This window comes from Aulonocara stuartgranti, assembly GCF_965226115.1.
Source record: "Aulonocara stuartgranti genome assembly, chromosome: 8".
Classification (NCBI taxonomy): domain Eukaryota; kingdom Metazoa; phylum Chordata; class Actinopteri; order Cichliformes; family Cichlidae; genus Aulonocara; species Aulonocara stuartgranti.
The window spans coordinates 25,369,714-25,441,802 of record NC_138959.1 but is presented as its reverse complement, the minus strand read 5'-3'; the positions used below and the strand labels follow the sequence as shown (position 1 = coordinate 25,441,802).

The following is a 72,089-nucleotide window of genomic DNA, read 5'->3' as shown; positions in this document are numbered from 1 at the left end:
TTTGGTCCTGGGGAGGCTCCTTGCTGTTTTCCCTTTGCTCTCCAGGGCCCTGTGGACATTGTTAACCAAGTTTGGTTTTTTTGAGGGCTCTCCAGATAAATAAAAAGAGCCACGTGGTTTAAAAAGTCGTTGTTGAATGCTTTTGTCCGACCCAGGTTGCCTTGGAGTAGGGGCACCTGAGTTATTTGGTTAGGCACAGGACGACGGAGTTAAGTGGGACCGTGCTAGTATTCCGTGTGCAGGCGCTGCTATCATTGCAGGTCCGGGCCTGGAGTCCTCCTTTTGTGCCTACTGTTGCCAGGTAACTAACCCCATTCTTACTGAAGTAAGTGTCCGGGTCAATCGTGCTAGAGGGGGTTACGGACTTAGATCCCACCACCCGCTAGTCGTTCAAGGCAGCCTTTGCGCCCTTCTACCCCTACATAGCAGGGCTAGTAGCCCCTCACAATTGGTGTCACGAACAGGATTCACCCATTGGCTCGGGGTCGTTATAGAGGAGGAATAGAGTTAAGGCAAACATGTCTGAACTAGAAGATTTGAAAAGGAGCTTTGATGAACTACAAGGGAGGCTTGCGGAGCAGGCGGGTGCCTTACAGCAGGCACGAGAAGAACAGAGAGAAGCTCTTTCTCTCACAAGGGCAGTGATTGATCAACAGGCCCAAGCTTTAAAAGCCCCGGCGGCAATCTATGTCCACCGAGACCGCAAACTGGCAGATTTTAGTGGTTGCCCTGGAAAGAGTGGAGATGATTGTGTGGAAGAGTGGATCGCGGCAATGCGGTCTGCGTTCCAAGTCATGAAGGTGCCAGAGGCGGACCGTGTAGAGCTGGTCAAACAACACATAAAAGATGAGGCCAGGGCAACTGTTAAGTTCATGTTGGATGGGGCAGGAGAGTCTGTCGAGGGCATATTTGAGGTTCTCCTTCAAACCTATGGACACAAGGTCCCCATAGGTACCAGGTTGAAGGAGTTCTATGAGAGAAGGCAGATGTCCAGCGAGACAGTCAGAACTTATGCCTATGACCTACAGGAGAAGCTGGCTTTGATTAAGAGGCGAGAACCCAACCGCGTTCCCGACTCAGAGACAGTGTTGAAGGAACAGCTAGTGCTGGGCTTGCGGGATGACCTTTTGAGGCGAGAGATGAAAAGGAGGGTCAAGGAGGAGAAAGGCCTAACCTTCATCGGGCTGCTGCAAGCCGCAGTTGACTGGTCGGAGGAAGAAGAAGCCCAGTCCCCTCTCGCCTCCCAAAGTAGGCTCAGAACTAGAGGGGCGGTGAACGCTGCAGTACCGGCCGAAGATAAACCATCCCCCCTCACCCTGGAGATGCTCCACGAGGAGGTTAGGAAACTTGCTGCTCGTCAAGAAGAGCTGTACTTAGCACTACAGAGCAGGGAAAGAGGGAGCAGCCAGCAGAGTGCACAGCGCAGGCGAACACCCCTGAGGGACGGTGAAGGGCGATATATTTGATACAGCTGTGGGGAGCCTGGCCACACTAGCCGGCATTGTACCAAAAAGCTAGACGCAGGGGCTCTGGCCCCTATTCCCATAGACCCGGCGCAGGTGGCATTTTCTGGCAATCCAAACGCCAAGGGTGGGGCCAAGAAACACCCCACCACACCGGCCATAGGGCGCCAAGCAGCCGAGTGTCTTCTGACAGAGGTGGAGGAGAGCCTCCAAAGGAGTGCTCTTGGGAGGTGTCGCACAGTCCACCTTAAGATAGGGGGGGTGGACACCACCTGCCTCTGGGACACGGGGTCAAATGTGACGGCTATTACGGAGTCCCATTTCCGTAGGTGTTTTGGGCCACAGGAGTTGAAGTCAGCAGACTGGATTGAGCTCACAGCCGCAAACGGGCTCGATATTCCTGTCTTGGGCTGCTTGGAGGCCGAGGTTGAATGCGCCGGGAGAGTGGTTGGTAAGAAGTGCATTTTTGTACTCACCGACACTCACCCTCAGGTAGACAAAGCTAATGGGCTCCCAGGGATTGTGGGGATGAATGTTATAGAAGACCTCGAAGCGCTCTTTATCGCAGATGGGGGTTGCGTCCACATGGATCCCCACGCTCCAGACGAGACAGAGGCCACCATCCGTCGGTTGATAGCCCGAGCGAGGAAGGAGTTCCCGCGCACAGGTCCGGGTGGCAAAATCGGGTTCGTCAAGGTGGCTGGCAGGGAACCCGTTATCATCCCCCCGACGAGCGAGAAAGTGGTGGAGGGCCGTTGCGGGGTCTCACCTAGGGTTGAGTGCCAAGTGCTGGCAGAGGCGGCAAAAGAGATAGAGCTGCCGCGGGGACTGTTAGTTGCCAACACTATTGCGACAACCAGTGGTGGAAGAATCCCTCTCAGAGTGATGAACACAAGCGAGAGGGCTGTCAAGCTGATGCCAAGAGCCAGGCTTGCCGTTGTAAGCAAACCACGAGCTGTGCTCCCCAAAGAGGTTGTACGGGTAGAGGAGAGAGGGGGGGCACTCGTGGTTAAGCTGCTGGGTCAGGGTGAGAGTATAGCGACAGGTGGCGAGGCTGGGCAGTTGCCGGTCCCTGTACAGGCTAACACCCGGGACCTCACGGAGCTACAGCGTCAAAAGCTTTGTCGGCTGTTAGCCCAACACCAAGACGTATTCTCGGCAAGCGAAGTCGATTACGGCTACACCACCACGGTGACACACCCAATCAAACAGAGGCATCGAAGGGTCCCACCCCATGTCTTTCAAGAGTTTAAGAGGCATGTTCAGGAGCTCGTTAGCCAGGGGATCCTTAAAGAGAGCTCCAGTCCATGGGCCTCGCCTGCGGTGGTGGTTATTAAGAAAGATGGAAGTGTTCGATTCTGCTGCGATTACAGGCGGCTGAACGAAGTGACGTGCAAAGATGCCTACCCACTTCCCCGCATCGAAGAGTCGTTGGATGCGCTTGGCAATGCGCTGTTATTCTCGACCCTGGACCTGACCGCAGGCTACTTCCAAGTGGCCATGAGCGACAGGGGAAAAACGGCGGTTACAACACCATTTGGCTTGTTTGAATGGACTCGGATGCCATTTGGCTTGTGCAACGCCCCAGCCACTTTTCAGCGGCTGATGGGTATGGTACTGGGGAACCTCAGTTTTGATATACTCCTTGTCTACCTGGATGACATTATAGTCTTCTCCCGGGACTTTGACAGTCACTGCGAGAGGCTCGAGACAGTGTTTGAACGTTTGAAGCAGCACGGGTTGAAGTTGAAGCCGACCAAATGCTTCCTTCTGCGGCCGGAGGTTAAATTCCTTGGCCACGTGATTTCTGCTAAAGGCGTCCAGGTAGATCAAGAAAAGGTCAAGGCCCTGGAGGCATGGCCGGCTCCAAGGAGCGTGCGAGAGGTGAGGCAGGTGCTTGGATTCATGAGCTACTACAGGCGGTTTGTGCCAAGGTTTGCACAGTTGGCCAAGCCTCTGCATGCCCTGGTTGGGAAAGGGTTGAAAAACACGTCGAGGGGCACCCAGACGTTTGTTTGGACCGGTGAGTGCCAGGAGGCACTGGATGAGCTGAAACGGTGCCTGGTGTCCCCTCCAATCCTGGCCTATCCCAACTTCGGCCTACCCTTCATATTGACCACAGATGGGAGTCTGCACGGACTCGGGGCTGTGCTCAGTCAAAAACAGGAGGGCGTAGAGCGTGTGGTAGCCTACGCGAGTCGGGGGCTGAGAGGCTCCGAGAAGAATGACAAGAATTACAGCGCATTTAAACTGGAACTTCTGGCGCTTAAATGGGCTGTTACCGAGAAATTCAGGGACTACCTGATGTACGCCAGGTTCACGGTAGTCACGGACCATAACCCGCTGCGCTACCTGGCAACGGCTAACCTGGGGGCTGTCGAACAGCGGTGGGTAGCACAACTCGCTGAGTATGACTTTGAGGTGTGTTACAAGCCCGGGCGGCAAAACACGAATACAGACGTCCTCTCCAGAATCCTTGACCAAGAGGAACCCGAGCAGGAGGACACGGGCAAGGACTTTATCAAAGTGGGCCCAGAAGAAGTGCGTGCGTGTCTGTGGCCTGCTAGGTTGGAGGAGGATGGTAGGGCTGATCTGAAAGCCAGAGTGCAAGCGACTGCTGGGAAAGCTCTTGGTGGGCACAGCTGGGAGGAGGTCGAAGTGGCTCAGAAAAACGACCCAGTCGTCGGGCCCGTGTATCGGGTGGTGGAGAGGGGCACGGAGATGAGCCATGCCGATCTCCACGCGTTAACACCTGACGCGAGGCGGCTTCACCAACAGCTTGACCGCCTTAGGCTTTATAAGGGTGTGCTGTATAGGCATGTCAGCGACCCTCGTGATGGGGAGGAGATCAGGCAGCTCATTGTCCCAGGGGCCTTACAACGTAGGGTATATGAGAACCAGCATGAGCATGGGGGGCATTTCAGTGCAAAGAGCACCCTCGCGGTAATGAGAAGGAGCTATTACTGGCCTACCATGAGTAGAGATGTTCAAGATTGGGTTCAGCAATGCAGGCGGTGTGCATTGGCAAAGGATGTCTTTCCCAACCACAGGGCCCCCATGACCTGCAGCAATGTCACCGCACCCCTGGAGGTCCTTGCTATGGACTATACGGTGCTAGAAAAGTCTTGTGGGGGATACGAAAATGTCCTTGTCCTTACAGACATGTTCACCAGGTTCACCGCTGCCGTCCCCACCAGAAACCAAACTGCTGAGACGACAGCAAATGCTTTGCTGAAACATTGGTTTACCTATTACGGGTGCCCGGCCTGGTTGCACTCCGATCAGGGGAGGAGCTTCGAGGCTAGTGTTATAAAAGAGCTGTGCAGGGCCTATGGGATTGCCAAGAGTCGCACCAGCCCTTACCATCCGCAGGGGAACGCGCAGTGTGAGAGGTTTAATAGGACCATGCACGACATGCTCAGGACACTGCCACCAGAGAAAAAGCGGGATTGGAAAACGTACTTGCCAGAGTTGGTTATGGCCTATAACTCTCGTGAGCACTCTTCCACGGGTTATGCGCCCTTCTATCTCCTGTTCCGGAGGGACGCCAGAATGCCCTTGGACCTCCTGGGAGGGAAAGACATGAGGGAACCAGAGGCGGACAATCTGGACAACTGGGTCCGGGACCACCATGAGAGGCTTAGGACCGCGGTGGAGGTAGCAAGCTCCGCTACTCAGGAGGCTTCTAGGAAGAGGAAGAGGATCTACGACCGGAAGTCCCGCGGCGCCCTGCTTCAGTCCGGTGATTGGGTGCTGTTGCGCAACCACAAACCCAGAGGCAGGAATGAGATCCAGGACAAATGGGAACCCAACCCTTATTTGGTGGTGAAACAAAACCACCCTGACATTCCTGTGTTCACGGTCAAGCCAGAGAAGGGTGGCTCGACGAGGGTCGTGCATAGGGATCAGCTCAAATTGTGCACCTTCCAAGCGCCGACATGGCGGCCGAAGCAGGCCAATAGGTTGCCAGCCGAAGTGGAGTCCGATACAGACTTCATGGAGGTTGTTTGTGTTCCACCACTCCCCTGTGGGTCGAACCCGAGCGCTCTCGTTGCCCCAGGGGCGGATGAGGTTGGCGACTGTGTCACCCAGGGGTTGGAGCCGGATTTAGCGGGGGAGGTACAACCAGTTATGGCCCTAAGTGAGCCAGAGGAGAGCGATGAGGCCTCAGAGGCGAGCGATGAGGTGCACGAGGGGCGAGGGGAGGTTTTGCAGTTTGAACGCCCTTTGAGGCGAACCCGAGGGGTACCCCCTGCGAGGTATAGAGATTATGTTACGAAATGAAGCCATGGATTACTGTTATGCTCATTTGCAATGTAATGTGAGTCATATGTGAAAGGTATAGAGTGTTACTGAACATGTGGGTTAATATGTGTTATTCTGTGTTTGTTACAGGGATGAACTGCTTGAGTCGTCGCTGGTGTGGCAGGGTTTAGCTGGGGGGAAATGTGAGGGCACATATTTACGACCCTTAGAAAACGGTCACGGGGTTGTTTACAGCCTGAAGCAGCCAAGAGGAAGTGACGTAGTGTGAAGAGGACGGGCATGCGCAGTGAGAGAGAAGACGAGCGGAGCAAAACAAAACACACGTGTCCGGACGAGAGAGGACGCTAGGAAAGACCCGAACAAAGTGTAAATGAGGGGTTAGCGAGACAGTGTACGGTACCGCAGCAAGTCTAGGCTGGGTTTCCGTCCGTGTATGAACTCTGACTCCGGCTACAGTGGCCTTACGGGTGCAGCGCCGGGGCGAAGCGTCGGCGGAGATAGCGCTAGCAGAGGGGCTAATCGAGAGCTAAGGGCTAGCGGCCGCTCCCCTCCAATCTGCCTCAGTTTCCCGGCGTTACCGGTAGAGTTTGACGGTGAAGAACGTTTAGAAAGCGAGACAGCACGGCCGGCTGTCTGGCGAAGGACCAGCGAGTTTCCGAGAGAGGAATTGGGCGGCTTCGCTTCGCCCGGCCTGGGGACTGCTGTAGCTCCGATAGCCCGCGGGACCGCCATTTTGGGCCTCAACATCGGCGGTGTTTGGAGTACCCTGCCACCCAGACGACGCTCCGGATGTTCACCCTGCTTCAGCGGGCTGTATGTAAAAGCTTCGCCTACCCGTGAGTTCATCACACCCCATTTCAGGAGGGGCAAAGGTACTGTTTCTGTGTTTTTTCTTTGTTTTGTGTGGACCGGAGAATGGACATTCTATTCCGGCTGTGGAAGTTCTGGACAGCCTAACAGACTGTAACTCCAGTTAACGACACCTACCCCTAGAACTATCTGTCCGTCCCACCCCAGAGACAATTTACTGGATTAAACTGTAAAGACTGAAATGTTCTTTTGGTGTGTCGGACATTGTAAATGATGCGTTGGGACTGTGTCAGCCATTTTAGACTGGATAATTGCTGTGTTAACTTTTACTGTTCTTCTGTATTGTGAGTGCTTTCTCTGTGACTAGGGTGGGTTGTGCGGAGTCGAGGACTCCTAACACTGGGTCCCACCAGTCTGTTTTGATTTATTTTACCTCATTTTATTTCTTTCATTTCTTTGGTCCTGGGGAGGCTCCTTGCTGTTTTCCCTTTGCTCTCCAGGGCCCTGTGGACATTGTTAACCAAGTTTGGTTTTTTTGAGGGCTCTCCAGATAAATAAAAAGAGCCACGTGGTTTAAAAAGTCGTTGTTGAATGCTTTTGTCCGACCCAGGTTGCCTCGGAGTAGGGGCACCTGAGTTATTTGGTTAGGCACAGGACGACGGAGTTAAGTGGGACCGTGCTAGTATTCCGTGTGCAGGCGCTGCTATCATTGCAGGTCCGGGCCTGGAGTCCTCCTTTTGTGCCTACTGTTGCCAGGTAACTAACCCCATTCTTACTGAAGTAAGTGTCCGGGTCAATCGTGCTAGAGGGGGTTACGGACTTAGATCCCACCACCCGCTAGTCGTTCAAGGCAGCCTGTGCGCCCTTCTACCCCTACATAGCAGGGCTAGTAACCCCTCACAAATATGCAATTGTCATTGAGGGGAACTCTGTGTGCAGTTGCATCAATTCCTTCTCAATGACAGAAGAAAGTTTATAAGCAGAAAAGACTCCCAAATCATTGCCCCCAGCATGGATTACCAGTATGTCAGGTGGGCTCTGTGTGGATAGCTCCTCATAAAAACGAGGAAGGACTCCCCTCCAGCGCATTCCTTCTTTGCCAAACCACTGGACTTTGGCATTAAGTCCGAAATTTTCTCCGAAAATCTCTTTTGCTTCACCCTCGGCTCGTCTGATGTAGCTGGACCCAATGATCCACACGTTTGTTTCTCTCTGGTCTTCTGGCCTCTTCTTGTCTTTTGGTGTGTTTTCAGAGGTTTTGGTATCACCCAAGGCCAAATTGTTTGTTTTCTGACCTGGGAGTCGGATAGTCCTGGACCAGGGACTTTGTGGGATGCTCTGTGTCACTGCTGTGTTTTCAGAGGTTTTGGTATCATTCAAGGTCGTATCATTTGTTTCCTGAACTTGGAATTGGACCATGCTGGACGAAGAACTTTCTTGGATGCTCGGAGTCACTGCTGTTTCTTTCTTCTCAGAGTCTATTCTCATCCTCTTTCTCTCTGGAGAGTAGCTCTCAGAGTTCTTTTTGCTGCCTTTTGAAATCTGACTGTATCGTCTTTTCAACACATTTTTTTCTTCACAGATAAGTCTTTCTTTCCTTGGTGGAGAGCAGCTGTCAGCGCTTGTCGTGCAATTCTGTGCAGCATAATCTGGGCCTTGCATTGTCTTGAGTGGAAGCTGGACAAGTGCGTTTGTTTCCTGAACTTGGAATTGGACCATGCTTGACGAAGAACTTTCTTGGATGCTCGGACTCACTGCTGTTTCTTTCTTCTCAGTGTCTATTCTCATCCTCTTTCTCTCTGGAGAGTAGCTCTCAGAGTTGTTTTTGCTGCCTTTTGAAATCTGACTGTATCGTCTTTTCAACACATTTTTTTGTTGTTGTTGATTTTTGCCGTGATTACTCTGAGACATGTTGGAGTGTTGATGAAGCGACTGTGTTAAAGATTCAACTGTTACAAAATGTTTCTCAGATGTACCTTTGAATGCTGCAATCTTGAGTGTTGCAAATAAACTGACTAAAAGTTTGGGATCCCTACCCATATTTATAGGTTCCATGCCCTATGACATCATCTTCATGATGATGTCATATAAAATGTTAAAAGCTTTATAAAAATCCAAAAAAAGAATGAAACTATTATCTGTGATTAAATCTGAATGGTCCAAAATATCAATTACCAGTCTTATATTGTTAGTTATGTGTCTGCCCTGTTAATATTATGTATGTAAATTCACACATCATTTGTTAAAAAGGTGAGCTTAACAGTTACAGTAAGGGACAGTGCTCCATACAGCCTGTTAATTGGGTCAGAAACATGGGATGCGGGGCAGCTGGTAAGGATTTGTGTATTTCTGCAAAGTCTGCAAAGTTGTCTTGGCTGATTTCAAAAACTTTGCTCGGTTTACTCGTCAGAAGGCTGTAAATTCAGCTCATTGGTCAGATCAAAACGGTCCCCTGGTGTTTCAGTGGCTCAAGCAAGAGCCTGCCTTGCTGAAATGACTTTATTGACAGGTCTGGGAAGAGCTTGACAGGTCGAGCTTGCGGCCGGGGGTTACAGTCAGGGGCCTATTTCCACTAGGTGAGGGTCAGGCAGGCGAGAGCTTCCGATCACTTGGGGTCACTGGAGTTGAGCGAGGGTGGGGTAAAAACTCCCCAAACAGCTGATTCACACAATTCATGTCAATTCGCTCTCTGATTGGTCAAGAGAGTGCCTGCCTCTCTGAAACTGCTTTATTGATCAGTGGTTTTTCTCATAGGTAAACGGTAGGGCCACCTCTATTTTAAATTGCTTTATTAGTGGATCCCTGCTCGGGAGTGGCACCGTGAGTCAGAGAGTCATTTTACCCACACAGGCTGCTTTGTGAAGACCCATTTTTACTTTTCTCGGGGATCCTCGCTCTGGTATGATCATCTCACAGTGAGGTGGAGCGTTTGTAAGGCTAACTTACAACTCTTTTGGATTAAACAAACCAAAAAATGCAATAAAGGGTTGCACCCTCAGAGAGACATGACTCCATTCTCCTTTTGGCAACTTTATTCTCCTCAGTTCAGGTTCGGAGTTTACAGGCAGCATAGCATATCATCAGCAAACATTGCTCTCACGTCTTATTGTTTTTCTTTTTTCTGCGCTTACTGATGGCATCACAAGTCTGAACTCTGACCTCCTGGAACCAATGAACTACAAAAATTAACTGAAACTACAATAATTAACTGAAAATTGTGTCCAAAAATAAAACACCATTAAATAAGATTTTCCAACGATTCAGAAAATCTCAATTTTATAACTACTTTTAGAGCGCAACAAAAGCTTTTCATCAGGGCATGCAGCCTCCATCTCTCCACATCCTCACCATTAAAAGAGCACTGGTGCCATTTTTGTCAAAAAAGTAAACTTTTTGGCTTAAAATTACAACAAACTCAAACTATCACAAACATCCCATTCATCATCCTAGTCCACTGCCATATTTTCATGATCATATAACTTTTGGGAATATGATTATTGATAATTTCCAAGTATCATAATTTTATGACTCATAATATGATTCATGGTTCATAAAAAACTATGACTGCCATTAACTTTTATTACCTCCAAAGTCATAAATCATTTGACAGGGGCCATAAATCACTAGTTTGACACATATTATCCCTCCTGCTGTGCAGTTTCTGTTTTAAATGCATTCATTGTTTCACTGCTTTCCTCCATTTGCACAATATCTCTAAATTTAGAAATATCCTGTCTCAGGGTGACGCTAAAAAAATAGTTCCTTGATTTATTACTTCTAGGCTGGACTAGTTTAATTCATTATTATCAGGAAGTCCTAAAAACCCACTGAAAAGTCTTCAGTTAATCCAAAATTCTGCAGCAAGAGTGTTGACAGGGACTAGAACGAGCATATTTCTCCGATACTGGCTTACCATACGGAAAAGAAATAGAAAAAAACTTATAAAAGACTTGCATCAGATGTGGCCTACTTCATACAGTGAATCATATAAGGCTGGTATGATTTACTCATGAAAGTGGCCACTTTCATATATTGTTTTAGTAAGAATCCAAAACATACAAGTTTCATTTACATAATTTTTATAGGGATCTTATATCATTTTTACTGTTGCATGCTTTTCATACAAGTTTCACACGAGACAGATACGAACTTTATAAGATTTATATGTCTTTTCCACATGGGTTCCCTTCATTGGCTTCCTGTTAAATCCAGAATTGAATTTAAAATCCTGCTCCTACAAGGTCTTAAATAATCAGGCCTCATCTTATCCTAATGACCTTATAGTAAGTACCATATCACACAACTCTGGCATATAATCAGGATAAGATCAACAAACACGTGGGCCTGGAAGATTTCTGAAGGAAGTTGTGTCTCAAAATCTAGGGCACATCCTTCTTAGGACCCGGCCTTCGCAGTCTATGTGGGCCGGGTCCTTCGACGACCAAGAAGGCCGGAAGTGCGAGGCTGTGAAGTGGGACATCTAGCCTTCGGATTTGCGTCACCGCTGTGTCGGTGGAGTTTAATAAACTCGGCCGTCTGCTCCTTGCTATCTAAAATATAACAGGACACTGCCGTAATTTCTCGACCGTCTCATACTTCTGTTTAATCAGTTTTCTGTTTGACGTTTATTCAGCTGTGTAAAACCCCTGGAGGAACCCACCCAATGGATTAATAACGTTTTATTTAATCTAATCTAATAACTTTGATCTCAGCCAAACCGATTTACTCACAACAAATAAAACACAGAAAAAAGCCAAACAATAACATTTTTAAGTGATCTGAGTGACTTATATATATTGTTTAACCTGAGAAGCGAAAGACGGCCAGGGTCTGAAATTGATGTAGCCAGGAGTCCGCTGTTCTCGCCGGCTCGAGTGACCATTGAACCCCGGCTAGCTATCGAACGGGTGGGTAACAGACGTCTCCAAAAATGTTGGAGCACTTTTGCAAATATGCAATGTCTTGATAAACCAAGCAGATATTTGAAGTTTACACGGCTACTTTCTCGCCTGAAAATATGTTTAAAGTTTATTTTGTGATCCAGAAAGATTAATAAGAGTAATATTAAAACTTAGGCTCTTGACATTTCCAGCAGGTGTCATTGTCAGCAAGCTTCAACCTGACTAACTTACTGGGAGTCCAGTAATTTCTGTGAAGCAACTTGTATTGGATAAGCTGAGATTGTGCTTCAGGTGAGCAAAAATACCATGATGAAACCAGCTTTTTTTCAAGGTTTTTTTTCCCCTTGCTACCTAGCCTGACCTGTCTCCCCAATGTGATGTTTCTGTATTGTATGTACGGTCGGCAAGGTCTGTCATCTCGGTTGTGGGCAACTGCAACCGACAAATAAAGGCTATCTCATCAAACCACTGTGAACATGACATCTTTCGACAGCTCTTCAACAGCTTCCTGTCACGGCGGGGTTCGCTGGCGTAATTTTGAAGCAGACCCAAAAGCAGGACACAGAGGACGAGAAACTGAGATAAACAAAAGGCCAGCATTTATTATGGCTGAAACAAGGTGGCATGACAAAACAGCAGGGACAGTGACTAACTAAACTAGAAGCTAAACTGGAGAAACTAAGACTCTACTATAAACGACAATGACTGCGACAATTCTGACTGTGACAACGTGGTGGCAGGTAACACAGACGACGTGACAATGAACAAAGGGAGATGGAGAGCTTAAATAGACACATGACGTGATCAGGAGAAGTGAAGACACATGAGGACACAGCTGACTCGAATGAAACAATGACAACACAGGGGAGAGTAACACTGGACACACTAACATGAGATACGGACCTTCAAAGGAAAACAGGAAACATGACAGGCACAGACTAGACACTGAACTAGACCTTAGAACAAAACTCTTAACTACAATAACACTCAAACTTAGGATTATAACGTTCAAAACAGGACAACTAAAGACTCTGAAAACAAACCATAATACAGAAAAAAACACAAAAATACAAGAAACTGAAAATGCTAGGTCAAAATGACCCAGAACCATGACACTTCCCTAAATGTCGATACCCTGCAAATAGTTACTGATTTAGCCAAAAGAAGATGGTATCATCAAGCTGTGAAAGGGGGACCAGATTATGGAGTATCTACTCCTTGGTAGATCACGTACATGTATTGTTAAAAAAGACAACAATATTTTTTGGATAAACAGCTCTCCATCACTCTTGTAAAACCAAGCACATGATTCAGTTATCCTCAGAAAAAGAAGCAATTTATAACATCCATTGCAGAAGGACTAACACTCATTTAGCTGAGAACTTAACTCTTTGGAGAGCATCTGAGAATGACTTACAAAAATATATATAAATAAAATGTATCCAGTTGATACAGGACACCTGTCAGAGTTAAAATAACTGATTTGCTGAGATGAAGGGAATGTAAGAGGCACACGTGTTGCTCAACATGAAGTCTAGATGAACTACTTTGAGATTACAACATAAAACATTGATGAAATAAAAATTATTTCAGTTTTCCAAACAAAACTGGCCTCTTGTGTCCATTATGCCCGAGGACAACAGTTGTTTTTGGTACTCTCTGTTTGTAAACATTAACGTTCAAATCGACTCTTGGGACAGTTCATATGAGAATAAACAAAGTAAGATGAATGAAAAGTTGCTACTGATTATTATTTATTTTAAATAAAAAAGCTATAAATGTTGGGATTAATTACTAAAAAATGTTTTAGTTATTTTTGTAGCAGTGGTAGCAGGAGTAGTCTAAAGATGTCCACAGACTTAAAGTCCAACAATAAAAATCTGTATTTCCAAAAGAGGCAGTGGTTATTCATGTAAAGGCATCAAAATAAACAGCATAAAAAGCCAAAATCTAAAAACACTTCAAAAGGTTGCACAGGAGGAAGTCAACATAAGGAGCGACAAGAGAAAGAACTAAAAATCGCCCCCAAAATACTTCACTACAAGAAACACATCTGGCAATGAGCGGTAATTCAAAATGTGTGAAGGATAACAAAGGCGAGAGTATTCAGTGCGGGAAATACGAGCACAAAATAAGGAAAACTAACGAGAGTATAAATAGATATAGAATCACAGCACAAAACAATTCAGTTTAAACTAAAGCTAGCCCCTGGCACACACAAACCTCTGCACCATGGTAAAGCAGAGACTCATGGAGGGGCAAATGTGACCTGATATTTTACATCTTTGTACAGTACTTTCTATATGTTACCAATTTACATCACACTTAAAAGAATGATCGTTTCTAAGTTAAAAATCTTTTTGTAAATTTTCGATCTATAAATCATTAAAGTTTACCTTGAAGATCTTGCTGGATGTAAGCCAAATTCTAAGCCAAATCATTAACATGACCCAGCTCGACACACCTACAAAGTTTTTGTCAGATAAAGAAAGATAACATGCCTACATGCACACAAAAACATAACCTTTCTTTTTGATAGTAAGTGAAACAGTCACGCGCACTTGTCTTTCAGAATATTGCACATTCCCTTTCTGTTGCTTTGCTCAGCATTAACTGACATAATTGCTTCAGGGTGTAACCTGTTCTTTCACAGGTTGATCCTTGTTTCATAGGCTTGAATCATCTGTCTGAGGACAAGACTGAGTTGTTGTCCTTGCACCACCTGGTCAGCTGCTCCACCTAACACCTATAAGCTGATTTATTCCTGTCAGCAATGACTCCAAACACAATAGTGTCACCTGCAAACTTTGAGGTCTGAGACCCTACTCTTCTGGTATGATCCCGATACTCTCATATTAGACTACTAAGATTCTGAATCATTAAACTCCTCAACTTCCTTCAGTATCCACAGGTTCAGGTCATCAGTTTCAGAGCCACAGGCTGTTCAAATACAGACAGCTTTCCCAAGTGGTTAAAAGTAAGAATGACCTACTAAACTTCACCGTTCCATGGTTCATGCTTCGCTGAGCCAGAATTAAATATGTGAAGGTCCACGCTGAATCAAAATCATATAAGTGAATATTTTAAAACGGTCTAAGTGAAGAATTATAAATGAAAATAAATTCATGTCAACACCGTGCAAAAAGGAAGAACTTAAAAGAAAAAAAAGTTTCTTGCAAATGCAATTAAACCTAATTTAGAAGCAGAGAAGCAAGAAGCAAGCCAGTGTTTAGACATAAGAGACTAAAGGCAGAAAGTTAAATAAAATCCCAACATAGAGTCTTTACTGCACAGTGCAACATCTACATCAATGCTGGCTCATCATCATTTTCCTCTTTTAACTATATGACAGAGCTCTTTTAATCACATAAAATCCTCATGTGAATGTTGCTCAGTCAGCATAAACACAAGAAAGAATTTTCTGAAAGACTAAAAATGAAACGGATGATAAAAAAAAATGATGACAACAGGACGGGTCAGGAGCAGAGTCATCGATGGTGAGGACTAGCTTTCATAAACAGCTTATACATTCATATCCACCCGTTCACTGATAAAAACAATCTGAATTTGTCAGTCTGTACTCCCTGGTGCAGTCTATGTCACTGTCCTCTCACTCTGCATCTGTATTTTCTATACAGGAAACACAAAATGACCACAACAACAGCAGCAGAGGCAAAAACACAAAGCGCAGTGGTTGCAGCATGTGTTGACTCCTCCTGCAACCGATCTGATACAGCTTGTTCACCTGTAGAATACAGTACAATATAGTTACACGACAGGTACACTGAATACAACGTGTTCTGCATACACGGACTTTAAAATTCTGAAACACACTCACCGCTGATTGGCTGTACTCTGATAGGACGGGATTTCTCCATACCACAGGTTGTCGAGATTTCAACTGTGACAACGTCCTTTTCTATCACATCTAAGATGGTCAGTGACACATAGGTATAATTATTCCATTTACAGCCGTATTTTACGCCATTGTCACAGAGTTTGGTGCCATTTGTGTTACGCCAGACATAACTGTGACCAACACAGTCTTCTCCTTCTAAAATCCAATTTATGAAACAGGTTAGAATCACATTTTCTCCAGCGGTAATGTTGACAGTCTCGTTGCACGTCAGTGACACGCCTGGAAGAGAAAAAAGCAATAAGTGATGTTATTCCTTGTTTATTTGTCCCAGTGTCTTAATAGTATAGTACAAGGGATAAAAATACCTTGATCTGATGATACAGTGCTTGGTAAAGCACAAAACACACTCAAACATATCCACAGGCAGAACATCCTGGAAGTGCCACAGTCTTTAGAAACTGGAAAAAAGAAGAAAATATCTGAGTACTTTTAAGTAAAAACATTCTCTACAGGAAAAACTCCAATATAAATATTCTTGTTTCCAAAACGCTGTAAAGACTTACATATAGCTGCTAAGGCTAACATGTTATCCAATCATAGCTTACACCTAGTGCACCAGACCTAAATAATGTTTAACACAGGCTTTCTTTGCATTAGATGCCTGGACATCTATAAAGGCTACACAACAGGGGTTACCCACTTTCTCTGTTAATCTGTTAACATGCTACCAGATGTTGATGATGATGATCAGGGCTGGACTGGGACAAAAAAATCAGCCGGGCATTTTGACTAGAGACGGGCCCACCAGGTATTATAGGAAAAACCATAAAGCCTTTGAATGAAAACAAACGTCGTTGTGACAGTGATGTACACTGTCTTGTTGGTATATATGTATCAGTCTAATAACCTTAAACCTACACCATCCTCCCTATTCTGCTATTCTAAACAGTACTTAGCTGAAACCCAAAGACTTGGTTGAGTTAACCTCCTGAACTATCTACAACACATGGTGGAAACCTGAAATGAAGACAGAGAAGACTAGAGGTGAGACATGATCATTACTGAATATTAAAAAATAATAAATGACAGATTTAGTGATATTTTCATAAACCATTCATTTGCCACATCAATAAACAGCATGGCAGGGCAAAATATTTTTTCTAACATGGCAACCTTTAAAAAGTGAAAGGAGACAGAAAGACAGGTGAGAAAGAATAAAACTTAACCAACTTTTTGATGGCATTTTACACACAGTACTGGTACAGAAAATACTGGCATCATATACAGTACTTACTTCTGAAGAAATTATGTTGGGACCCTCAAAAAATTACTATGTACAATAATGGATTTCTATATATTTGACATCAGATGAAAACTTTGGTTGTAAGATTTGGATAATTATTTGTTAAAAGCTAGAAATTTTAAATGAGAATAAGAAAGAAGAGTATTTCTTTGTGCCCCCCTCTCCCTGTTAATGCCCTACCTGGCCCCCTGGCAACACTTTGCTAGACCCGCCCCTGCACAGTTACCAGCTGTCAGCTACTTAGAAAAGGATCCTGGTGTTATTTGTCTCTCAGAAACAGTTCATAACTTCCCTTCAACTCATTCATGTTAACTAAAAGGTAAACCTGTTTCTCAATCACCTGTTCAGCTCTGATGATTCAGTAAGGACATCTCCTGGTTTCATCTTCATGTTTCCCTCTCATCACATAACCAAACCGACATCATGACCAGCAGCTTTACAGCTGTGGCTCCAGCAAACATCAGCTGATACTAGAAATTAATTTTAAATAAATTCTAACAACAGCTGATCAAGTTTAAAGGTGCTTCTGCTGTTTAACGCGACATCTGCTGGTTTCCTCTTTCTGGCGCAAAGTGGGAGATAAACAAGCAAGAGAGAAAAGCCGATCAGCTGATCATTGATCAGTTTCATGATTGAAGTAGCAACAGGAGAGGCAGGGGAGAGAATGAGAGGAGAAGAGGCAGCTGATAGTGTAAAGACAGAATAAATCCAGCTTTGTGTCTTTTTTTTCCATTCTGAAATCACGTTTATTTTCAGCTCAATACGAAACGAGTAATATTAACTCTGAATACGAGACGATTCAGTTTTTTATGAGACGGTTGGCAACTCTACTAACTAACCTTATGAATAAAATAAAGTTCACTATCAATAACATCACAGCACCCATCCAGCTGTATAGAAACTCTGTCATGCTAGCTAGCACGCAGTACGAGTTATTGTAGCTGACTGTAAAACGTCAGCACAGCGAAAATAAACTAAACTTGGTTTATATCTGACCCAGACAGACTGCAGGTCATAACTTCTTACCTGAAGTTCAGTTCACCTGACAATCGGACCAGCCCCTCTTCGGGTCTCTGCTCCTCCGCCTCCCCTCTCCCTCATCCACCTGCTGCCCTCCACCACTTGCTAATGTTACTGAATCTGTGGAAGCTCCGCCATAGCCACCACCAAACAATTGAGTTATTTTTACACATCTGCCAGCATCTGTCCAATCCACCACCTTTCACTGTTTACACCGTTACGGAAAAAAAGACAACAACAAAAAAACATCGGCCCATAAAAACAAAAATTTGCCTGATGGGCCGATGGTCAGGCCAGCTATGATGATGATAAAATGGCAACAGAAAAAAACAAAAACATAACAATAGAATGCAATAATTTTACAAATAAGACAAGATTTAGACTTTAAAGATGCTGTGAATCAGTGGAAATGTGGGGCTTTCAAACAACCTGCTCTCAACAGTTTCAGTTGTTCTTTCAGCTGGAGACTCTGTGGTGTTTAAGAGTTTGAGAGTTACGATTAGTGAAGATTAAATACAAAAGCAGAATTCAATCCTAAGCTTATTGCACAAATACATTTGATATGCGATCTCCAAGTATGGAGTAAGTGTCCTGTTTTAGGATCATATATTGATTCTTATAGAAAAATAACATTTGTTGTAAAATTGTTTGCTGCCAACAGAAAGAAAGAGGTTTTTAAGAATTTGTATTACTCACTGAAGCTGATCAGGGGAACATGGAGACATTAAACACTGAAAAACTTTGAACCTTCCTACTCTTGCCACAGAGGACAACTCAACTGAAGGGCCAGCTGCATTTCTGAGCTCCTCTGCAGGTCTTGGCTGGACTTTTTCTTATTCTTAAGAACACGACTTTTAGATATTGTTCAGTCCGCTGTAGATAATCTTTGGGCCTGCCATTTCTCAATGACACACTGCACACCATGATTAATCAAGATTAGTTTTGAGCTAGTGGCTCTTTGGGAATCACCCTGTTGGTGCAAAAATACTGTTTTGTGTCTGTCAAACTGTATTGTCTTCACCATTTTTTATTTTTTTGCAACAGGCAGCTAGTAACAAAGTAGCTATACAGAAAATGTATAATGGTTCTTTGTTAATTTTTCTGCATAGACACTGCATTGGTTCTTCCTTGAGTTACGTAGCCTTTTTATCCTTGAATAGGGCGGCGTTTAAGTGGCTTACCAAAAACAAAAATGAATGAAGAAAACAGCCAATCTGAAAAGAAAAACGACAAAAGCTTGGAGAAATTTTGCGCTGTTCAGAAGAAATTATATATATATATAAGCTTGAAACCTGGATCCCCCGTAGCCGGTTACCAAGATTACGTGAAGTACCCTCAGAAGGTCTGCTAGATGATGTTAATGCAGCACTACGGGCAATACCTACAACCACGATTACCGACACTAACAAGCTGATCTACAATACGGCAGCAGTGATCAGTGAGATGCTTGGCTACAAGTTGAACAGCCACAAGGGGCAGTACCCTCCATGGAGAAGGAGGCTAGAGGGCAAGATCAAAGTAGCATGGAGGGAGGTTAGCCAACTAACGGAGTTGCAGAAAGGTGCGACAAATAAGGTGCCTAAGAAATACAGCAAGCTGTCCATACCTGAGGCCTTGGAAACTGCCAAGCAAAGACTCACAGCCTTGGCCAGCCGCTTGAGGAGGTACACCAGAGAGATAGAAGGCAGGAGAATAAACCAGCTGTTCTCCACAGAACCAGCAAAGGTGTACTCTCAGTGGCAAGGGAACAATAAGAGAACAGCACCACCAAGGCTGGAGACGGAGCAATACTGGAAGAGCATATGGGAGAAGGATGCAACCCATAACGGCAATGCTCAGTGGCTAGTGGATCTGAGGGCAGACCACAGCGACCTCCCTGAACAGGGTCCAGTAACCATCACAGTGGCAGATATCCAAGAAAGGGTCTCCAGTATGAAGAGTTGGACAGCACCAGGGCCCGACATGGTTCACGCCTACTGGCTGAAGAAGCTGACTGCACTCCACGAGCGTCTGGCAGCACAAATGAACCAGCTGCTAGTTAACGAGAGACACCCGGAATGGCTAACTGAAGGCCGGACGGTCCTGATCCCCAAGGACCCCAAGAAGGGACCGGTCCCCTCCAACTACCGACCAATAACCTGCCTCAGTACTACATGGAAGCTCCTGTCAGGCATCATATCGGCTAAGATGAACAGGCACATGGGTCAATACATGAGCGGGACACAGAAAGGAATTGGCAAGAATACCAGAGGTGCAAAACACCAGCTACTGGTAGACAGAACAATCAGCCGAGACTGCAAGACCAGACTGACCAACCTGTGCACTGCCTGGATTGATTACAAGAAGGCCTATGACTCAATGCCCCACAGCTGGATACTGGAATGCCTAGAATTGTACAAGATCAATGGGACCCTAAGAGCCTTCATCAGGAACTCAATGGGGATGTGGCATACAACACTAGAGGCCAACTCCAAGCCCATAGCACAAGTTACCATCAAGTGCGGGATCTACCAAGGAGATGCTCTGTCCCCACTGCTGTTCTGCATAGGCCTGAACCCCCTCAGTGAGATCATTAACAAGACTGGCTACGGATACCGACTACGGAACGGAGCAGTTGTCAGCCACCTCCTGTACATGGATGACATCAAGCTGTATGCCAAGAGTGAACGAGACATCGATTCACTGATCCACACTACCAGGCTATACAGCAATGACATTGGAATGTCGTTCGGACTGGAGAAGTGTAGTCGGATGGTAACAAAGAGAGGGAAGGTAGTCAGAACTGAGGGGATTGAACTACCAGAAGGCAACATTGCAGACATAGAGGACAGTTACAAGTACCTGGGGATCCCGCAGGCAAATGGGAACCATGAAGAGGCCGCTAGAAAGGCTGCAACCACCAAGTACCTGCAGAGGGTCAGGCAAGTCCTGAGGAGTCAGCTGAATGGTAAGAACAAGATCCGGGCCATCAACACGTACGCCCTGCCCGTGATCAGGTACCCTGCTGGGGTAATAGGCTGGCCAAAGGAGGAGATAGAAGCCACTGACATAAAGACAAGAAAGCTCCTTACCATGCATGGAGGGTTTCACCCCAAGTCCAGCACCCTGAGGCTGTACGCTAAGCGGAAGGAAGGGGGCCGGGGACTGGTGAGTGTCAGCACCACAGTCCAGGATGAGACAAGGAACATCCAAGAATACATTGGGAAGATGGCCCCAACTGACCGAGTGCTCAGTGAATACCTCAGGCAGCAGAAACCCAAGAAAGAGGAGGGAGACGAGGAACCATCATGGAAGGACAGGCCCCTGCACGGTATGTACCACCGGCAGATAGAGGAGGTGGCTGATATCCAGAAATCCTACCAGTGGCTGGACAAAGCTGGACTGAAAGACAGCACAGAGGCACTAATCATGGCAGCACAAGAACAATCTCTGAGTACAAGATCCATAGAGGCTGGGGTCTATCACACCAGGCAAGACCCCAGGTGCAGGCTGTGTAAAGATGCCCCAGAGACAATCCAGCACATAACAGCAGGGTGCAAGATGCTAGCAGGCAAGGCATACATGGAACGCCATAACCAAGTGGCCAGCATAGTGTACAGGAACATCTGTGCCGAGTATAACCTAGAAGTCCCGAGGTCAAAATGGGAGATGCCCCCAAGGGTGGTGGAGAATGACCGAGCTAAGATCCTGTGGGACTTCCAGATACAGACGGACAAAATGGTGGTGGCTAACCAACCGGACATAGTGGTGGTAGACAAACAGAAGAAGACGGCCGTAGTGATCGATGTAGCGGTTCCGAATGACAGCAATATCAGGAAGAAGGAACACGAGAAGCTGGAGAAATACCAAGGGCTCAGAGAAGAGCTCGAGAGGATGTGGAGGGTGAAGGTAACAGTGGTCCCCGTGGTAATCGGAGCACTAGGTGCGGTGACTCCCAAGCTAGGCGAGTGGCTCCAGCAGATCCCGGGAAAAACATCGGAGATCTCTGTCCAGAAGAGCGCAGTCCTGGGAACAGCTAAGATACTGCGCAGGACCCTCAAGCTCCCAGGCCTCTGGTAGAGGACCCGAGCTTGAAGGATAAACCGCCCGCAGGGGCGCGCTGGGTGTTTTTTTATATATATATATATATATATTTTTTTTAAGTCTGGCTCCTTGGAAGCACAATCTGAAGAAATGAGGGTTGGCTGAATACTATACAGTATATACAGCACTGCCTGACTGAGTTTGCTAATGAACCTCAGAAATAATGTCTCCACCTGACATAATGACATCTGGGTATTTCTTTGCTTTCTATCTTTGCCTTCAGAATCCTCTAAAATGAACCCATATTAAAATGACCCTCTCCTAATTCACTCCTAAAACACGGTGCAATATTAACGTGCCAAAACCCCACACTGTAAATATTTATTGTTTTCTGATTGTATATTTGTACAGCTGATATTGTTTGCAAACTGTTCATATGTACATAGTGCTGCAGAACTGTGCACCTCACCCCCCTTTTCTTTTCCCACATGTCCTCACTGAGTAGGAGCTACTCTGTATCTCACTGACACAATGTGTATAGTGACAATAAAAGGCATTCTACTCTAATTCCAGTGTTTGCCAAACTTCACACTGATGAGCTGTCAGTGAGTCATTAGTGTCATTTGTTAAATCATAGTTTGTTCGTTTGGTTTGGCATTAATACTTCAGTCACATTTAGAGATGGACCGATCCGATATTACGTATCGGTATCGGTCCGATACTGACCTAAATTACTGGATCGGATATCGGAGAAAAATAAAAAATGTAATCCGATCCATTAAATATCACGAAAGCACCTCACAAAACTTGCAACACGCCGTAACTCACCTCAGAAGTTAGCACGTCGGAGCAGTATGCATCACGTGATAGAGCGGCTGTGGCATGCGGGACCTGTCGGTGGTCTGGATAGCATGTGGAGCTTCGCTAGCAACCCGGCATTTCATCTCCGACAAAGTTATCCCCGAGAGAAGTAAAGCAAGTGTGTAAGTCCATCTCTGAATGTTTGTAAAGCATTCCTGCGTTAAGCTTAACAAGCGACTGCCTCTCCTGCTGCTACTTCAATCATGAAACTGCTTAAATGATCAGCTGATCGGCTTTTCTGTCGCAAATCCGTGTCGCTAGTTTGCTTTTGGCCCACTTTGCACCAGAAAGAGGAAACCAGCGGCTGAACAACAGCAGCACGTTTAAGCTTGATCAGCTGTTGTTAGAATGTATTTAATATTACTTTCTACTCGAGGATCTTTTTCTACGTAGCTGACGCTGGTAACTGTGCAGGGGCGGATCTAGCAAAGTTTAGCCAGGGGGGCCGATAGGGCATTAACAGGGAAAAGGGGGCACAAAGACATACTTTTCTTTCTTATTCTCATTTAAAATGTCTAGCTTTTAATAAATAATTATCTGACACCCAAAGTTTTAATTTGATGTAAAATGAATAGAAGTCAATTACTGTATATAGTAACTATTACGTCTAATATATATACCCTAGTAAGCTATAGTACTTTTTCCTTTGGGAAGGTACCATCTGTGCAGTGTGCAATTTTGTTGAAGAAAGATGTTGAATCTATTTAATATTTCTTGAAAAATAATTGATTTCTGTGCATTTTTTTTCACACTGCATCAAATTAAGGTTGATTACGTCGATTAAGCATCATGAGGTGGCGCGTGAGGGGTGGTTCCCTATTTTTTATTTATTTATTTTTGTTGTTGCTGGGAGTTGGAACCCTATTAGTTAGGTTGCTTAATATTTATGCTAAGTACTCTTTAAAATACCAGAATAGGGAGGATGGTGCAGGTTTAAGTTTATTAGATTGATCAGTATTGCTGAACTATGAAATATTTTTTTTTGCATACAGGTATAACAGAATAGCTTTAGTGTAGTTGTTGTTTTAAACTTGAGTATGAACTTATACAAAATGCAGCAAGATATTTAAAAAACAGTTTTGTTGATTAAAAAACATTATATCGGATTCATATCGGTATCGGCAGATATCCAAATTTATGATATCGGTATCGGTATCGGACATAAAAAAGTGGTATCGTGCCATCTCTAGTCACATTCCACACTGTACAGTCACTCTAACTGTGACTGTGTTCTGTGGAAATTCAAACAATTGAAGGACTAAGCCAACAGCTCCATTGTAGCTGTCACTATAGTCACTAATACAGTTCAGATTGTAGATGCTGATGAACAACATGGAATAAGTGAACAGAATAATCTCCCCGCTTATTTACAGTTTTTGTTATGGGATATATTTTTGTACTCTACACCTCCGTATTCCCCTGACAGCTACACCTCTACTGTAAATGAGTACTGGGATTAAGATTTTACAAAACGTCCTACCAAGAATACTTTGGTAGTAGGTATGTGTGCAGTTTATTAGGAATACAGCTTGTCAGAAGATAATTTTGTATTGATCGACTTCTGTGTATTTGCTGTCACAATAAAGAGTTAGCTTACAGCTACAATGGAAAGCCTACAAACTCCAGAGCTCCATCCAAAATAAGTCACTCATGACTTAAAGCTAACATTGATTGTATTAGTTTGGTAGAAAAATCAAAATGACAAAATGTGACAGCATTTAAAGCGTCTTAAACAGTTAGATCAAAGTATTCTTATTCAAATAGTTGAATGAGAATTTCAAATTAAAATTGGAAAAAAACTTTATGTAATGCATACTTTCACTTTTTAGACTTAATATTTTTTCCTATGAACATTCACGTAAAAGTTACTTCTGAAGCTATTAGTTACAGGTTATTTTAGCAGCATCTAAACACATCTACTTACATTAAGCCAATTAACACATGCATGGACATGGATTTAGTTAAAATATATTAAATATATTAAGTGCTTACTTGGCAGAGAGCGTATCTCCTCAGAGAGCATTTGAGAATGAGGCACAAAAAACCAACAAAACAAACGTAACCTATCATGTTATCAGTTATCCAACCGTGAGACCACACCCGGGGAACCTGTGAAACTGCCTTCCAAGGTAAGACACTGACTGACAGGAAAACAAAAGGAAGAAGGAAAGTGAGACAGATATGTTGCTTAAAATGTGTCAAAGGTACAAGTGAGCTTGTTTCTGGTTATGCTAAATTAACATTGTGTAAAATGTTTTCTTTTGGAAATAAATAACACCAGGACAGAGCTGTGTACACTGTGAGAGGCACCTACTGTGTTTTTTTTGCAGGATGACACCTTATTATGTTTTGGTATGTTTGGAGATGTTATGCACTTCTCTGCTGTCTGCTTCAGGCAATACTTAAGGCCCTGGTGGAGTGTTGATCCTCGCTGGATCGTTGTATTTATTCAGGTAGTGTAGCCCTGGTGCTATCCCGGGTATCTTTCCTGTCTTCATACAGACCTTCCTGGACCCCTCCGGCAGAACCAGGCTCAGGGAGGGGCGGGGCCATCTGCTGTGATTGGTTCGGGTGAGAGAAGGAAGACAGGATAACAGACATGCTGTGGAAGACAGACAGAGGTTAATAACAGATATGATTTGATGCAGAGAGGTCTATTAACACATAGTGAGTGAGAAAGGTGACTGGAAAGGAAAAACTCAATGCATCATGGGAATCCCCGGCAGCCTACGTCTATTGCAGCATAACTAAGGGAGGATTCAGGGTCACCTGATCCAGCCCTAACTATATGCTTTAGCAAAAAGGAAAGTTTGAAGCCTAATCTTAAAAGTAGAGATAGTGTCTGTCTCCAAACTGGAAGCTGGTTCCACAGAAGAGGGGCCTGAAAACTGAAGGCTCTCCCTCCCATTCTACTTTTAAATACTCTAGGAACAACAAGTAGGCCTGCAGAGCGAGAGCGAAGTGCTCTAATAGGGTGATCTGGTACTACAAGATCATTAAGATAAGATGGGGCCTGATTATTTAAGACCTTGTATGTGAGGAGCAGGATTTTGAATTCAATTCTGGATTTAACAGGAAGCCAATGAAGAGAAGCCAGAACAGGAGAAATCTGCTCTCTCTTTCTAGTTCCTGTCAGGACTCTTGCTGCAGCATTTTGGATTAGCTGAAGGCTTTTCAGTGAGTTTTTTGGACATCCTGATAATAATGAATTACAGTAGTCCAGCCTGGAAGTAATAAATGCATGAACTAGTTTTTCAGCGTCACTCTGAGACAGGATATTTTTAACTTTAGAGATGTTGCGCAAATGGAAGAAAGCAGTCTTACATATTTGTTTAATATGTGCGTTGAAGGACATGTCCTGGTCAAAAATGACTCCAAGGTTCCTCACAGTGTTACTGGAGGCCAAGGTAATGCCATCCAGGGTAAGAATCGGCTTAGATACCATATTTCTAAGATTTTCAGGGCCGAGTAAAATAACCTCGGTTTTATCTGAATTAAGAAGCAGAAAGTTAGCGGCCATCCAGGCCTTTATGTCTTTAAGACATTCCTTCAGTTTAACTAATTGGTGTGTGTTATCTGGCTTCATGGACAGATAGAGCTGGGTGTCATCTGCAAGCAGCTCTGACTCCTGCATTTGAGTCCCGCCTTGCAATCCTGACAGGAAAGTTTTAATTTGAATGAAAAGAACACCATTCACTTGACTTTTAAATGGGTTTGTTTGTTTGATTTCTTCATCAGAGAAAGTTCACAAAGACTTTGAACTACTTAAATCAAAGATTTCAGAGAACCCGATTAGGTCTTTCTTTGTTGTGTTGTGATGTTATCAACCAGTACTGGCCCAGTTTGACCGTATTCTTAGTGAATTTAAAGGAAATAAATCTGCTCATATAGGCACCTAAGGCTCACCAATCTGGTTGGTAGGGAGGACTGCATCAGAAGTCGGGCTTTCACAGTAATTGGTGCTGAGACAGTCATTACTAAAAGTTACTATGAATACTAATTTGTACTCAAAACAAAAAATGGCCAAAACATATATGTGCTAAAATACATTTCAAAATATGTTATAAATATATTCTAAAATGTATTTTAGCACATATATTTTTTGGCCATTTTTGTATATATTGAAATATATTTCAAAATACAAATGAAAGTTATTTAAAATCATTCATATATACCACACACCCAGCACGCCCCTGCAGGTGGTTTATCCTTCAAGCTCGGGTCCTCTACCAGAGGCCTGGGAGCTTGAGGGTCCTGCGCAGTATCTTAGCTGTTCCCAGGACTGCGCTCTTCTGGACAGAGATCTCCGATGTTGTTCCCGGGATCTGCTGGAGCCACTCGCCTAGCTTGGGAGTCACCGCACCTAGTGCTCCGATTACCACGGGGACCACTGTTACCTTCACCCTCCACATCCTCTCGAGCTCTTCTCTGAGCCCTTGGTATTTCTCCAGCTTCTCGTGTTCCTTCTTCCTGATATTGCTGTCATTCGGAACCGCTACATCGATCACTACGGCCATCTTCTTCTGTTTGTCTACCACCACTATGTCCGGTTGGTTAGCCACCACCATTTTGTCCGTCTGTATCTGGAAGTCCCACAGGATCTTAGCTCGGTCATTCTCCACCACCCTTGGGGGCATCTCCCATTTTGACCTCAGGACTTCCAGGTTATACTCGGCACAGATGTTCCTGTCCACTATGCCGGCAACTTGGTTATGGCGTTCCATGTATGCCTTGCCTGCTAGCATCTTGCACCCTGCTGTTATGTGCTGGATTGTCTCTGGGGCATCTTTACACAGCCTGCACCTGGGGTCTTGCCTGGTGTGATAGACCCCAGCCTCTATGGATCTTGTACTCAGAGCTTGTTCTTGTGCTGCCATGATTAGTGCCTCTGTGCTGTCTTTCAGTCCAGCTTTGTCCAGCCACTGGTAGGATATCTGGATATCAGCCACCTCCTCTATCTGCCGGTGGTACATACCGTGCAGGGGCCTGCCCTTCCATGATGGTTCCTCGTCTCCCTCCTCTTTCTTGGGTTTCTGCTGCCTGAGGTATTCACTGAGCACTCGGTCAGTTGGGGCCATCTTCTCAATGTATTCTTGGATGTTCGTTGTCTCATCCTGGACTGTGGTGCTGACACTCACCAGTCCCCGGCCCCCTTCCTTCCGCTTAGCGTACAGCCTCAGGGTGCTGGACTTGGGGTGAAACCCTCCATGCATGGTAAGGAGCTTTCTTGTCGTTATGTCAGTGGCTTCTATCTCCTCCTTTGGCCAGCCTATTACCCCAGCAGGGTACCTGATCACGGGCAGGGCGTACGTGTTGATGGCCCGGATCTTGTTCTTACCATTCAGCTGACTCCTCAGGACTTGCCTGACCCTCTGCAGGTACTTGGTGGTTGCAGCCTTTCTAGCGTCCTCTTAATGGTTCCCATTTGCCTGCAGGATCCCCAGGTACTTGTAACTGTCCTCTATGTCTGCAATGTTGCCTTCTGGTAGTTCAATCCCCTCAGTTCTGACTACCTTCCCTCTCTTTGGCTCCATTCCATAGTTGGTATCCGTAGCCAGTCTTGTTAATGATCTCACTGAGGGGGTTCAGGCCTATGCAGAACAGCAGTGGGGACAGAGCATCTCCTTGGTAGATCCCGCACTTGATGGTGACTTGTGCTATGGGCTTGGAGTTGGCCTCTAGTGTTGTACGCCACATCCCCATTGAGTTCCTGATGAAGGCTCTTAGGGTCCTGTTGATCTTGTACAATTCTAAGCATTCCAGTATCCAGCTGTGGGGCATTGAGTCATAGGCCTTCTTGTAATCAATCCAGGCAGTGCACAGGTTGGTCAGTCTGGTCTTGCAGTCTCGGCTGACTGTTCTGTCTACCAGTAGCTGGTGTTTTGCGCCTCTGGTATTCTTGCCAATCCCTTTCTGTGCCCCACTCATGTATTGACCCATGTGCCTGTTCATCTTAGCCGATAGGATGCCTGACAGGAGCTTCCATGTAGTACTGAGGCAGGTTATTGGTCGGTAGTTGGATGGGACCGGTCCCTTCTTGGGGTCCTTGGGGATCAGGACCGTTCGACTTTCGGTTAGCCATTCCGGGTGTCTCTCGTTAACTAGCAGCTGGTTCATTTGTGCTGCCAGACGCTCATGGAGTGCAGTCAGCTTCTTCAGCCAGTAGGCGTGAACCATGTCGGGCCCTGGTGCTGTCCAACTCATCATACTGGAGACCCTTTCTTGGATATCTGCCACTGTAATGGTTACTGGACCCTGTTCAGGGAGGTCGCTATGGTCTGCCCTCAGATCCACTAGCCACTGAGCATTGCCGTTATGGGTTGCGTCCTTCTCCCATATGCTCTTCCAGTATTGCTCCATCTCCAGCCTTGGTGGTGCTGTTCTCTTATTGTTCCCTTGCCACTGAGAGTACACCTTTGCTGGTTCTGTGGAGAACAGCTGGTTTATTCCCCTGCCTTCTATCTCTCTGGTGTACCTCCTCAAGCGGCTGGCCAAGGCTGTGAGTCTTTGCTTGGCAGTTTCCAAGGCCTCAGGTATGGACAGCTTGCTGTATTTCTTATGCACCTTCTTTGTCGCACCTTTCTGCAACTCCGTTAGTTGGCTAACCTCCCTCCGTGCTACTTTGATCTTGCCCTCTAGCCTCCTTCTCCATGGAGGGTACTGCCCCTTGTGGCTGTTCAACTTGTAGCCAAGCATCTCACTGATCACTGCTGCCGTATTGTAGATCAGCTTGTTAGTGTGGGTAATCGTGGTTGTAGGTATTGTCCAACCTATATATATAAAACACCCAGCACGCCCCTGCGGGCGGTTTATCCTTCAAGCTCGGGTCCTCTACCAGAGGCCTGGGAGCTTGAGGGTCCTGCGCAGTATCTTAGCTGTTCCCAGGACTGCACTCTTCTGGACAGAGATCTCCGATGTTTTTCCCGGGATCTGCTGGAGCCACTCGCCTAGCTTGGGAGTCACCGCACCTAGTGCTCCGATTACCACGGGGACCACCGTTACCTTCACCCTCCACATCCTCTCGAGCTCTTCTCTGAGCCCTTGGTATTTCTCCAGCTTCTCGTGTTCCTTCTTCCTGATATTGCTGTCATTCGGAACCGCTACATCGATCACTACGGCCGTCTTCTTCTGTTTGTCTACCACCACTATGTCCGGTTGGTTAGCCACCACCATTTTGTCCGTCTGTATCTGGAAGTCCCACAGGATCTTAGCTCGGTCATTCTCCACCACCCTTGGGGGCATCTCCCATTTTGACCTCGGGACTTCTAGGTTATACTCGGCACAGATGTTCCTGTACACTATGCCGGCCACTTGGTTATGGCGTTCCATGTATGCCTTGCCTGCTAGCATCTTGCACCCTGCTGTTATGTGCTGGATTGTCTCTGGGGCATCTTTACACAGCCTGCACCTGGGGTCTTGCCTGGTGTGATAGACCCCAGCCTCTATGGATCTTGTACTCAGAGCTTGTTCTTGTGCTGCCATGATTAGTGCCTCTGTGCTGTCTTTCAGTCCAGCTTTGTCCAGCCACTGGTAGGATTTCTGGATATCAGCCACCTCCTCTATCTGCCGGTGGTACATACCGTGCAGGGGCCTGTCCTTCCATGATGGTTCCTCGTCTCCCTCCTCTTTCTTGGGTTTCTGCTGCCTGAGGTATTCACTGAGCACTCGGTCAGTTGGGGCCATCTTCCCAATGTATTCTTGGATGTTCGTTGTCTCATCCTGGACTGTGGTGCTGACACTCACCAGTCCCCGGCCCCCTTCCTTCCGCTTAGCGTACAGCCTCAGGGTGCTGGACTTGGGGTGAAACCCTCCATGCATGGTAAGGAGCTTTCTTGTCTTTATGTCAGTGGCTTCTATCTCCTCCTTTGGCCAGCTTATTACCCCAGCAGGGTACCTGATCACGGGCAGGGCGTATGTGTTGATGGCCCGAATCTTGTTCTTACCATTCAGCTGACTCCTCAGGACTTATATATATATATCAGAATCAGAATCAGAATCAGAATACTTTATTGATCCCTGGGGGAAATTATTTTTTGTTACAGTGCTCCATTTTAAACCAACATTAAGACAAGACAGACAATACGCTAACTAAGAATAGTACAATATATACATATATATACATACATACATACATAAGTCACTTATAAATAAATATTTGAAAAAGAAACATGTGTAGTTGTAGCAGCAAACAGTGTGTTAAGTGGATGCGTTGTACAGGGAGATGGCCACAGGCAGGAATGATTTCCTGTGTCGTTCAGTGGTGCTTTTCGGTAATCTCAGTCTCTCACTGAACGAGCTCCTGTGACTGACCAACATGTCATGGAGTGGGTGGGAGGTGTTATCCAACATTGTCTTTATCTTGGACAGCATCCGCCTCTCTGACACCACCTTGAGGGAGTCCAGCTCCATCCCCACAACATTGCTGGCCTTACGGATCAGTTTATTAAGTCTGTTGGCATCTGCGACCCTCAGCCTGCTCCCCCAGCATGCAACAGCATAGAGGATCGCACTGGCCACCACAGACTCATAGAAAATCCTCAGCATTTTCTGGCAGATGTTGAAGGACCTCAGTCGCCTCAAAAAATAGAGACGACTCTGGCCCTTCCTGTAAAGTGCTGTGGTGTTTTTAGCCCAGTCCAGTTTATTGTCAATGTGTACTCCAAGGTATTTATAGTCCTCCACAATGTCAACACTGACCCCCTGGATTGAAACAGGGGTCAAGTGTTTCCTGGTCTTCCTGAAGTCCACGATCAGTTCCTTGGTCTTTGCCACGTTGAGCTGCAGATGATTCTGCTCACACCACGTGACAAAGGAGTCGACCACAGCCCGGTACTCTGTCTCATCATCCCTGCTGATGCATCCAACCACCGCAGAGTCATCAGAAAACTTCTGAAGATGGCAGGTCTCTGTGCAGTGACTGAAGTCTGTGGTGTAGAGGGTGAATATATATATATATATATATATATATATATATATATATGGAGCTCACACCAGATACTGACCGGTTCTGGGTCCCCAGACCCCCAATAGCGCAAAAAACTGCACATTCCAGGGTGGCCTTTTGTTGTGGGCAGTCTGAGGTACACCTGTGCACTACTCATGATGTCAGATCAGCATCCTGATGTGGCACACCTGTGAGGTGGGATGGATTATCTCAATATAGCAGATGTGCCCACTACCACACATTTGGACTGATTTGTGACCACTGTTTGGGAGGGATGGTTATATTGTGTATCTGGAATGAATTTTAGGTCTCTACGTCCATCCCATGGGGAATGGGAGCAGTAACAAAGGTGTTGCGTTTATATTTTTGTTGAGTGTATATATATATATTAGCACCTTTTAAAAAGCATATCTTAACTAGTCGCTATCCTAAACACAGAGGAATATCTGCACAATATAATGACATTTTCCATTTTTTTTGTTAATGCACAACACACACTTATTCCTCTGAACTTAATTTCTGTCATCACACACTTCCAGGAAGTGTAAACAGATAAACGCGTGCTTTAAAGAGTGTCTCAACTCATTGTCCTCACTGCTAAATGACCTGTGATTATAAGACAAGATACAGACACAGTAATCTGGAAAAGACTGTCACTGTTTTCCATTTACTTTTGCTTCCAAGCTCTCGTTTTGTCTTGTGCTTTAAATCAAAGAGTTTCGCCTCGTTTTAGAAGTCCAAACACTTGTTGTTTATTCATCTTGAGCAATAACGTTATGAAAAGAGACAGAGTATCTGCAGTCTTCTTTATCTGCGATTACCTGGTCTATTTCAGTCATTTTAGAGGCCATCAAAATCCATCCAGCAGCATCAGGCAAAATCTACATAACTGATATCTGACAGATGCCAGCTAGAAGATGATCCTGGTATAAATATGGAGAAGTTTCATTAGCACTCACTTGGTAGCACACATGTTAAGAGCTTTGAGAGTTTTACTCAAAATGCTGTATTCGCCGGTGAATTAATAATAATCTGATCTGATCAGAGGAAAAGAGGTATCCGTCAGCCGTGATGCTGCGTTCTCGTTGATCTCCTTGAGATCTGAATGACATCAAACTTATTTTTGAAGTTTGCATTTACCCTGTTGTATTAAAAGAATAACTAAAGTTTCTTTTCCATTAGAGAATTTTTTGTTAACCTGTTTACTGGTCTTGATTATGCATCAAGTCAGAATCTGAAATTCATTTTTTTTAAAAAAGGACGTAAAAACTCCCACGTTTTACAGCGTCGGCTATGCGGAGGCTGCCAGGCGTCGTATTTACACACCCATGGACGTTTAACTGTATTTATTGTGTACAAATAAATGTGAAATAAAGATAGCTTAAATGGAACAAGACTCTGTTTTAACTCTTAATTCCTGCGTCCACCTGTTTAAAATATATTATTTTAAAATAATGTGTTACATGACTACACAGAAGGATGTTTCAGCTCAGTATATAGCAAATATAAAAAATATAAATAATTCTTAATTTTAAAATAAACATTAATCTGATTATTAAAAAAATTATTGGACAAAAAGTACATGGAAAAAAGAACTCGGTGAAATAGAAAAAATAAAGTTCAATATCTTGAAAATCAAATAGAATACAAGCTTTGTTTTCTTCTTTGTTTTCTGTATTTATCTGTTTGTATAAGACAAACAGTTTATCATAAGTAACTGAAAGTCTTTCGGCTCTTCGAAGAAAAACTGATGGGATCCAACAAATAAACATAACTAAAAACTGCAGCCTCAAAAGTAAAACTCATTTGTTGCTGATAATGAACGCAAATCCAAAGTGCTGTTGTTCCCACCCGAGAGCAGCAGGTGGCAGCAGCACGATACAAAGGAACTGTACTGTACTGGGATTTCTGTTCGTTTTTTTTTTTTTCCAAAAAAAGAAGCCGTTTTTAACGTAAACTGTTGATTAAAGAGTTTTTTGTTGCAGTTTGACCTTCAGCTGAACTTAATGTTGGGTTTCTATTGATTTTAGAGAAGCTATTCGCTGAGAGGTTGTCATAATTCATGCATGAAAGGGTTAAAGCTTATCCTTTGTTTCATTTTTTAGTGAAACTCTGGTAGAGTAGCTTTGAAACTGATAATTCAGCATATACTAAAAAATAAAAGCCTTTTCTTACAGTATATTTGTGTGTATTTTTTTATTTTGCAATATTTCTAATTACCACACTTAAAAGTGAACAGCCTGTAATGCTATCATGACTCATCACTCAGATGCGTTTTCGTTTGTAAACGCATCTTTTTCTCTCCGTTTTGGCCTTCCGTCCACACTGTGACAGCGTTTTGAAAAAGCTCTCCAAAGCGTATACATTTGACGCCGTTTTCGCGTAGCATTGTGGAAAGCGAACTGGAGCCTTTTTAAAAACAATGATACATTGTAGACTACGTCCACGCGTACACGGGTATTTCTGAAAACTGAGATTTTTCGTTTTTTTAAGAAATCCCATCCACACCTCAACACCAAAAATGAAGGAAAATGCTGCCAGGAGCATGCCAAAGCAACAGGTGGCGATATATTCCTAACCGTGTAGAAATGTTGGCCAATCAGATGTCTAGACGCCTGGGCGGGAAAGAGTAAACAAAGATGGCGGCGCAGAGAAGCAGAACTGAGTCCTATGTGTGGAGGGACAGTAACTGTCTGTGTATGTAAGGATTTAAACACTACAGAGAGTAAAATTAACAGTATTTTGTCTATGTCCGCCATTGTAGAAATTAATTTCACCGAAACAATAACTTGGCGCACACCTTTGACCCTGCGTTTTCCTTGTCCATAGTAAACGCAAAAACGGAGTTCTTGAAAATCTCCACCCAGGCAGGAATTTTTAAAATTTTCCCTTTTTTAGGAGCCGAAACGTGTGGACGAAAGGTACAAACGCATAGAAAAATCTACGTTTTCAAAAATACCCATACATGTGGACGTAGCCTAGTCAAGTGATGCAATCATGTGATAAATTGTGACAGCCCCGTGAAAGATTAATATCAGTTTGTACATGCTCCAGATAGCTTTTCTTCAAATTCTTTAATTCTCAATCGCTTTTGCAACTTTGTACTTTTGTATTACTTGCAGCAACAACTCCACCTCATTGTTAGTCCATTTAAAAAACTCGTCGTTTTTCCTCGACATTTTGCTGCGACGTTTCAAAGAGCCGGAAAGTAAATAAACGGCAGACAGAAATGAGGCAGGTCGAGTCACCTTGCGTTTCACGCATGCGCAGTACTGGAACGTAAGTGTTTGTTTCAATGTGGACGCACAACTCTGTGAAAACGGTAGTCTGGACACGGAGTGTTTTCAGACGAAAACGCCTTTTTCAAATTTATCCGGGCTAGTGTGACGTAAGATCACAGGCCGTTCCAATGACGTCACATATCACGACACTTCAAAGCACAAAGCCTGCGTTGTCACAGTAACGCATTCTGCGATAGGAGGTCATATATAGGAGTGAACTTGACTCTCACACAGCCTGAACTGTCTGCCTGTCCTCATGTCTGCAGTGCTGCTGTCTCCTGTCACCCTGCATGTTTCTAAGGTTAGTTTTCTCCATATTTATGTTCTTGTAGTTTTTGTCCTCTGGTTTTTGTCCTTGAGGTTTGAATATATATATATATATATGGCCAGAGGGTGCCTCTCAGCAGCTGCAGGACTGTTTTGACAGGACTAACTGGGATATCTTTGAACATCAGGACTTGGAAATGTTCACAGACGGTGTCCTCTGCTATATAAAACACTGCATAGACACTGTTACAGCAGTCAAACGGATCCGGGCTTATCCCAACCAAAAGCCCTGGATGACCCGGGAGGTCAGGCAGCTGCTGAAGGAGAGGAACATTGCGTTCAGGTCTGGCAACAGGGATTACTACACCACAGCCCGATCCAACCTGAAGAGAGGCATCAGAGAGGCAAAGGGGGACTATAGGAGGAGGATCGAGGACCATTTGAAGAGTAATACCAGCCGGCAGGTGTGGCAAGGCATCCAGCACCTAACCAACTATAAGATCAATCTCGGAGCTGCGGACGGTGACCTGGAGCTGGCAGAGGAGCTGAATATCTTCTTTGCCCGCTTTGAGACCAGGGTACCGGAGGTATTGGAGCCACAGCAGCAACACGCCACCCATAGCAGCACCACCCTCACCCTGGAAGAGCACGAGGTGAGGCGCATGCTGCAGGCTGTTAACCCGAGGAAGGCGGCGGGTCCTGATGGTGTGCCAGGTCGAATATTGAGGGATTGTGCAGGACAGCTGGCTGGGATCTTCACCAGGATTTTCAACAAATCCCTCGCACAGGCGACTGTCCCACTCTGCCTGAAGTCCTCCACCATAGTCCCCTTGCCTAAGAAGCCCCACATCACCGGCCTGAATGACTACAGACCGGTGGCACTCACCCCAGTGGTAATGAAATGCTTTGAGAAGCTGGTCCGCAGACACATCACAGCAGCCCTGCCCCGCAGCCTGGATCCACACCAGTTTGCCTACAGAGCAAACCGATCCACGGAAGACGCTGTAGCCACAGCACTCCATGCTGCATTAACTCACCTGGAAGAGCATGGTAGCTATGTGCGGATGCTCTTCGTGGATTACTGCTCAGCTTTTAACACCATCCTTCCACACAAACTGGTGGCCAAGCTACAAGACCTGGGGCTTCCATACAGCACCTGCATGTGGATCAATAGCTTCCTCTCGGGTCGTAGACAGAGAGTCAGAGTTGGCCATCACACATCCTCAGCCCTGAGTCTCAGCACTGGCTCACCCCAGGGCTGTGTGCTCAGTCCACTGCTCTACTCTCTCTACACACACGACTGCACTCCTCGCCACCACAGCAACATCTTTGTGAAATTTGAAGATGACACCACAGTGGTGGGGCTCATTTCCAAGGGAGACGAGTCTACGTACAGAGATGAGGTGGAGCAGCTGACGTCATGGTGTAAGGCCAATAACCTCCTCCTCAACACTTCAAAAACCAAAGAACTCATAATAGACTTCAGAAGGAAAAAGGCAGAGATCCAACCACTATTCATAAATGGGGACTGTGTAGAAAGGGTGGCAAGCTTCCGCTTCCTGGGAGTCAATATAGAGGAGAACCTTTCCTGGAGTGTGAACACCTCCGAGCTGCTGAAAAAGGCCCAACAGAGACTGTACTTCCTGAGAATTCTCAGGAGGAATAACATCACACAGAGACTGCTGGTGTCCTTCTACAGAGCCACCATTGAGAGTGTTCTAACTTACTGCATATGCATCTGGTACACTAGCTGCACAGGGGCTCAGAGGAAAGCACTCCAAGGGATCATTAACACCGCCCAAAAGATCACTGGCTGCCCTCTCCCCACACTGGAAGTTCTACACAACGCCCACTGTTTTAAAAAGGCCCAAAACATCATAAAAGACACCTCACATCCTGGCCACTCCCTGTTCGAACTGTTGCCCTCAGGCAGACGGTACAGGGCAATCAGAGCAAGGACTAATAGACTCAAACACAGCTGTTATCCAACTGCAATAACACATCTGAATACTACAAAAAAATGTCCATCACGCCACTCTTCTGTTAATCTATGCACGGTCTGAAGCATGTGTGTGGGAATGTATGTGAATGTTTTACTGTTATATCTTATTAGTATTTTAAGTATTCTATCTATTTTATTTATTGAATTTTATTGTTTTATTTATATTTTGATATTGCTAGGGATGATGCAATGATCGGGGACCATTCTTAATTTCGTTGTTCTCATGACAATGACAATAAAGTTTCTGATTCTGATTCTGATATGTATATATGTATGTATATGTTTTTGTCCTCAGATGAGGTTTGAAGTGTCTGTGTGGTGCAGCTGGTCTGGTCTGTCTCTGTACAGTCGAGGCTGCACCCACCTATAAAAGGTGGAGGCTCACCAGGACATGCACACCTCACAAGTTCCCGGCTCTCTCGACTCGGTTGAAGACGGGTTTCTTGGAGAAGGGGAGGGCAGTGAGGCACAGTCCCCCGTCCCCCGACGCCCCTCGCGATGCCCCTCCTTCTTCGACTAACCCTCTGCATAGGAGCCGTGAGAGCCAGGAACTTGTGAGTTTTGTTTGTCCACTCAGGCATCATTCATCCCTGGTCTGTAGGAAGTTCCTGTCAGAAGGAGGGCGCACCGCGAGGGCGTCGAGGGGCGGAAGGCGGTGCCTTAGTGCCTTCCTCCTTCTGACATTGTAAAGGAACCCTAACTTTATTATTTTTTTAACAGTAAGATGTATGTATGTAGGTGTGTATGTATGTATGTGTGTATGTATGTGTGTATGTATGTATGTATGTGTCTTTTGTCCTCAGATGAGGTTTGAAGTGTCTGTGTGGTGCAGCTGGTCTGGTCTGTCTCTGTACAGTCGAGGCTGGACCCACCTATAAAAGGCGGAGGCTCACCAGGACATGCACACCTCACAAGTTCCCGGCTCTCTCGACTCGGTTGAAGACGGGTTTCTTGGAGAAGGGGAGGGCAGTGAGGCACAGTCCCCCGTCCCCCGACGCCCCTCGCGATGCCCCTCCTTCTTCGACTAACCCTCTGCATAGGAGCCGTGAGAGCCAGGAACTTGTGAGTTTTGTTTGTCCACTCAGGCATCATTCATCCCTGGTCTGTAGGAAGTTCCTGTCAGAAGGAGGACGGACAGTGAACATTTTAAGCCCACTCGGCAGCGACAGATGGCCACCCCTTCTTGAGCCTGGTTCTGTCGGAGGTTTCTCCCCGTTAAAAGGGAGTTTTTCCTCCCCACCGTCGCCAAGTGCTTGCTCATAGGGGATTTTTTGGGCTTTTTTTTTTTAAAACCAACCGCTGATAAGTTCACTGGCATCAAGTTCAGGACTCTGCAAATATTTAAATGGATAATTCGTCATCAAGTGAGGAATGATCCATTTAAATCATATTTGAGAGTCACATATATTTGTATATAAATATGATCTGTTGGACAATAAGGCAAATCACAGACTAATTTGGACAATTGGGAAAAATTAAATAAATAAAAAAAAATTGGATAAAATGCATGTGTCATTGTTTCATATTGATTTCAAATAACATACCATTTGATTTCAACATATTTTTGTTAGACTTGCAGTGGTGTTATTTTGTTATGATCCTGTTCATTTCAAATCTAAATATAAATCATCTAAATAGAAATGGAAAACTAGAAAAATTAAAAATATAGCTTTACTAATCTGAAAGTTATTTGTCATTGGATCCATCATTTCCACAGTGGAAACACATTATTTCATATTATGTTCAATTCAGTAGTTAAAAGTATAAAATTTAATAATGTCTAGTTTTAGTTTACTTTGTTAATAAACACATTTTTTAGTATTTTAGAAACACTAACATCATACATATCCAAATATGAAGCAATGTTTTAACCCTTGTGCACCCTGGACCAAAAAAAATAGGAGGGGGGGTGTCACGCAGATCCCGGCAGCGCGGACCCAGGTCTCGTCGCGAAACAGGGCGCCGGTTCGCGGTGGGGGCACATAGGGGTCAGGCGGACCCCCGGCTATAGTGGGTCTCGTCACAGCGTCGGACAAAGGCACCTAATTGGTTGTAACCCTCCATCGATCGCGTAAGTTACGATGGCAAACCTTGGGGTCTGGAGGGACCCCAAAGCGCCACGGCAACAACTCTCAACTTCACATCATCATCATCATCGTCTCCTTCTCGATAGTGTTCGCGTACACCGGCCTCAGTGAGGACCTCGGACTCTCCGTTCCTCCTCGACCTCCTTCCTCCTTCTCCCCCGTTCTCCTGCTCCCCGCCGGCGAGCGCTTAGCCGGATGGGCCCCGGGTTACGCGTAAACCGGCCCAAGTGGGGACCGCGGACGCTCCGTGCTCCGTGGGTACTCTGTGACCCCTTAGTGATCATGATGGGGTATTTCGCCACCCCACACCACATTCGTAAGTTACGATGGCAAATACTGGGGTCTCGAGGGACCCCGAACCACCGGAGCAAACATCTCTCAACTTCACATAATCATCATCATCATCATCGTCTCCTTCCTCCTTCTCCTTGGTCCTTCTACCCTGTGCTTGCAAATGCTCAGCTTTACAGAGGGTAGTCTTCACGTAAACCGGCCCTCTCCTCAGTTCTCCTGGGCCTCGCTGTTGGACGCTTGGCTTTACAGAGGGCAGAGTTCACGGACACCGGATGGTTTTACCGTGGTTGTAGCTAACGACAAGGCATAAAGATAGTCGCTTGTCCATCCCTAGTGTGGTTATATTAAATATAAGAGAAAGAGAGAACTTTAAGAAATTAATATAACCACTACAGTGACCATCAAAACGATGAAAAAAATATTGTCGTAAACAGTTTATTTTGCGACACCTAGTGTAAAATGAATTGATAGACGTTTTTATATTATCATCTGATATATATATCGTTATATCGAACAGCCCTAATATGAACTTATTTAGAACTTACCAGAATGAAAATGTCTGTAGCCTAAGTAAGGACACTTACTCGGACACTCCCTGCCTCCTAGTCCTCCTTCCTCCTTCTCCTCGGTTCTCCTGTGTCTCGCTGTCGGATGCTTAGCTTTGCAGAGGGCAGTGTTGGCGTAAACCGGCCTCTATGAGGACCTTGGATGCCCCCTGCATCCTAGTCCTCCTACCTCCTGTTCCTCGGTTCTCCTGCTCCTCGCAGGTGAGTGCTTAGCCTCATGGGCCTCGGGTTACGCGTAAACCAGCCTTCGCGAGGACCAGGGATGCTCTCTACTCCATGATTACTATGGGGTCAAAGTGTACCCACCTTGGGGTATTTCGCAACCCCAATGCACATTCGTAAGTTACGATGGCAAACACTGGGGTATGGAGGGACCCCGAACCGCCGGAGGAAACAACTCTCAACTTTACATCATCATCATCATCATCATCGTCTCCTTCTCGGCAGTGTTCGCGTAAACGGGCCTAAGTGAGGACCTCGGACTCTCCCTCTCCTGCTTGTGAAGCTAAATTGAGTGTGTGGGCAAAACAACCAATGTGCAACCAGCCCGTTATTTCCACAGCTCGCACCATATTTGCAGCATTGTCAGTTACGATGACTGGATTTTTGTTTGTAAGCTCCCATTCTTCGATTGCTTTGAACATAATTTCAGATAAATTAGCTGCTGTGTGGCTTGCTTCAGTGGTTCTTGTCTGTAAGACATGAGACACGAGTCGCCACTCCTGGTCGATATGGTGTGAGGTGATAGTCAGGTAGTTATCTGTTGCTCTGGATGTCCAGCTGTCACAGGTTATAGCGACTCTCTCTGCTGACTTGAGTGAGGCTGTAACATCGTGTTTCACTTTTTCATACATGTTTGGGATTACCACTTCACTCAAATGTTTGCGTGTTGGTAAAACATAGCGTGGTTCTAGCGTATTAATGAGGTTTTGGAAGCCATCATTTTCAACAACGCTGTACAGACGTATATCTTTACATATGAAAGTTGCCACAGGCTGGGTTATTTTTTGGGCACGTGGAGAAGTGGATGCCAACTTCACTGCAAATGCCTTTTCGAGTGAGCGTTGCTTGGTGTCGGCCGTTTTTGCTAGCGGGATATCTGGATGATGCCTCGTTAAATGATTTCTGAGATTTGTGGTATTTCCACAGTGCTTTACCTCCATTTTGCACATCTTACATACGGCTTTGCTTTTGTCCCTCTCTTCACTGTCTTCACAGTTCTTAAATCCAAAGTGTTGCCAGACATCTGCCTTTAGGCTCGGTGGCACATTCCCGGGAGTAGCCATGATGGTTCATACAACCAGGTCACTTAACTCTCGCGTGACTTCCTCACGTTAACCGCTTACAAGTTTCATACGCGGCAAACTACATATTGTGGAGCAGGGAAATTATTTTACTGCTATTGTTAAATAATCATCATTATTACCATTGCATTAATAATTTCCCTTCCCATAATATGTATAAAAAAAATCGATTTCAGGATTTAATGAATTGATATCGTTTTATTCCAGTTAGAATCGATTTTAATCGATTCATCGATTTTAATCAATGAATCGATTTTTTAAACCCACCCCTAGTGACAGGTACTCAGAGATAAGGGTGGTCTCTGCTGCCCTCTAGGCCCAACAGACTGTCAAAACAGTTTATTTGTATCTAATTATCATGCAGTTATAAGCATGGTAATTGTATAAAATGTGTGTACAAATATAAGTCTTTAAATACACTTACAAGGGAAATTGCAATGTTTTCTGTTTTGCACAAGAAGCTTTCTTTGACTAGGTAAAAGCTCTCTGAAATGCTAACTGGTTTCTCAGTGGGTATCTTCTCAGCAATAATTGGATTCCTGTCCATCTTGATACTCTCCAGTTTTTTCAGCTTCAAGAGGCAGCCGGGGAAGCGGGTGAATCTGTTATCAGAAAGGCCAATGTGGCGGAGCTCCTCCAGTGCACCAATGGAGGCAGGAAGAGCTTCCAGCTGGTTGAGACCCAGGTTCAGTGTTTGGAGTTTATTCAGGAGGCCGAGCTCGCTTGGGAGGCTTGTGAGACGGTTGTTGCACAGGTTTAAAACCTTAAGGTTCTGCAGGTAGCCGATAGCCACCGGGAGCTCCTCCAGCTAGAAACAATAACACATTTTTTAACAAATGGTGATTTTGGTGCACCAAACATGGACATAATTACAAACCATGGTACAATTTTGAAATGGGCAAACTACAGCTGCCAAAAGGCTAGTGACAGTTAGCGGGTCTCTAAGGTGTCCCCGTATGTTTGTGATTATTTAATGATTGGCTTTTGATGATTAGTACTTTAATCTAGAGATCGTATTTTTAAAAAATGGGCTTAATTTTAAATATTTGGAATATTTAATTATTTAAAATGATTTAAAATAGTGTGAATTGCACTTTTCAGTTAAAGTTACGAAGATGTAATTGCGTGGCAAAGCCACAAGCAGGAAGTAGTTGTGAGTGCGATTGGCCGTTGCAACGCTTCTGTACCTCAGACGAAGAAGAGCCTGCAGACCAAACGCAACTCATGTCTCCTGTTTCTACTTTTCTGTATAAAAACAGACCCCATGGAAGGCCTGTAACACCTGTAGCTGATTTGTCCATATTCTTGTTATTTATCTCACTGAAACGCAGCTCTGCCCAGTACTTTGTATTTGCCACTTTGTTTGAAAGGAAGAACAAGTACTGCTGCCTACATAACAGCGAATGTATACATTTATACATGAATGTGAGTCCCACAGCCTAAGTAAACCATCTATACACATAATGCTTACATAGCAAATGCTGGCAGCTAATGAGGCCATTCTTGCTTTATATCTGAAATAAAAATCTGACCTTTGACCTTTAACTCGGACTCGAATCATTTCAGGTCTTTCTCAAGCTTTGATGTGATTCTGCAGCCACACACTGATCTATTTCCCACAAACACAGAGAGTTGTGTCAACAATGAGTTTAAAGTGTCACATATTGCAGTTACTCTGCATCATGCATTGCTGACGATGTCGTTTTTGAATAACACACAATCTTACCAGCAGGTGGGGCTGTCTCCATACATATAAGTTCAAGATTACTTTGTGCCAAGAAGACAGGATGGATCCATGCTTTCATGTTGTTTATGTCAAATTCTGACCCCATCAATCTAACATCAGAGCTAAAATTGAGACTAATCAGATTAGATAACAGTTTTTCAATCTTCTATTATCTAATATTGATAGACCTGCAGAATCTTCCTCTTCTTTGGTGACAGAAGTGGCGTCCGGTGTGGTCTTCTGCAGCTGTAGCCAATCTGCTTCAAAGCTTGACGTGTTATGCATTCTGAGATGCTCTTTTGCATTGATTGTAACAAGCTACGTTTTCTTCCCATCAGCTTGAAGCAATCAAATCATTCTTATTTTACACAGAAAACTGCCACTGGATATTGTCTCTTTTTCTAGTCTCTGTAAACTAGTGATGGTTATGTGGGAAAATCCCAGTATCAGCAGTTTCTGAAATAGTCCCATGTCATTGTCAAACTCATTTAAATCACCTTTCTTTCCCATTCTGATGCTCTGTTTAATCTTCAGCAGATTATGTTGATCACATCTACACACTTAAATGTCCTCTGTTGCTGCCATAGGATTGACTGATTCGATTTACTGAGGAAGTGAACAGGTGCATCCAGTTAACTAAATCTCATTACTGTAATAATTTTAAAGGTATAATATTTCATATAAAGTCTTTGTGGGAAACCACTGTGTTCAGAGGTAAGTTTATAATATGTTGTGCCTGCAAAATATCAGGAATGGCCAATGAAAGGAAAGAAAATGAGAGGCAATTTTATGTCTATTAAGGTATTAATATTGTTGTCTGACTAGTGTGTAAGAAAAGTTAAAAAAGAGTCAAAGCAACACTGTGCCACATTGGCATATGTACGTAAACATGCACTTGAATGACATTCTTGGATATAATGATCCAGTAAAAAGAAGAACATCTTGTTAAAATGAATTAGCACCATTATATTGTAGACTTTAGAAAATGCATAGCCACAAAAAGCCACTTACTTTGTTATGTTAAACTACAGATAAACACAGAAAACCTGTTTACCTCCTCCATGTTTGATCAAATCTTAGCTTTGCATTTGGTCAGTTCTTTTATTCTCCTGAAAGAGCAGGAAAATTTAGTAAATGAGCCTGAGTCATGTCCCTGTGGAGTGTGAAATACGGGTCAGGAAATGTGAAGCTCACACTGGAGGAAATGGTGCTGACCTAATTGCGTGAGGTACGAGTTTAGATTACGTCCAGTGATTAGAAATATGAGCTGTGTGTTTGTGGGTCCATTTGTGAGCATGAAAGAAAATGGCTACAGCTATACCCTGCAGACAGTAGCATAGCAGTATGGAAGAGTTTAAATTAATAACTTTAATAAATGATGTCATTCTAATATTTATCATTTCATTTCAAACTGTGCAAAAAATATGATCTCATTATTTAAAAAAAAAAAAAGAAAGAAAGAAAGGAAAAACAAAGTTCTGTAGCAAGGCCAGTTTTGCTTAGTATGGTTGGCATTGTTTTACTGAAAAGATCAGAGTTCCATGAAAACGTTGTCAGAATGGAAGCAGATGTTGCTCTAAAACCTGAATTATGCGGTATTAGCAGCGCTGATGCCAAGTAACAGTCTGTTTACGACTTATATTTACTGGGACATCTTATTTAGCACTAGCTAAACAGTTAGCCAAACAGTTAGCTAGAGGTTCAATGTTTGAAGCTAGTTAAACTAATAGTCTAAAAAATTACTTTTTCTTCAAGAAGACGTTTGCTGTAAATTAAATCAAAACAAAACATTGTTAATAATTTTTGTGCCCTGCTTATGAATGCTAAATAGGTGCCTTTAACCTCCTAAGACCCAAACTCTTCCACGGCATGCATTTTTAATTTCTCTTTGATATTTGGGCTGATTGGGACCTGATGATTGTAAAAACAAAGAATTACCAGATTTTTATTTTTTTTTTACCTAATTTTTGTTTCTAAGAAAAATGAGAGCCACATATGAGGATATTCGTTTAAAATTTCGATAGAACAGTAGCAGTATAATGTCCTTGTAAGTGGTTATCAGGCCCCTGTAGAGCAAAATTGAGTATTTTGGTCTAAATTACCCAAAAGGTGATGTCCACATATGTGGACGCCAGGAGGTTAAGGAACAAACATACCATTCACATTATCACATTGTCAAAAATGGGCTGTTTAAGCCTAGCATAGGGTCATTAATGAGGGTAGGCTAAAGGCAGCAAATCAAACATAGAGTGACAACACATAATCACACCAAAATCTAAACAAAAGCAGCATTTATCATTGACATCATCATCATCATTTGCTAATTTTACAGTGAGGATTTCCCGTCTTTCATCCACTCATTTCCTTCCTTCCTGTCTTCTTTCACAGCTGCTGGACAGCATTTTTAGCTGCTATCCTGTAGAGAACCACAAAGCTTTCAAACATACCATTATCGCCCAAGTGTCTTATCATTGTACAAATGATGAATGAAGGTTTGTAAAAAATCTACTTCTTAAATGTCTGTGTGCAAGACATTTGACGCAGTGAATCTGGTAAACAGAACTTCCGCAACTTGCAGTTAACACAGGATTTTACCACCTAAACCTCAAAAACAAAGCATCACATGCGACACATGTTGGTAAACTGTCACACGTTGCAGTTTCGTCATGTTGTAATGATTTTACTTCCCTTTAAAACTGCTTAGGTAGAACAGTTTCCATTGGAGGGAAAAAAATCCATGAACTGCAAAGGAAAGGAAAACAAATCTAGGGCTGAAGAGACACTTGCGTGAAGCCTCACAAAATTCTCTTGAAGGACCCTGAGCAAATGTATGACTTACATAAATGCCAAAAAGCTCCTATATTTCCTGCTTAGTGAGCTTTAGTAGACTGCAGAATGTTTTAAAATGCCTAAATGATGCCTGAAGGATGCGGTCTTCCTGCTTAGGATCAGACGCGTGGAAGGAGCCACAGGGCTGGGTGAAGGCTCCAGAATTTGTTTTTGGGATTTCTAATTTCCTGCGTGCCTCAGCATACTTCTTTACAAACTGTCCCTTAGGCCTTCTGATCCAAAACAAGAGTAAAGCCTTTTTTGTGCTGCCCGTTTAAGAAAGCTGGCACCGCAGAAGCAGAGGCGTTCAAGTGTTTATCTAAGCCCTGAGTGGACGTGGCTTTGCTTTCCTCCAAACTTTGCGACTGTAGGGTACTTTGCTTCAGGGCTGCCAGTTCAAAGTCTTTACCCATTTGTAAATGTTTGCCTACATCATATTAAAAGAAAAACCTCCTAAGGGCTCTCATTAAATGTTCACTGGGACTGTGGCAGTGTCTTTTGGTGGTTAAATCAATTAGTTATGATGGATAAAATCACTGAATCTGGATTAGTTTGGTATTTGAATGTGTCCAAAATTTAAAAAAAAAAGACAAAGTAATTAGCCCTTACATTTAAGGCCTCTGAATAATTTCCAACACATTATTAAACTCCATGAAGACGTGATAGAAAACACATTTTTACAGCTTGTAGATGATCATTTCTAAATCAAAATAGCAGAATGACTTGTTTCCTTGAAAAAAAGGTAATTTTCTACAGTTATGTGTCTGCAATACCTGACAGGTTCATTTCATAATTCAGAGACAGATTATGTCACCGTAACTATATAGACTGTAAATAAAAATGGACAAAGTAACATGGATGGCATCACCGATTGGTTTGTGGATTACAATTATATTTAATGACATATTTATTTATTTTATTTATTTTTAAACCCAAAGTAACATATTAGGGTACTGTGGGGATATGGATGCTAGCTATCTGCCTTTGTTAATAAAGCAACATGATTTTTTTTCCATCTTTAGTGCTCTTCAAATGTATAGTGGACTTGACATCCCATAATGCCTTGCGAGACGTGCCGTACAGTAATATTATAAACGAAGGAACCATCCATGGTGTTACTTTGGTCATGTGGTATATGGCAGCGGTCCCCAACCATGGACCAGTTTATGTCCAATAATATTTTCACAGATTGGCCTTTAAGGTGTCACAGATAAATACAACAAAATAAAACCAGTACCCAAAAAAAAGAAGATTTATTCATAACGCACGGGAAAAGACCCAGGGGAACTGAGTTAATGATAAAAACAATAAAAAACAATGCTATAAAGCGATAAAAACCCCGAAAACCATAAATTTCACATCCGAGCCTCATCTCTTGGGGCCCGGTACCAAACAACTCACAGACCGGTACCGGTCCGGGGTCTGGGGCCCGCTGGTATATGGTCACCTACTCACCCACTAAACTGGCATCCAAGATGCATCAGCGTTTTAAATGCTACATTACATGTTCATGCAGTAAAAATCTACACCTGTAGTAGCTCACTGGTCACTTTGTTAAGTACACCTGTTCAACTGGTCATCAATTGATGCGTTCAAGCATATAGACATGATCAAAACAACCTGCTGAATTTTAAACTGGACATCAGAATGGGAGAAAAAGGTGATTTAAGTGAGTCTGAACATGACATGGTTGTAGGCTGGTCTGAGTATTTCAGAAATTTCTGATACTGGGATTTTCCCACTCAGCCATCTCTTGGGTTTATGTGAAATGGTCCAGGAAAGAGAAAACAGGAGAATGGCGAGACTGTTTTGAGCTGAAAAGAAATCTGTAATTCAAAAGCCTCTCTGAATGCACAGCATGTCAAACTTTGAAGCAGACCACATCAGGTGTCACTTAAGAACAGAAAACTCAGGCTACAATTCATGGGCTCAACAAAATTGCACAATAAAACATGGAAAAGACTGGAAAATGGTCTAAATAGTTTCAGAATTGGACCTAATTGACATAAAAGCATGAATCTTGCCTTGTATCAGTGGTTCAGGCTGGTGGTTTAATGGTGTGGGAGGTATTCTCTTAACTAAGCACTGCTTAAACACCGCAATCTCTACCTGAGGGTTGTTCCTGATCATGTCCATGCCAGTCAGCTCATCTTCTCATGGCTGCCTCCAGCAGGATAATGCATCATATCAAAAAGCTCAAATCATCTCAAACTGCTTTCTTGAACATGACAATGGCAGATTTGCAGCAGCCAGAAAATTTGTTGTAGTGAAGTGATGCTATCATGTCGACATGGACAGAAATCTCTGAGGAATGTTTCAAACACCTCGTTGAATCTACAGCACAACGAATTAAGTCCCAACCCAATACTAGCAAAGTGTAACTACAAAGTTGATGAATATTTGCTACTGTCTTTAGCAGGGAGTTGCTAATACTTTTCTCTCTCTTTTCTCTCCCCCTTTTTTAATGGTTGCTTGCCAGTTGGTGTTGGTGAAAAACAGATGCTTGGCGTAGCTGTGAGTGGTGTTTCTTTTAGTGTATTGCCTCTTTGAAATTTTTGACTAATGCCGTTTTCACATCTATGAACCATAATTGCCACAAACGAAATTTTCTCATTTATTCCTTTCATACAGAACATTAACTTGACCAGCTTTAAGCGTTGTATAATGAAAATAGATCTAAAACCTGGATGGAAGCAGAAGTCCAGAAAAGCTTTCTAACCTCGTTGTTGGGGAATCCTCATTCTGACTTCATCATTTACAACTTTGCACCCCTACTGTCTTCTTACTGCTAGTCTTTGGAAGTCATTGTAGTATGATGTCATTATTGTCAAGAGCTCAGAGGGGTGACAGGCAGCTGGCCGGTGAGCTTGGGCCCAAAAAGCTGTTTCACATTAGTCCTGCTTGGCCTTCACTTCCACACAACAGCAGAGTGAATCACAGCGCTGGGAATTGAAAGTTGCCGTGCAGACTAATAAATCCCATGGTGAAATGTCTCACCAGTAACTGCATGTCTGTCAAACACATCCAAGTGCAAGATGAAGATAAAAATAATGGTTACCAAACAAGAGCACATGACATCATCAGCTACTATTTTAAATACAAGAAGCCTTCCAGACTAACAGCAATTACCATCTTAACTGCTGCAGAGGCAAAAGACTTGTGATGTACTAACAGCTTGAGCCATCATAGTCTTGTTTTTTTGTTTTGTTTTTTAAAGTCTACAGAAGGAACCTTGAAATCAAGCGGTCACAATGGCAAATCTGGGGTAACGTGTTCACCCGCAGGCTAATAGACTGCTTCTTCTGAGCCAGCTCTCAGCAGGACCTCCACACTGTGCCAGTGTACTGTGCTTTAGTGAAAACTTTGAAGCCCTGTGGATACTGCCCTTATTTGTTGTACTTACAGAGGGGATTAAAGAGGACGAGATCACCCTTCCAACATGAACTGACTGTACTGGACACTGGATGTTGCTTACAGTTCAGAAGCTAAATCTTAAATTGTCCTTCCTGTGATTTCCACTTGCAGAAGTCTTTCATTACTCTTTTTTTCCCTTGCCTTAAGGCCAGTGTAGCTATGCATTACCCTTACCACACAGGATATGTTGGTTGTAGACTATGTTTACTATGTATTGTATTTCTATGGACGGACATGATGGCATGCTTGGGATAGAACGAGCACAGACACACGCAAAGGTTTCTGCTTTAACAATAGGTTTTGTTTGGCTGCTTGACTGGTGACATCAGTTGTTTCTGTTTTAGGAGGTGCCTGCAAACGCTGCTGGCCCGTCCTCAGACATGTTACAAACATCGAGTTGTCCCACAGCTCATATGTCCTATATATCTTCCTTGCCCCATAAATATACATTTTCTCTCGTGTCTTCATTGAAATTCCTCCTTGCCACTCTACACCTCCATCTCTTTACTTAAACAATTTAAAATTTATTTTCCTTACTTATTATATTTTATTGCCATTGGATCGGTTTCCTACGAGCCATGTACTGACCTGTCTTTTTGTCAACGCCTTGTGTTTGCTCTGTGGGTGAGATATTTTTATACGACCTCTGGGGTTCCGCTTGTCTCTCTCACGCAGCTTCTTTTTCTAAAATAATTTGGAGGCTGCAAGTAAACTAAAGCTAACATTTAAACCTCCCCCTCTCTCATCACAACTCTTTCACCACCACAAGAGTAGCTGACACCCAGTCCCTAACGGCTGTGCCCCTTTCACGTCTACTTTCAATGCTTGCATGGAGGCAAACGTGTGAGCTTTAATCATAACAAGATGCCTTGCTGCACTATGAATTTGTCTACCATTGAATAAATACAAATTTTGTCCTAATGTCGTCACTGAAATCACTTCAGTACCCTTGGGGGTACTAAAACAGGCATTGTGGTAGTGACCTCTCATGCTAAGGTTATGCTCACCTCCAAGAATTAGCAGTTCAGGTTCACCTGCAGGATGCATGTGCATTTGGTTAATTGTTGTGTCGTGATAACAAATAGCTGTCACTCACACCAAAGCAGTTAACACCCAGTTTATATTAGATTTCATTTCTATTTCACTTATTTTTATTCAATATACAGCTGAAATGTACAAAATGAACATGAGTAGAAAAGCTTGAATCTTGATAAATGCAGAGATCAGTGGTAAGCAGAGAGACAGAGGGAAAAGGGGAGAGCACAGAGGCACAATTCACACACATGGTTCTAGTTAGCAGACTCCTATTAAGGACAGTGTGGTCTGGAAGAAACTTTACATTTCACAGTCGAAGGGCATTTTTAAGACACTTCTACTCACCGCTGAAAGGTCACTTTCAGTCATTTCATTTATGCAGGGGAAATGCTCGCTGTGCCATTGAAGCGAACATTAGAGGGCAACGTCGGGAAAGTTGGAGCGCTAACAAAAGTAGAGGTCAGCAGTGGTTTACATAGTAAAGTAATATATAGCCAAGGGAAGAAAACATGTCCAGGTCTATAAGCACCAGCTTGCCTTAGGAATGTGTTGTAGGTCTGCAGTGGTAGGTGAGCTCTTTAGATTTGTTTTGAATTGGCACAGCAGCTCTGGTAAGTCAGCCCTAGGGTTGGCTGATGATATGTATTTCTAATGCTAATACCACATACATGTTCAGCGTTGTTTTTGAAGTGATTGCATTCACCGTGCTATCTCAAACTACTGGTTAAAAGCTGGTACAGCCAACCTTTGATGGCTGGAAATGGAGCAAAACGCCACTTTGAGATGAACTTCAGAGAAGCTTAAAAAGTGAGACTAGCAGTCTGAATGCAGAGAACTCTGATAGCAGACGTATTGGGGGAAGGGAGAGATCAGGTGCCTTTGTGTCTGGGTTTCAAGTTCACTGTTTAAAAAAGCTTTCCTTCGCTTTTCCATGCCTGAGTCCAAAGGATCATTAAATTGAAAAAAAAAAGAAGGTCTAAAACACTTTCACACTCAGATTCATGGAAAACGAGAAAGCAAGGAAACCTTAGTGTAGGTATGTGGGATCGTGGCCTAAGTGGCTTTTGGTTCTTATCTGAAACAGCAAATCACCTCAAGATTTAAAATCCGTGACTGGCGTTAATGTGAAACAGCCCAAACACAACTCTTAGTCTGACCCTGACCACAGATCAGGTGTCACAACTGCTGGCAGCCTTGTGAATTTACACTATGTGCCTGTGTAAGTCAGTGATGAGGGTGTTTAGCCTTCATGTAACTCCACCCTTGTATGTATATATAAATGAGTTCATGAGTCGCTAACAGCCTGCTAAGCCGATGTTGGCACCAGATGAAAAGAATTGTGTGATCTTAAGTGTTTGCCTGCGGGGGGAGGTCCGAGGGCTGATTACCAGTTTTGTGTCAACTCTTTGGGGCTGTGGTCAATATAAACTGCAGCTTGATACACAAAAACAGACTGAAGACAGATGCTGGGAAGCAGATAAAGCTGGGAACTCACTAGAAAGTAAATCACATTTGATAATGGTGGGCTTTGGGTTCACATTCATAACAACAGATGTCTTTAATTAACTTTTTCTCTCCTTTATAAATCCACTCACTTCAGAATGGGATTTCCAGCTATTCATTGTGGAAGGGAGTGCAGCTGGCCTAAGAAATATCAAAGGCTATCACTGGAGTCATTTTATTGTATGAAGCAAAGCATATAAAACAGGATTTCTTATTAAGATCAAGCCTTCATGTATTTCAGTTTATTCTAAATGACGCCGTTTTAATAAAGTGCATTAATGATTTCAAAGGAACACTTGGGGAAAGGCTTGGGTGAAAAAGACTGATGCTTTGCTCATGTTGTTACATTCAAAGCAGAGAAATTCTGGATTTGCACCCCACCTTGCTGACTACTGCTTTTGCGCCTTTGTCCACTGCCCTTCTACAAATGCATAACTATAAATCTGACTCAAGAGAAAACAATGGAGAAGCCAAGCCAGAATCTTAGGATGGTAAATGTAGCCCTAGCGCATGGCAACGCAAGCCAAAAGCGATGTAATTATTGTTAATGTGCTGACTGGACAGACGGGCTACGGAGAAGATGACTTTCTCTGGAAAATCATGAAAAACGTTGCCATTGTGTACGCACCAGAGGTTTCAGATTTCTTTGGACTGCATTTGAATTTGAAACCTGGTTTGGATCTCATATTTCAGAAACTGTATTTTTGAAAGTTTGTCTTTGCAGCTCAGGAGCTAAGTCACACTGAAAAGCAGAGAGCTAACAGGACCAGCCTGAAATACAACAACACGGGAGGAACAGGAAGTGCTCCTGTGCTCATTACTCTGCCGAAGGAGAAGACCAAAACCAGTTATTAAATACTGGGTGAAATACATGAATCACAAAAGCTGGCATAAAGTGTTTTGTTTAACTATTTGTTTCCAATGAATTCTGCAGTTAAGACGCAACGTTTGCTTGACATGAGCGTATCAACCTTGTTTGGCTTGAAACGACACTTCAAAAGTTATCTTTTTAAAGTCACAAACAGCAGCAGAGCAAACCTGACTGTCACTCGTCATGTCAGCTTCACAGCACCTTATTCACTCACTAACATGTAAAGTTTTGTCTCACATATCCAAGCCTCCATTTTCCCTTCCGATTGTCATGACAGACGAATCAGGTCTAAATCAGCACAGAAGTCTTCGATTGCGTTCCCAGGCTCGGCTACACAGGTTTCAATTGTGGGTACAAAAGAAAACAAGAAATAAGAAGTCCAGTAATAAAAAATAATCAGTTTGCACCGTGGTCTCACAAAAAGAAGTTATACAAAAGTTCATATAAAATCATATTTTGCCATAATTTTGAGACATTTTTTCCTTCACAAATCATTTAAATATAAAAAACAATACAGACTATAAATAGAAAGTACTTTTTTTTTTTACACAAGGCACAGGTACTAGTGGTGTATGTGTCTCTCTCATAGCTGCTGTTCTTCGAACAGTATCTGGGCGTACACTGTGCCACTACGTGATGCCTTGGTCTCTGGAATTGGCTTCACCAGATCCAGCTCTGCGTAGGTCAGGTTCTCCTCCACTATCCTCGGCTAGAGATCAAAGAGGACAGAGAAAAATAATGATGGAGGAGAGGAGAGAGCTAGTTAGCGGTTAGAAAAGGAAGGCTAGAAAAAAATTATAGAACTGCATGAATATATTACATTGCTAAAGATGCTGTAGGGTTTGGTAAATCACTGGTTTTGGTAACTTGGAGCATGCTGTGTGTAAACACCACCCTGCAGCAGTTCTGGGTTGAGGTAACCTAAAATTTAATTACCTCTTCAAGTATTTTATGACATTACCATACCAAGCTGCCACAGAGCCACTTCATGCCAACAGCAATAAAAGATTGGTTATGTGGCACAGTTTTTCTGGCACCTTTGCCCTTAGACATTCTGCTTAACTGTTCATTTAATTTCAAAGTTATATTTAAAAGTTTTTGTCTGCATTGTCTGGTTTTCCACTCTTTTTTCAGTTCAGTTCAGTCCTTGTACCTCACCTTAAACATGCAAAAAAGGACATTGCTAACTGATAATCAGGCATGAATGGTACTCACCAACACTACTTTTCTTGGTTGAGGTTTTAAAAGTTTCGGTTTGTGTGTTTTGTCTCCAATGGGAACTGCACAAGGGACAAGACAAGTTGTTAACTGAGCCAATAGAAGGTAGATACTGTTGTAACTGGGAATATTTGAAGGTCCCAGTTGCATTGCCATGCTTCCCTACAAAAAAGTTGGGATACAGAATGCAGGGATTTGCAAATAACTCAACCCCAATTCAAAATAGTACAAAGACAACCTAGGAACAAGAAATTTGTTTCAAACGGACAATATGTTTAGGCCTTCGGGGAGAACTGCATTAAAAACAAGGTCATTCTGTAACACATTACATGGATGCAGGAACACTTCTAAAAAACTTCATCATCTTCTGACCTAAAAAAAGATAAGAATCAGTTAACTTGTCAGCACAGTTCAGAGCCACTATCTGTATGGGGAGTGCATTTGTGTATTAGTGTATGGTTAATGGCCCCATTAATTCATTAATTTCTCTCTCCCCAACCAGTTGCGGCAGATGGCCCCCCCCCCACTGAATGAGTACAGATTTTGGAGAGAGATACTATACCATCGCTGAGACATTTTCATGGCAGACATTTTATATCACAGCAAGACAACCCTAAACTACGTTCATCTATCTTATAACAGTGTGGCAACATTGCTTGGTAATAAAAAAGCAGCAAAACCCACTGAAAGCATGTGGTGGAGTAGCTAACATAAAATTACGCAAAATTATTAAGGCACAAAAGACACAAAAGACACAAAAGGAACGCATTTCAGTTTTCAAAGTTACTATAATTTCTGTAATTTGCTGATAATTGTCCTAAAATGTTTCTAAACTAGGAATTCTGGTCATTCTAAAATCTTTTTTAAGACCTAGGCGGAGTGAAAATCCAGAATAACTTTTTTTTTTACCTATCATTGGAAAAATTATCCATAGAATTCCACTTGCTAATTAAGAAGTGAATTTGGTGTGACTCAGCATTGGTTTAAGAGTGGGAACATGTTCCCAGCTAATTTAAGGAAACCGCTCCATAACTAAGTGTATATGTGGAATGCCAGTGTATTTTCATATTTAGAAATCTATGAGAACAACATGAAGTCAGAGCAAACTTTTAAGTTGGGATTTTTCTTACAGTCATGTACAAAGAAACAATCTTCACACAACTCTGTACAGTCCTCTGAAAACATTATGCGCACCCCATGATTTAGCAGCTCGTGGAACCACCTTTAGCTGCGACAACTTGAAGTAATATTTTCTATATGACTTCATCAGTCTCTCGCTTTGATGTGGAGGAATGTTGATCCACTCTTCTTTAGAACGTGGTGACAGTTCATTAAGGTTTGCAGTCTTTTGTTTATGCACAGCTCTCTTAAGGTCCTGCCACAGCATTTACTGTGTGGAAGCCCGGTCTTTAACTGTACAATTACAATTCTTTTCGTTTTCAGCCGTTCTGTTGTATAACTCAATTTTGACAAGCTTTAGCTGTCAGGCAGATGACCTCCATTTGGCTCTAGAATACTGGTATATAGAGTTCATAGTCAACTCAACAAGTGAAAGCTGCTGTAAATAATTATTATAATATGATGTGTTAAATTTGTTTAGATCAGAGGAATAAGGTGTGTTTTAGTTTGGCTTAGCTGTAGGCCTGAGAGTGTGTGTAATTGTTTAGAGAGAAAGGAATTTATGGACACTGGGGGTCTGCCTGCCATAGAAGGAGACAGGAAGCTACAGTTGGGTGTTGCTGATGCTTGTACCTTTAATAAAACTCATAACTGTTATAAACTTAGAAGTAGGTTTGTAGGAGACTCTCCACCTTATCTGTAAATGTAAGACAACAAGAGGCCAATGGCCCAGTGGATGCAGAGTGGTGGTCTCAGTGTTTGTAATATGTTAATTCTGTTTTCTATGTTGTGTAGAGGAATTTGGTGTAGCTCGGGTGAGGAGATTACTTTTATGACCGACAGGAAGTCACGTACGCAGAGACACACACACAGTGCTTTGATTGTTATGACGCACCCACACCCACATGCACACTCACTCACGTGCACTCACATAGACACACGGGTACGCGCACACACAGGCACTCACGTGCTCGTGCATACACACAGAGACACAGAGTTTGCAGTACACCATGGGGGTTTTAGGATGGGGTCGCTTCTATAAAGCTGACTGTAACAAACAAAGGAGTGGAAGATTTGCAGAGGGACACTGGCCTTGCACGTCTCCCCTTCTTGAAGATGCATGCTTAAATGAAGATGAATAAAGGTTTTTGTGAAAATGACTACTGAGGTCCGGTGCCGTCTCTGGATGCCTTGAGGAATAAAAGAACCGGGGTGAAACTGATTTCGTAACACTGCCCAGACCCTGTAGTTACAAAACAAGTCATGACTCTTCCACCACCTTGCTTCACAGCTGGTATGTTTGGTTTTCTTTTGGCCAACATTTCCATATGGTTTAGTCTGTACAAAGGACATTGTTCCAGAAGTCTTATAGTTTGCTCACATGCAGCTTTGCAAACCTAACCTGTGCTCCCATGTTCATTTTAGAGAGAAGGCGCTTTCAGCTGGCAGCCCTTCCAAACTGTCAGAATTTTAACATTTAACATGCTCACAGAGGCTTGTAGAGACTAACATATAGATCTTGCATTTTTGGGAATTTGCTAGGATACTTGTTCCTGGGAATATTGTGATGTGTTACTAAAATGCCAGAATTTCTGCATTTCTAGACGTGGTCACAATTGCTGATCAGTTAATCAAATGTATTTAATGAGCAGAACGTGCCTGCTACCTATCTTCTTAATTCCTATGGGAGCACTAAGGGTCTACTTAGATTTTCACAACTATATGTTCTGCTATTGCAGAAATTATAATATAAATATAATATAAATATCTGTAAGACTAATTTTAAGTATTCACTCAAGTTTTCCAGCATGTTTTAGAAAACATTAAATCAGCAAACTTGTGATTACCTTTTGCCGGTATCTCTGGTGGTATCTCCTCTTGGTAGTCTCGGCTCCTTTTCTTCCTGTATCTCCTCTCCTTCTTTGGTAGAGCAGGAGACACACTGATCACACTGGTGACTGTTTCTCCTGAGCTGTAGTGGAATCACATTAGCAAAGGTTCAGTTTATGTGAGTAATAGTTGTTTTTTTTAATTATTATTACAATTTTGTAGATTTTTTTTAGAGATGGCTTGCTCTTAAACCTTTACCTGTTTTGCGGGCTTTTGACCAAGTGGTAATTGTCTGCAAAGACAATATCGGACTGTTATTTGAAAAAGATGAAATCATAGACAAAAAGAAGAAAACGGCAACGTCAGAAAGAGTTACAAGAAGACTAGACTTTAATGCTGCTGACCTTTTAGCCTCTTCTTCCTATGTATGTACTGGCAGGTCACTGTCACGGTGAACATGCACATGCACAGCAGACCCACTGAGCAGATCAGCACTGCACACAGGTACACATCTGAAAAACACAAACAGGCATGCACCAGTCCAACACTGCAGGAGCCTGTACTGTAACTTTAACTGTGCACAAAAATGTAAATGGAAGAAAAAATGAGAACATGTTTGGCCAAACTATTTCAAGGTACTGGAGTACATCCTTTGGGTTGGGCTATTTTTATCTACCAAGGACTATACAGTGCCAGTTCACCACACAAATGCAAACACACACATTCACAGACTAAAAATATCTGCACTTACCTTCAAACAAGCTCCACAGACTTTCTTTGGCCTTGGTGGCCGGTAGGACATGCACTACAGTGAAAATGAGAGAAAAGAAACACATGAAGTCCGTAGTCATCACTGTGGGTTCCCTGCTGCCTGATTACACACCGGCTCGAGTTTAAATAAAGCTAATTGCAGGAGGACAGGGAGTCTATTTTGGCCTCCTCCCTGCCTGATTTTGTCTCTGATTCACCGTCCACAGTTCAAAGACTAAACATCTTATTGAGTCAGACATTAGTGCAACAGTTATGCATCTTTGCAAACTTTCACCTCACACTCAGACATAATCCAACGTTAAGAAAAGGGCAACCTCTGCACACTTTGGCTAAACACGTCGCCTCAGGCTTGTTTCTTCTCTTACATGGGTTGTTAAGTTTCTCGTCTCCAGACAAAACATCACAATTGACCCAAGTAGCACCGGGCTTTGTGTGGCCAGCATACGTCATTGTATAAAAAGCTTTGAGTGCTCAGGTAGAGTAGAAAATTACTATATCAGAACAAGTCCATTTAACATTGAACATATTTCTAGTGAGTATTTCCTGAACTTGATGATGGATCATGAAATAAAATGAAATGCATTGATCTATTCCGAAATTAGCATTTATCAGTAACCAGTATTATATCATTAGCGCAGTATTTAGCTTTTAGTTCCAGATTGGTGAATATAAATGTTAAAAAAGTATCTTTTTGTGAGTTCTTTGCAACACTCCATCCAATCAACTGGAAGCTTTTAGAAATTGTTGTTGCTGTGAGTAGCTTACATAAAGCAGCTGAACAAGTGAATTTAATGTCTGTTGACTTGACTAAGTTGATTGATTAGCTAGTAGGCTAATTAACATTAGCTCCATGAGCTAGAAACTTGGTCTCTGGGCCTTCCCAACTTAGCTCATTAAATTAAATAGTGCCAAGTATGTTTGATTTTATGTATGTGAATGTATGTGTAAACATACACACGTACAAAACATATATAGTAGGGGAGACCGGGGATAGTTGTAACATTTTTGACATTTCTGTCTGTAAATTGGAGCTCTTTTAAGGTAGTGGATTCAAAACGTAATGCAAAGTATTTACATGTCTCTGCTATTAAATAGTGCAGCTATTTTCTCTGCAGCACAATTACCCATTGCATGGTGTGGTCTCAAACACAAAGAGTGAAATGTTACAATTAACCCCATAGTCTGGGTTAGTTGTAACATATCCTGGGGTAAAATGTAACACAATGAAATAAGGGTACTAACAAAATATTAACATGTAATCTTTGTTTATTCAACACATGAATGCACTTACATCCATTAATGTAGCTACGTGTGTGTGTGTGACAGAATGCAGAAATCTAGCTTTTGAACATATTCCAACCCCCCAAAAAAGACAAATTATGGAATTTTCTGCAACTGAATATTTCATTAATTTTGGTTGGTCTTCCTTGAGTTTGGCCTCATTGGCTCAGTGGGCATTATAACCTACAACTCTTGCACCAATTTTGAACATAACAATGAAGCTGAAAAAATGTAGTTGTTCACCAGCATCGCAATTCCATTACTTTTTATCATGGCTTACCTTGGTGTGGTTTGCAAAGTGCTTCAGAAAGATGAGGAAATCTGTTTCTTGCACCCATCCTGATTTATTTCCACTACCAGTACTTCCTACTGGTCCATCTCTGACACAGAGGTCTGCATAATGTATGTGTGGGAACACAAACAGTGGAGGAATTGTGTTGCCAACAGCATTAACCGCATATACAAATGCGACCAGTGAACCTCTCTCTGCTGATGTCGTTGCCTTGTTTAATATAAGTTAAAGTAATAGTGTGGTAAGTTGTAACATCTGCATTATTGTTACAACTAACCCAGACTGTTGCTGTTACAACTGACCCAGACTCCTGTAGCCATGAACTAGCTAACATTACAGCCAACGGCTAAAACATTAGCACTAAAGACTTACACAGAAGATATCCCCATAGACATACAAATAACATAATTTAAGTTTGATGAGTTTAACTGCAAAGCAGATAATGCTATTAGAAATTGAAATAAAGTAGAAAAACTTACTTTTTGGCATACAAATTACTTTTTTTCGTGTTAAATTGTCTGTGTTTGACAAAATGTGCTGATTTTTCACATGTGATAGCAGAACTGAATTGGGCATGCACAGGATGAGTCACATCATTTGAAACTTAGCCCTGATTGGAGAAATTGAAAGTGTTACAACTGACCCACGTTACAACTATCCCCGGTCTCCCCTATTCTTGTACAGTATGGGGTTTACTCTTAATCTGTGTAAGTTGATGTAGCTACTGCGTCCATTCGTTCGTGAAATCCTTTATGACGTTTCCTGTTACTGGGTTGGTGATTTGAAGCAAGATGTGAAAAGTAAGGTGAAGATCTGAGTCTGAAACCAAATATTAATTGGCTTGTCGATCACAAGTCAATAGATGATAACTATATCCTGGACATTCTTTTCTGAAAATAAGGATGACTAATTTTTTCAAAATTAACTTAATGTTTTATTCCTTATTAAGTAACTGAGCCCATAAATTAACAAGAAAAGTGCTTGATAAACTCATCTTTGAGGGACATGTTTTGTAATAGATTTCTATAGGACAGGAAGTCCTTTTGAAGTCACAGGTATCGCCCCCTAGTGGCTATTTGAAAGGACACATCTTTAAGGCAGTTCCATCTTGGCTTTCATTTTCAAACCCGGAAGTTACGTCCATATTTGTTTTTACTGTCAGAAAATGTTACACCACCAAAAATTAAAAATAACCATGAATGGAGAATGAATGCATGTGTAATTTGAATCCAAGACGTGCTGTATGTGTCCAAGATGACAGAGAAAACATGTTTCCAATGCTCCACATGAAATTTCATCCCACACACTCACTCATTTCTCCTCCCCATCTCACCACAGGAGTCTTAACACTGCTGTACTTTTGCTGGGCTGGTGGCAGGAAGCTTGTGAAGTGACACCCACCAGTGCATCTTGAAATACTCTAAACCACCAGCAGCTGAGGACAGGCAGGCTCTCCACAGGCTTTCCCACAGGCACACTGGGTAACTGACAAATAAGCAAGTATGGAAATAAGCATACCTCAGATAATCCAGAAGCTAAAATATCTATATGCAATGTTTTCAGAATTTTTAAAATTTTATTTCTTCAGATTTTGGCTTCAGAAAATTCATAAATATTGGAAGAAGCAGCTGTGTGAGACAAAAAATGCACACAATCACAAATTTCACAATTAGAAGATGTCAAGTATGACAGAGTAGTAAGAAGTTTACAAGAAAGTCTGAAGTCAGAGAAAAGAGTTTCTGCAAATGCCACATGGTTTAAGATCTGAATTTCTCTAACATGATACCTTTACAGAATGTAAAACTGCAGATGGCACAAATGTTTAAATGCACAAACCAGCCACGCTAGATCCTTCCCAGTCTGCAGTAAGCTGAACTGTGCTTTTCATGCCCTGTGTAGTCATTGAAGAGTTTGGACTGAAGCAGTGGTCCTCAGACTGTTTGTACCTTTGTATTTAGTCACCATCTGTGAACCCACTAATCCTAGACTGACCGTATGTGACCTACATTCTGCTGTTTGGAAACACAGCCGTTGAACTTTAAAAAAAGAAGAAGATTGGATAACTATTGGATTATAACTGTCAGAATCTAAACCTGTGATGAAAATAATAATATCAGACTCACTCTTCTGTCCAACTTCCTTTGACAGTTTCCACTGTTGACCATAGATATATTCATTCTGATACCTCGCGGGCTACTTTTAATGCATGAACACCGATATTAATATACAGCAGTCCCTCGTTTATCGTGGGAGTTACGTTCCAAAAATAACCCGCGACAGGTGAAATCCGTGAAGTAGCCACTTTATTTTTTACAATTATTATAGATGTTTTAAGGCTGTTGTTGTGATTTGGCGCTGTATAAATGAAATTGGATTGAACTGATTGGAGATTAACTCCTAAAGCAATCATCAAATGACCTGTTTGAGCTGCTAATGACCAAAATAATTACAATGAGACCTTCAGTGCTTAATTGTATATCTCTTCCACACCAGTTTCACCTGGTGACAACAAACAACCTCCCACAAATACTCACCAATTGGTCGTGACCAGTGGTCACCAGGGTGTTTCTGACTAGTTTTTAGGCCTGTGTGACTGGAGGTTAGCAATCAGTTCCACAGTTACTGCCAGTAATGTACACTGTACAGTTTGCCTCCTATGTAATATGCCATATTTTATATGGTAACACTAACACTAAAATTTAATTTTCCCTACTATCACCTTTGCTCATGACGAGCATAAAGTAGCATTAGTAAATAATGATAAATAAAACCAAAAGTCTTTGAGATCCAACAACAGCAAAAACGCTTATGAGCCAAAACAGCGTCTCACAGTGAGCTGCTAATTTTCTCAGTCAGATATTTAAAGCAGCCAAAATAAATGGCAGCTGATTTAATATAAATGCAAGCCCTGCCTTCATTGTAAATTATTCACAGGCTCAGTCTTGATAACATCTCTGACATTTATGTGGGTTTTTGTTTTTGCCTCAAGTTCGGTGTAGCTCTGTCAGTGCAGATGCACATGCTGGAATAATCAGAAACTGGATAAATCTAGAGTGCTGTATGCCATAAAACTGCCTTTTATCCTCATATTGAGAATGTCTTCATCCTAGTGCAACTTTTGAAAGGCTCCATCACGCTACAGTGGAAACATTCATCACTCTCCTTTTTTCGTCTCTCAGAGGCTCGGCGTTGTCTTCGGCTGCCAACTGTCTTTCAGAGTTGTGGCTCTTTTTGTGCACCAACAAACCCAACACTGTAAACATCAATACACAGACGTAGACCAGACTGAATAATGATCCTCTGTGACTAAATCCATCACAGAGGATAATTTACTGTATTATAAATGACCAGAGATGAATGTAAGTACACAGCCACATTGTGTGTCTAAACAAAGGTTTGAAAAATGCTTTGAATAATAAACCCTTTAACTTCCTGTTGTCTCTATGAATCTTTTCTTCTAAGAGTCAGTCTGTACACTTGTTCACTGTGTCCCCATGTCCCCTTTATGGACACAAACATAGACATACTTTGTTGGCTTCTTAGTCATATGTCCCCTCATAGAAAGAGCTATAAAAAGATGTTTATGGTTCTAATTTTCATTTTATTTTTCCTTCGTTCCGACTAAACCCATACCACATCCGTGTGCCATGTACCTCTAGTTAGCTCATATGGCCCATATGTTTTACAAAAATACCTAAGAGTACACTTAGTTAATGCCAAGACGAGACCGTGCCCACGTTCTACACTGCCCTAAGTTTTTCTACAAAACCCTGCAGCCTCTCTGGGTGTATTCTTTTTAGCAGTATTAAGCAGAGTAATCGGGATTTTGTTTGTGTGAGATTGTGGAAACACCTGGTCACCTGATGCTATCCCAGCATAAGAATTCCATGAAATTTGATGAAATAGAAGTAATGGTGAGACTTTACTGAAATGTAATACACGATAAAAGCAGTGGGATTATTCTTCCTAAAAAGGAGAGTTTTTGTTTTTTATGTCAAGTCCACCACACCAGCAGCATTATGAAGCACTGCAGGCAGCCATCAAACTAATGGAATATTTTCTGAGTTTGCCAACGATTCTGAAGTGTGCCAGAGAGGAAAAATGGAGGAAGAAAGACTTTAATAAGTACATGAGTAAGTAGCAGCACCAGGAATCTACAAGTCTGATTAGCAAATTGTGACGAATGTGTAAATAAAACAACTTTTTTTGCTTGAAAGGGCTCCATTCACAGACATATCAAAGCTTGTTAGATGTCACTGGCTAGATGCGAAGAATAGCGCTCCAGAATAGATGAAGTATAACAAAGACAAAAGTCTACATAAGGAAGTTGAATGGACAGCAGAGGCATGAAGAGCCAAGAAGGCAAGCGTTTGTGTTGCATGTGCCTCTGGTTTCTGACTTTCAGTCACTTTTAGGTTTGCTATAAGCAACAGAACTATTAAGATTAATGTTTAGCAAAACATTTTTTCAGAACATTGTTGTTTGCCTTATTACATTACTGTTATAGAGCAATCTTCACCTTTGAGCAGGAAACGTTTCCATTTTATTGGTTCTGATTTATTGACAGCAGTGAGATAAACAGATCGAATCTGAGTACAGTCTATTGTGTCTGTTAAAAAAGAATTCTATCGAACTGCCCTGTATGCTGAAAAGTTTATGCTACTGGGTTTCCAGTGTCTTAAATGCCAAGAGTCTCTGGTCATATGTAACAAGTAAGGCGAGAGTCCACCCTAATGTAACAAAGTGGAGGCAAATGCATGTCGAGAAAACTGCCCAATGCTCATAAAAATTGCAAAAACTCATGGTCTACATCTCAGTCTCTATGGGCCTCAGTTAGTATGTTAAACATGACAGTTTATGACAGCGTGCTTAGAAAAAAGCTGAACAAGTATGGCTTGTTTTGAAAAGGATGCCAGGAGAAACCCTGTTCTCTCTAAAAAGAACAGGACAGCACAGCTTAGCTTTACAAAGCTACACCTGAACAAACCGCAAAACTTATGGAACAATTAACTGTGGATAGATGAGACCAAAGTGGAGATGTCTGTCCATAAGGGACAGCACCACGTTTTGTGCAAGCCAAACACAGCATATCAGAACAGCCACCTCATACAAACTATCAAGCACAATGATGGACGGGTAATGATTTGGGTTTTTTCTTTTTCAGCCACAGGACTTCGGCACCCTGCAGTCTCTGAGTCGATTATGAAGTTTTATGTATGCCAAAGCACTCTAGAGTTAATTGTGAGGCTGTGTTTCCAAAGCCAAAACTGGGTCATTGAACAGGGCAATGATCTCAAGCACAGGATCAAATCCTCACAGGAAGTGATGCACAGCTAGGTGGTGGTGAGAGATCATAGAAGGTAAATGACAATCCATGTCTTCAGATGACTATGGATGTAATAACCATTGATGATTGAAAGGGGGCAGAATTCAAGATAAACTTTTCTCTACTGCCAGATGAGTATGTGAAGTGACTACCAATGACACTGAAGAAAACCGGGTCATAAATACATTAGACGGTTACTTTAGCAACCGGAGCGACCAGCCGTCAGCTTCAAAAGCGAAGTGCAAAGAGTTCCAGTGTTCACACTGCTTAAGAAAGAAAAAATAACACATTTTACTGAACTGAAGTCATTTCTAGAGGAAGAGTGGTCGAAATAATAAATTTATACTAACTTTACATTCCAGTATAAAAGGCCTTTAGGTGACTGCTGTGTTTTGGCACTAATAAAAAAAAAACTTCATTTAAATCGAGTCTCATAGAAAATGGTCACTTATCACAGTTACTGCTGCTAAAGGTGCTTCTACAAGCTGTTGAATCATGAGGTGTACTTGCCATGTCCTAATTGCAGTATTGAAAAATGACACAGTAAGCTTCTTTATTATTATCATCACTCAAACCATGATGGAATGGAGCTTCCTTGGATGAAAATAGCTCCCCACATCCTCAACCACAAAAGGTTAAGAGCCCAACACGAGCCTGCTGCCCACTCGACTGTCATTGTAAATGAATATTCAAGCTCTACCTTCCTGAGCACAGCTATCTCTTGTTCCATTTCTGCTGAGTCTCTCTGGGCTTCCTGTCTGTTCTACTTTAGGGAGGGAAACTCAATCTCAAGGCCAGTGTCAACAGCTCTCAATAGGGACTCCGTGTCTGCTTCGCCCCAGACTTGGCCACAAAAGTCACAGCCTGTAGGAATGCATTCATGGAAAATGCGGTGATCAAAATGTGAGGAGGAAGACACCGTATGGTTATAAATTTAAAATGGAACTGTATTCGGATTGTTGCGAGGATAAAACACTCTGACTCAACTGATTATTTCAATAAACTATTATTTTCGGAATGATAATTTCAAGTGCTTTCTGTAGCCATTAGCATTAGTGACACTATTAATGAATACTCTTGCACTCTGAATGTGTATTGTCCACTTTTATCAGACCATGAAGAGTGGACGAGTGTCGACTTGCTAGTGCAGCCTGTAATCTTTTCCCAAACTCTCTTGAACTGTGAATCATAGCTTAGCGACCATAACAAAGCACGAGAGGTCACTCAAGCACTGAATTTCTCCACATGACGAAGCAATGTCCAAAATGTGGTCTGTGGTTTTAGCAGGTTTTTCAAGCAAAAGTGTGTTTACCCTCGCTTACATAGGATACAAATATTAGCAAACTCGGCTAACTAGGTACTGTTTGCAATACTATAACATCCAAGTGTTATTTTAGATGGTAAAGATTACAGGTCATATTACAAAAACAAGTTTATTTTTCTTTATGTCCTTCTTCCCTTCTTCTCTTTGTCACGTCTTTTTTCTTCTTGCCAAGAAAATGTGTTTGGCACAACAGTGCATTTAGATCATGATTCTGCTTGCTAGCACTACCAGACAGGTAAAAGTTTAAAAAAGGTTTTAGGTACATACAGTATATTTTTACATCCTTTGTAGACATAACAGTCTGATCTACCATATTTCTAGAACTAACTCACTGAAACTGATGAAACACGAGTCATTTAGAAACATCAGCGATAACATTTTTATCTTCTAGATGAAACGGTAGCATTAGCTCAATTATTAGCTTCCTTTTCAACAACCAAAACCACGATAACTGATCACAAATCTGAAGCCTGATTTTCTCTACCTGTGCTTGCGATTGAGGTCATATCTAACCCCTTCTACTAAGATCTTATTATTAGACTTTTATGTATGCTACACTTATTATTTACAGTATATTGCTATATTTAGCTTATAGATGTCGCAGGTGAGACAAGAACAAATAAGAGATCAACAGAAACTGCTGAACGGTTTCTGCAAATCTGGCACAAATTAAAAGCAGGGAAGAAAAACTCCTTTTAAAGATGCTTCTGGTTTTTATGAAAGCGAGTGGATTTCTGAGCAGTATCTGGTACCACTGAATGTGTCATCCATTCCATTATGTGAACGTCTCATGTGGTAGCAGTGGAAACCTCACTACTTTCTTGCTGCTCTGTCTCCACGATCATTTAGTCAGTCACAGCCGCAACTTGTTGAGACGGAGGATCGGATCCTTTAATCGGCAGGCTTCTTCACTAACCAATGACATTCCCCCTCCCAAATCTAAAGCAGGATTATGTTTTTGCTCACTAAACCCACTTCAGCAGCCTCTTCAGCCTGATGCATTACATCATCCAGCTATGGTCACACACTACTGCTACTGTTGACACATAATGACCCCTTTAGGTCAAATAGCTATCACAGTTGACATTAACTTGAGTCTCTTAAAGTCTGTAAGTTTATGAATGTCACCAATTTACTTTAAGCCCTTAGTTGGAGGCTTTTGTGACCCCTTCAATTTTCTGCCAGATGCAGTCCAAGGTAGTGACAGTGTTTTGCTGCTGCCAGTGGATTATCTTTGTAGACAAACCTACAACAGCTTAAACATTTTTTTTAGATGAACTATTAACAAACCTGCATTTCTCATTGCTTGTGTTGTGGTTGTAGAGATAGCTGTCAAGCCTCCACCCTCCACTATCAGATTTGAAGACTTTCTAAGAGAAACTGTGCCGTGATGCTGCAAGCCACATACATTCCCAAATGTTTTAGGACAATTTCCACATCCTCCAAAATTTAAAGATCATTTATTTTTCCATCAAATACATTCGACATACTGTAATTTTGCTAATCCTTTATTCCTTAAACATAAGGGGCACTGTGTGTGCCCACTAAAATGGATGGATGTACAAAGTGGGCATTCAATTTCAAACTCTGGATTCACAAATGGTTGCAGAGGAGTCTTTGTGAAAGCATATGCGAAACTGGTTTAACATGCACACGTGTTGAAGTCTACAACTTTTCAAGGATGTAGACTGTAAATGCAGCAATATGCTTTTGTGAACATCACCTAGTGTTTTCAAGTGTAACCATTTCATCTGAAGTTGATTTGGATCTTCAGTGTGGCAGTTTTAACAGGCCACCCAATGTGAAGTTCCAGCCCAGAGTTACACAGTTTCTTAACAAACCACTAACTGAGGAACGACTCAGACGCCTGTGTCTCTGCCTGCTAATGAGTTGCTTGGACCATTTTCTGAATCATTTGAAGTTTATGAATCGCAACTAAATACTAGCTGTTAGCAGTGTCTAATGATAAGTTACTATATTCAGTATAGGACTACCCACTTTTTGCTTCCAAAATTGCATCTGTCTGTCCTATGTATTTATTATGATTATTTCAGGTAACAGTCCCGGGTCTTCTTTCTCATATTTTTAGTGTAATCATGCGGCACATGTTTTAAGTTGGTGAAAGGTCTAGAACACAAACCCAGACTCAGTGTCCGGATAGTTCTACAGTGAAGACATGCTGTTACAATAGCTGCAGTGTGCAGTTCAGTATTGTCTCACTGAAATATGCAAGACCCTCTCTTAAAAGGATGTGATCTAGATGGGAGCATACGTTGCTGTAAAAGCTGGATATTTCAGCACTCATGCTGCCTTTCCAGATATCCAAGAAGCCAGTTCTATAGGCACGTACATCCTTATCAGAGATGCAGGCTCTCCTCTTTGGAATTTTAAACTTTGATTAATCTGACCACAGAACACTCTTCATGTTCAGAAACAGTGATTTCTGCACGTCCGTGGAGTGATTTGCTTGACAGAATCATGTCTGTTTTTAATGCATTGATGCCTGAGGTCTCGAAGACCACAAGCTTCTAATATTGATTTTCAGCCTTGTCACTTGTGCACAGAGATGGATGTTCTCCAGCTTCTGGGTCTTTTGATCATAGTATGTACTGTAGCTCATGAGATATTTAAAGTCTTTGGAATTTGCAGATACATTTGTCAGCTATACACTGATGAACCTGTTCCCATCTTTACTTCTGAGAAACTAAGATGCACTTTTCATACTCAGTAATATTACTGACCTGTTCCCAGTTAAACTTTTTAGCTGCAAAATATCCACTGTTGAAAGTTATTGTTATCCATATGACCTAAAACTGGGTGTTACCATTGGGAACCATAGTTTGGATTGGAGCATCCCTTTGATTAAATCTATAAGCACCACTCTCACATTTACAAAGGTCCATATGTATTGACTCAGTCAATGGATCTGATTCTAATATGGTGGTTTGTAAATCACTTATAAATTATCAAATCTCAAACAGTAACTATAACTACAGGGAAGTTCAAAGATAGCAAACCAAGCCCTCACCTCTGAGCTCAGTAGCAGCAGTGTAGTTGGATGAAGCTTTCCAGCGAGCCTGATGCTTTTTAAACTCCTGCACCCGGCACATGTAGAGCCCCCGGTCCCCCTCAGACACGTTCAAGATAACCAGCTCAAAGATCTTCCCCTGTTTCACCACTGTCAGCTTCATCTTTGGCCATGGGAAACTTTTTGTGTAGTTGCCATAGAAACGCTCCTTCCTCATATTGACACGGGCGATGAGGAGTTCGTCTTCTGGTTGATCCGTGCCCGCCGGTAGAAAGGTCCATTTAACCACAGGTAACGCTGTGTTGCGACGTCGCTGGGAAACAACACAAGTAAGTGTGATATTTTCTCCCTCCTGGGCCACCGTGAAGGGAGAAGGGGTGATGGTGGCGTTGATGGCCAAACACAGATCTGTAGAAACGAGTAAGAATTACAGCATATATTATTTGGACTGTTGGATGCCATTGGCTGCAGGTTGTTTAACAAAAACAATTGTGGCTTCTGTAAAATAATTCAGAATTTAAGTGATTAAGATTAAGTTAACGAACATGGTGCAGAATTCAAGTCTTTGCAGAGATTAGTTGTTCTAATGTAAACTTGCTTACTTATGAACACGTTCAAAAAGCCACCTTTAAAGTAAACATTTCAACTTGCACCAATGCATCTGTAATCTTTTAGTAGCAGTATTTCTTTAATGTGCTGTAATATAAAACATCACTTCATGGAATTACGTGCAATTTACAACATTTTAAAACTTTTTTTTGCTGTTTTTTTCTCTGTTAAGCCACTCAGCACTGACCCATGAATCATTCGAGCATAAAGGAGGCACCTGAGCCACTGTTGTTTTTATGTGTAACACCTAAGTAAGTTTAGGCCCCTTGGTACCCATAGCAACATAATTTGTTCCCATTTCTTTAGCTAAACCTTTGAAAAATGCAAGAAAACACAGTTTGACAGGCAAAAACGTAAATATTTTTTGCACCAATAAGGTGATTCCCAAAGAGCAACACGAGTGTGATATTTAAAAACCTGCCCTATATTGGCATGGAAGAGTGTTCTCAAAAAAATTTAGGGAAACTGGAGGAGAAAAGAAGAAGTGTCAAGCTTAGCAATGATCTGAAGCAGATGAACGGTGGTTCAACGGTGGCTGTGAATGTTATTAATTTGGACCCAGAACTGACTAATAACGTGAATCTATTGTGAACAACTTTTAAAATGAGACGCTCAAAGTCACTGCATCGCATCAAAAGATCATAAAAGTGCTCTGAAAAAAGTTTTAGTTTTGGGGGGTCAAAGCTGTACCGTTCACAAAAAGTGTAAAAAGTGTCCATATTGTATCAAATGTAAGTGTGGGCAGCCTAGTGTTATTCATCAGTAGAAGAATACATCAGTGCATAGTTGGCTTGAATTTAGCTTTTGATAGTAAATGCACTGAGAAAGAACAGCCATGAGCATCACAAATCAGAGCTAAATATCTACACACTCCACGGTGAGTTTGTGAGTTTGTTGTTGCTCAGCAGCTTTCTTCCCTCTCAAGCTGACAGCAGTGTTGTTTTTGGCAGCTGTGATGACATACGTGGGATGATGGTTGAGGAACAAACTTTACTGCTGCGCGTGTTGTATGGCATTATATATGACACTTCTGCTTTTGTCAACTTTGGGCACATTTCACAATCCCCATTTTCCACGACACGCAAGCGTTTTACTGTCAAACAAGTCGCATGCTTTGAGCGCAGTGCATAATTACAATCAGGGCTTTCCCCCCAGTTTTGTCTTTTATTTGGTCTTGAGTGACAGAACAAAACAAGGAAAATATAGCTTAGAGACTGTAAAGTGCTGCTGCTGTGATGAGTTACTTAAATCGCCTGAAAAGAATGTGAAGGTGAAACTGTAAAGTCTGTTTTACTTTCAAACACACACACAAGGAAAACCACCAATTTTCACTCTGGAATTCCCTCCAATCTGTGCAAAGATATGCTGCGTTGATAAACTGTGTATTCTATTGATAACACACTCTCTAATCACACAAAGCTGCAGAAACTGGACAAAGACATGCAGTGCTGAGTTTGAGTCCACAAACCTTCTGAGATAAACGGGAATATTTTTCACCACCTATTTATCCATCACTCTAAAATCTTTCCCGATTTTGAGATGTTTTCGTCTAAGTTTCTCTGAAAAACAGTGGAAAGCATTTTGTCTCCACCACATCCACTTTGACATGAAGCAAAGTAAACTTTTTCCTACCTGCAAACAGAACTCGGGTCAGGAAAGCCAAGACCACAGAGGAGATCTTCATTTTCCACAACTGCAACCTCCATAAACTCTCAGTTAAATGCATGTGAAGAAAAGAAGCCCCAGGTTTCCTCCTCCTCTTCTTCTCCTGCGCCTCCGCCTCTCCAGCTGAGGCGTGTAACATGACACACTGGACTCTCTGTTTCTAGTCAGAACCTCCCCTAATCCCTCCCACTTATGTCACACTCAGTGGGACCACATTTGGCAGGCTCACATGAGCACATTTGCACATATAGAAACAAGCAGGTGAGCATATGTGTGTGTGTGTGCGTGGGTGCATGTGCATGCACCATCTCTGGTTCTGGTAGGAGGACTGGGAAATGTAATTTCCTGTGCAGGAAGGAGGGTGGGGAGGGGAGTGTTGTTTAGGTTGACGCTGAGCAAATCACACTTCCAGCTGTGGAGGACAGTAGCCACAGACCTCAATCAGGGCTTTTATTTTAGAACACACACACACACACACACATGTGCTGACACAGAAGAAGGAGGGGGAGGGTTGGTTGCAGACTCTGTGTGCGGGAATCTTTGCATTAATTAAATTTTTCCTAAAGCGCTTCACTGGGGCAGTAGTTCGTCCTGCTTTCACAAAGATCCCCAGACACTCGTGTTTAATATTGTGTCTTTGCAGGTCTGTGTGTGTTCATATCTCGAAATTCTGTAATTTTGTGCTGGTAACAAGATCGCCTATGAATTTTTGTACATCAGTCTTTCTGCTTGTTTGGACTGTTGGAACACTTTGCCGGCTTTTATCAAACCTCAGAAAGCAGCGCTAGGATGATCTGGGACATTTCTGATTTGTAGATAAAGGACTGAGGCCTCTTTAAATGCTCCTGGTCTGGCGACAGTTTGACCAGCCTGGATGTTCCTCTGACAAAGACGTCCCCACTTTGCGAAAGCTCTAGAAGCTCCTGGAGTCAAAATGTTGGCCAGTCACAGAATATGCAGTAAAATAAACAAGTACACACATATAAATAATCTAAAG

General features: G+C 42.8%; 1 protein-coding gene and 2 long non-coding RNA genes across 7 annotated transcripts; 1 reads left to right on the top strand and 2 right to left on the bottom strand.

Moving 5' to 3' along the window:
- Window positions 1–12,017: 12,017 nt before the first annotated feature.
- Window positions 12,018–24,540, bottom strand: LOC309712879. 5 transcript variants are annotated; one of them, XR_014278435.1, is made up of 4 exons: window positions 24,499–24,540; window positions 15,665–15,757; window positions 15,279–15,578; window positions 12,018–15,185 (listed from the first exon to the last, which is right to left on the bottom strand). It is a non-coding gene; the product is annotated as an uncharacterized lncRNA (long non-coding RNA). The 5 variants fall into 5 exon arrangements; XR_014278436.1 differs by lacking the exon at window positions 24,499–24,540 and adding an exon at window positions 22,474–23,169; XR_014278437.1 differs by lacking the exon at window positions 24,499–24,540 and adding an exon at window positions 17,629–18,302.
- Window positions 24,541–34,041: 9,501 nt separating this feature from the next.
- On the top strand, window positions 34,042–35,113 carry LOC309712880. The gene is made up of 3 exons (XR_014278440.1): window positions 34,042–34,147; window positions 34,280–34,371; window positions 34,998–35,113. It is a non-coding gene; the product is annotated as an uncharacterized lncRNA (long non-coding RNA).
- A 15,235-nt stretch (window positions 35,114–50,348) lies between these two features.
- vstm4b (V-set and transmembrane domain containing 4b) lies at window positions 50,349–71,231 on the bottom strand (the record flags this gene model as incomplete). Its single annotated transcript, XM_082544041.1, has 8 exons — window positions 50,349–53,338; window positions 53,845–53,909; window positions 56,814–56,938; window positions 57,055–57,088; window positions 57,201–57,308; window positions 57,548–57,601; window positions 68,819–69,226; window positions 71,060–71,231. 8 exons carry the CDS (start codon window positions 71,229–71,231, stop codon window positions 53,213–53,215), a joined length of 1,092 nt encoding a protein of 363 aa, XP_082400167.1. The 3' UTR covers window positions 50,349–53,212.
- Between the last annotated feature and the right edge of the window lie 858 nt (window positions 71,232–72,089).